General features: G+C 44.2%; 1 long non-coding RNA gene across 1 annotated transcript; it reads right to left on the bottom strand.

Moving 5' to 3' along the window:
- Positions 1-34044: 34044 nt before the first annotated feature.
- Positions 34045-51479, bottom strand: LOC132210063 (uncharacterized). Its single transcript, XR_009446249.1, has 2 exons — positions 51400-51479; positions 34045-34322 (listed from the first exon to the last, which is right to left on the bottom strand). It is a non-coding gene; the product is annotated as an uncharacterized LOC132210063 (long non-coding RNA).
- Between the last annotated feature and the right edge of the window lie 20610 nt (positions 51480-72089).

Raw genomic sequence — 72089 nt, 5'->3', positions numbered from 1 at the left:
CCCTCTGTGTGAAAAGGTTGCCTCTTGGGTTCCTTTTATATCTTTTCCCAAGATGTTAGATTTGATCATTAAAGAGGTCATAGCTGTACACGCAGAGAAACTCTAGGTAATTAGGGAAAGTCAGCGTGACTTCACCAAAGGGAAATCATGTTTGACCAAATTATTGGCATTCTTTGAAGGAGTAACTTGCACTATGATTGAAGGGAAGTCTGTTGATGTCTAGAACTGGGATGTTTGGAAGGATTTTGAGAAGGTGACGTATCAAAGTTAGTGCAGAAATGAGAAACTCTTGGTGTAGAGGGTAATGTGTTGACACGGATAAAGGATTGGCTGGCTACCAGCAAACAGAGTAAGCATAAAACAGCCTTTGTCCAATTGACATGTTATGATGAACGGAGTCCTGCAGCGATCTGTGCTGGGACCTCAATCTTTTACAATTAAATCAATGGCTTAGATGAAAGGAACAAATACAGAGGTGCTAAATTCACAGACAACAATGAGCTTGGTCAGAAAATCTGCTGTAAAGAAAACGTAAGGAAGTTGTGGACAGATGGCGATAACAAAGTGTGGAGCTGGATGAACACAGCAGGCCAAGCAGCATCTTAGGAGCACAAAAGCTGACGTTTCAGGCCTAGACCCTCTGTCAGCTTGTGTGCTCCTAAGATGCTGCTTGGCCTGCTGTGTTCATCCAACTCCACACTTTGTTATCTTGGATTCTCCAGCATCTGCAGTTCCCATTATCTCTGCAGACAGATGGAGATGGGTTGAGTGGCCGGATGAAGATCTGGCATACTGAGTACAATGCAGGAACACGTGAAATTGTTCAGCTTGGGAGGAGAATGAAAAGTCAATTTAAAATTTAAATCTGTGGAATTGTGAGGTGCAAAGGGATTTAGGTATTGTGGCGTATGAACCACAAAATGTTAACATGGAGATATAGCACATATGCAAGATATTGGACTGTTATCACTTAGTATGAGAAAAATCAAAATTAAAAGTAGAGATTGTGTTCAGTTACATAGGTCATTAGGACATAGTCTGGAAAATGATGTGCGCTTTGGTGTCCTTATTTATGATAGGATACAAATGCATTGGAGGTGGTTCAGAGGAGGTTTACTGGAATGATACCTTGAATGAATGGCTTGTCTTACAGTAGGTTGGAGAGGCAAGAAAGGTTCCCTGTAAAAATATTTTCATGCGGCAGGCTTCTGAGGTCTGTGAACAGCAGCAGGTCCTATAACAGTATGGCCACACAGATTGGACAGAGTTTTGTAAGCTGGGCATGTTTCTATTGATGTTTAGATTAACAAGGTAAGAATCTTTTCTCTTGAGGATCAGCACAGAACTATGGACTAGCCTTTTAAATTGAAGAGTTATCTTTTAACAGGGAGATGCAAATGCTTTTTCTCTCAAAGGATGGTGCAACTTTGGAACAGTCTTGTTACAGAAGATATTGAAGGTGGCGGGGTCATTGGATATTGTTAACCAGAGGTAGAAGGATTCTTGTTGGGCAGGGGTGTGATAAGTTATCGGGGTAAATAGTTATGTGTAATTTGAAACAGAATCATGTTCTTATTGAATGGTGGAGCAGCTTTAAAAAGCCAACTGATGTGCTTGTGCTCCTATTTCATATATTCATATAAATCATGAGGCACTGACCTTGCTTGGGAGTGCAGATGGGTACGTCATATCTCTTGAAATTTTGCAGTTCTGGGCAAAATTGAGTTAGGTCAGTTTCTATAAACTTTGTTGTGAAGCAAGGTGTAAAGAGACAGTGTGCTTCATGCAGTTAATTATGGAACTGTGATTTCAGACCAGCACCCAAATAAGCCCTCATGGAAGAGAAGACTGGCACAAGAACTACATGTATATATGTTGCATTGACGATCTGACATGACAGTTTCTAGGGGACATGGTCATCATGTTTCTACCCTGTCCATAACAGTGTTGTGGCTGTGTTTTGATTGGGAAATCATGTTGAGGTTGTATGGAGGACATTGGTGAGGCATCTTCTGGAATACTGTGTGCAGTTCTAGTCGCCCAGTTAGAGGAAGGATATTATTAAGTTAAAGAGAGTTCAGATGAGATGTTGCTGATTATGGAAGGTTTGAGTGACGAAGAAAGCCGGGATAGGCTGGGACTTTTTTTCACTTGAGTGTAGGAAGTTGAGAAGCAACTTTATAGAAATTTATGAAACAGTGAGGATATGGATAGAGTTAATGGTAGTTATTGTTTTCCCAAGAAGGGTGATTTCAAGGATAGGGGGCTCATTTTTAAGGTTAGAGGAGAAGGTTTAAAAAGGACATACTTTAAATAAAGGGTGGCTTGCATGTGGAATGATCTTCCTGAGATTACAACATTGAAAAGATGTTTGAATAAGGACAGAAATAGGAAACGTTTGGAGGGATTATGGGCCAGGAGCAGGCAAGCAGGATTAGTTTAGTTTAGGATTATGTTCAGCATGGTCTGGTTGGATCAAAGAGTCTGTTTCCGTGCTGTATGACTCTATGTGTCAACTCGTACTGGCACTGAATCACACTGAATCATTTTTGAGCTTGAGGGTGAAGGAGCTAAGAGGCAAATGGTGTCAGGCGCCCCTTAATTCTAACTTCCTGAAGACATGCAGTCAATACTGTCTGTTCCATCGTAGCCCCTTCCCTCACTTTCAGTTTGCTCTCTGGTCCCAAAAGCTGCCCTCTACTAACCTATCCCTGACTGCAGTCAGCCTGCTTGAAGGCTGCAGAAATAATGAAGCACCAACAAAAATTTGTGAGCTGGAATCATTTGTAGGAGTCGGGAAATGAGGCCAAATAAACCCAGAGGTTAACCGTCAGCCTAAAGGGGAAAACAAGCAAATAACTTGTACACAGTGGAAGAGTTCTGCCAGCAGCATTGCTAGAGGGTCATTGTTGCCTCTTACCGTACTGACTTACTGTGTGAGTTTAACCATGTGTAGCATCTTGCACTAGAGTAACCAAAATTCACAAAATACTCTTGCAAAAAGGGTAGGCTTGTCATATAATAAGCCTCCTGAAATTGCCCCCATCGATGAACACGGCTGCCACACAGGAGAACCAATCCTAAATAGTACTTTCATTACAGGACTGGAATGTGTATGTAACCCACCATTTGAAGGTTTAGTGCTTGTTTTGTGCTTGTCAAAAGGTTTAAGTGCCATTGAATGTCAAGGTCAGTTTATTTCCAAAGTTATATTCACCACCATAAAAATAAAACAATATGCACAGCCACCAAAAAAATAAATACCATTTACAGTGTATAAAATCACAGAACTGATTGTGTGTGTAATTAAAATCATAAATAACAACAATTATTGGAATCCTTATGCTAAGTAGAACATAAAGCTGCAAATCTATAAATCAGAAAATAATTCACATCTTCTGTAACTGTAATCATTGACATTGTATGTATAATCAAAACGGGAAGATGTGCCTGCTACGTATAATACAAAGTGAAGGCCAGATTGTACAGGATACATAGCTAATGCAGGCCTTGAAGCATAGATACAATGGACTTGGTGTGAGTGACGTTACACAACAGTCCACTATCTGTATATATGGTCTTTGGACCCAAGTGCTGAGATTGCAGGACAAGCTGTGATTCTCTGATTTGCATACTGAGGGGGTGAGTGCATATACACTGGGCATCAACTTTCCCCCTTCACCAAGACAGGAGTTCAATCTGGCAAGCTATTAGCTTGGTGCCCAGCAAAGTTCTCAGCCAATCACGGGTCTTGGTAGTGGAATTTCGACCGGTCAGAGGCTAGCAGCTTCCGGGTTTCTTAAAGTCAATTGGTTGAGGCCAAGCCGTGAAAGGATCCAGTGGTAAGTAGGCAAGCCTTTTTATTTTGCTTCTCATTGATTGGGGATCACAGGAGAGGGGCTGTTACAGAGGTCAGAGGGAGGAGCACTGGAATGGCTTTCATTGGCTACCGTCTTACCCACACACCACATCCACGCCTCCGATAGGCCTCATATTGTTGGTGAAGAAAGATCCCCCCCTAGAATCTGGAATGCAGGTAGTCAATGGTTTCTCATGTGGAAAACCAGCTGCTTTTCCGTCTGCCGGGAATACATGTTGTCAGGTCAATGTTGAATCAAGAGCCCTAAGAGGCTGTTAATTGCTGAGAGTTGACAAAGATCCTAACTGTCCTGCTCATCCAGCACTTAATTATCTCTCCAAGGTCACGTCACCCAATTATTTGACCTACTTATTAGTATCCTGTAGGAAGGGAAAAAATTTGCACTAAGCATTTATAAGAAATGGATACATTCAAACGGTTTGAAATTAATTTGATCAGAAAGTTTGATAGCATAGAGACTACACCCATTCCTCAATAAAGACTCTACTAGCTTCACTGTAGATTTCTACATTTGGAGAGAAAACAACTCAAAAAGAAGTAATTAAAGTTGATTTATAAACTGTCATGAACAAATGCTTTGAGAATTTGAATGTTTTTTATACTACTCACTCATGGGGTATATTATGCACAGTAAATAGTATTTATTATTTTGCTGATTAAATTAATGTCCTAGTTATCCATCCCTAGTCAACTTGGAATGTGATGGTGAGTTGTTGTCTGTACCACAAAGGTGCTCCCAATGTGCTGTTAGGAAGGGAATTCCAGGATTTTGATCCAACAATGTTGAAGGGACAACAATATAGCTCCAAACTGGAATAGTGATGCTCAACTTGATGCGCATCTAATATTTGGCCATGCATATGCCAAAGAGGGACCACTGAATAGAGGTCAGAATTCAGACTGATCACTACTTGTCCCATGCTTAACCCAGGGATTTGGAAGCCAACCATTATCCCTCTCTGATGAAGGGCCTAGGCCCGAAACGTCAGCTTTTGTGCTCCTGAGATGCTGCTGGGCCTGCTGTGTTCATCCAGCTTCACACTTTATTATCCATTCCTGACAGAAATCAGCCAACTCAACAAGACCCATGGACTGACATTGGATGATTTTGACAATGGAGTGAAATCTGGTGGAGATCAGCAATATCTCTGTTCAATGAAAGGCCCCTTCCCTCAAATTCTGCACTGTTTCTCAACCAAAGACTGATAGGGTCCAGATACGTCATGCCTGGGGGCCAGATATGTTACAGATTTTGTTATGGGATGATGGGCTGAATAATGATAACTGTTGTGTTTCATAGGTTTGTTGTATATTTAACTTGTTTAATTTAACAATGTAGAGATTGTAGTGATTGTAACAAAGTTAGCCAGGTGGACATTGCAGAATATGAGTTCCTTGATTGGGACTGTTACTCTAGCCCAAACAGGGAGCCCTGGCTGACAGATATAAACAGGAGTTAGAAGGGTTCTGTTGACTTTAATAGCTGGCTCTGAGGCATTTGGATCTGTGTCAAGGACTCTCCACATGTAAATAAAGGGTGACTTAGTGACTCTGTAGAGTCCTCTGTAGAGTTCATAGAGTCACAGAGATATACAGCGCAGAAACAGACCCTTCAGTCCAACTCATCCATGCCGACTATAAATCTAGTCCCATTTGCCAGCGTTTGGCCTATATCCCTCTAAATGCTTCCTATTCACATACACATCCAGATGCCTTTTAAATGTTGTGATTGTAACAGCCTCCTCCATTTCCTCTGGCAGCTTATTCCATACACACACCACTCTCTGCATGAAAAACATGTCCCTTAGGTCTCTTTTAAAACTTACCCCTGCCACCTCAAACCTGTGCCCTCTAGTTTTGGACTGCCCTATGCCTTGGAAAAACGCCTTGACTATTCACTATATCCATGCCCCTCATGATTTTATAAACCTCTATAAGGTCACCCCTTAGTCTCTGACACTCCAGGGACACTCTATTCAGCCTCTCCCTATAGCTTAAAACCTCCATCCCTGGCAACATCCTCATAAATCTTTGCTGAATCCTTTCACAGTGTCCTTCCTATAAGAGGGAGACCAGAATTGCACGCAATACTCCAAATGTGGCCTAACCAATGTCCTGTACAGCCGCAACATGACCTCCCAACTCCTGTACTCAATGCACTGACCAATAAAAGCAAATGTACCAAATGCGTTCTCCACTACCCTGTCTACGTGCGAGCCAACTTTCAAGGAACTACGAACCTGCTCCCTAAGGTCTCTTCAGTCAGCAACACTCCCCAGAACTTTACTATTAAAGGTATAAGTCCTGCCCAAATTTGCCTTTCCAAAATGCAGCACCTCACATTTACCTAATTTAAACTTCATCTGCCACTCCTTGGTCCCATTGTACTCCAAGATCCCATTGTACTCAGAGGTAACGTTCTTCACTGTCCACTACACCACCAATTTTAGTGTCATCTGTAAACTTACTAACCATACCTCCTTGACTAGACCCGAAATGTCAGCTTTCCTGCTCCTCTGATGCTGCTTGGCCTGCTATGTTCATCCAGCTCTACACCTTGTTGTCCCTTCCTTATTTCTCAGTCCTTCCAAAATAACTTCCCTGGACGTATCCCCAGGAATATCCTCCCCAGGTAAAGCAGTAATAAACAAAAAACTGAATCTCTACAGCACTGAAACAGGGCCTTTGGCCCAACAAGTCCACACGACCCTTACAGCATCCCACCCAGACCCATCCCCCTTTAACCCACCTTATCTGAACATCCCTAAACACTGGGGGTAATTTAGCATGGCCAATCCACCCAGCCTGCACATCTTTGGACTGTGGGAGGAAACCGGAGCACTCGGCGGAAACACACACAGACACGTGGAGAATATGCAAACTCCGCACAGACAGTCACCCGAGAGTGGAATCAAACCCCAGTCCCTGGTACAGTGAGGCAGCATTGCTAACCACTGAGCCACCATGGCTGCCAACTTTAAAGCAAACAAACACTTCACCTCTGGGTGGTCTCGAACCACCAACCTTCTGATCAACAGCCAAACATGCTAACCTATTGCACCACAGAGACATGCAAGGTACATCAGAGCTCATCCGGGATGTTATCCTTAATCAAAAACACCGCAGCCCCCTCCTCTTTTGCTCCCCTTTCCATCTTTCCTATGGCATCTATACCCTGGAACATTAAGCTGCAGGTCATGTCCATCCCTGAGCCATGTCTCTGTAATTGCTTTGATATCCCAGTCCCATGTTCCCAACCATGTCCTGAGTTCATCTGCCTTCCCTGTTAGGCCTGCTACATTGAAATAAATACAATTTAATTCATCAATTCTACCTTGTTCTCAGCCTTGTTCCTGCTTGCCCTATCTGTTTGACTTGCTTCTTTTCCCAACTGTACCAATCTCAGACTGATCTTCCCTCACTTTCACCCTGGGCCCCACCTCTGCCCCTGCTACTAGTTTTAAATCCTCCTAGGCAGCTCTAGCAAATTTCTCTGCCAGTATATTGGTCCCCTTCCAATGCAGGTGTGATCTGTCCTTATATAGGTCACTTCTGCCCCAGAAGAGATTCCAATGATCCAAAAATATGAATCCTCTTTCCCTGGACCAGCTCCTCAGCCATGCAATTTTCTGCTCTAGCCTCCTATTCCTACCCTCACTAGCTCATGGCACTCGGAGTAATCCAGATGTTTCTACCCTCAAGGACCTCCTTTTTAAGTTCCTGTTTAACTTCTTATATTCTCTCCTCAGATTCTTGTCTATCTCTTCCTCTGCCATTGGTTCCAATGTCCTGCTGGTCCCTCCCATCTCTGAGAATATTCAGCATCCTCTCTGAGATATCCTTTACCCTGGCACCAAGGAGGTGGCATTCTGATGCCTCGCTTTTGGCTGCAGAAATATCTGTCTGCGCCTCTGACTAGACAATTCCTGATCACAGTCAACCGCTTGGAATCAGGTGTACCCGTTGTTACATTAGAGCCAGTCTTGGTGCCAGAAACCTGGCTGTCAGCGCTACATTCCCCTAACAGTCCCACATCCCCTACATTTTCCGAAACAGCATACTTTCTAGAGCTGGGGATGGCCACAGGACTCCTGCATGACCTGCTTCCCTCTCCTATCTTTTCTGGAAATCACCCAGCTACCTGATTGTATCTTTGGTTTATCTCCCTTCCTATATCTTCCACCCATCACACCCCTGAGCTTCTGTAACTTCCTCATAGCCTCTAACAGCCGATCCAAGTGATGCATGTGATCCGATAGGATTCACAATCATACACACTTCCTGCAGACATAATCATCAGTAACATGGAAACTCTCCCTAGTCTTCCTCATGCAATAATAAGGGCACAGCACTTTACTAAAGGCCGCCTTGGTACCTTGACTATCTGAAGAACCAGAAAATAGCACAGTCCTGCTGCTCTAAAAAACACTGTTCCAGGCTACCTTAGTACCTATGTTTTATATTTTATAAGTTTAATCAAGAGACAAATCTCAATTTAAAAAATGTAATCAAAAAGGGGCCCACTCTACTCACTACTGTAGATTTGCAAAACAAAACTAGCCACTTAGCTGTTCCCCTGCTGTGATCTCCCCACATAGGTTTCTCAAAAGTCAGCTATGTATTTCACTGTTTGTTTATTTTTCTTAGACGAACTCGGATGTCCAGACGTACACGCCTGGAAATCAAACCACAGAGGCAGTAGCTCTGCAGGTTACAGCTGGGTCAGTCAGTGGTGTATGTTTCTTTCTCCATTTGAATCCCTTCCCATGTGGTCACTACCTTTGTCTCCCTTCCCCTTTTTTCCAGTGTCATTGTTTCGACCTTATTTCCCAAAGTACCAAAACAATGCCACAGCTTATTAGACCGTAACTACTGCTCCTGGAATTTGAGGAAATCAGCTCCAACCCTGAAAATACATAAAGAAGAGTCCAGGCCCGAAACATCAACTTTCCTGCTCTTCTGATGCTGCCCAGCTTGCTGTGTTCCTCCAGCTCCACAGTGTGTTACCTCTGACTCCAACGTCTGCAGTTCTTGCTGTCTCAAAAAAGGAGACAGTCTGGCAGCCACAATATTTTCCCGTCCTCCATCTTGGTTTACCCAGAATCCTATAATGATGCCCAATCATAAGCATGCAGAAGATGTGTTCGCTACAGTTTTAAAGTCTCACTGCAATAACAAGACATCTGCACTCAGGCATATCCCAGCTCCAACCTTTTGATCTTTCTGTTTACTGAAGCTCTGAGGTTCAGTAAGACACCAGGCTTCCACAATCAAACATGGATCAATTGAACACTATAATCATCTCAGCCATGTGTCCAAAAGGTGAGGCACCATCAAACCCCTGTGTTTTTTGTGCTGAACGAGAAATGATTATGTTACAGGATAATGGCACCAGGAGTTGGACAGGAAGGGTTCCATTGTTACAGCAGAATATGGACAAACTGAAGGGGGGCTCTTGGACCACAATGGTAATGCTTCTGCCTTTGTGCCCAAAAAGGCCAGGTTCAGGTCCCACCTGTTCCAGAGGTACGTCATCACATTCTGAACAGGCTTTCTTAAAATATCAACACCTGAACTGGAGCGTAATCCACACCCTAGGGGAATGACAAAGAATATCAATCAGACTTTAAACAAAGAAGCTGGAGTGCAGTCTGCTGAAAACAGCCAAAGACAGTAGGAACAGATGAAATTAAATGTCACTCGAGGTAAGGAACAAGCCTGACAAATGCAGTTAAAAAACAGAAATATAAAAGACTGTTTAAAAGTACATTAAACTTTTCATAAGGCTATGCACAGAGAATCCAATGCCTAAAAAGGTGAGCTGGAAGTAATAATCCAGGCTAAGTAACCAGATGCAGTAGGAGCTGATTCATGGTTACATTACAGGCAGACTGGCAACTAAAGGTAAAAATTCCAACCTTTCTTGACATTTCACTTTGTGACCTGAGGCTTGTTTGTTGCCCATGTGCTTCCATGCAGCAGCACACCTTAAAGAAACTGTTTCTTGTGTGTTGGACTGAGCAGCAAGCTTGAAGGGTCGACTATCCTGCGCTTCTAACCCTTGTGGTCCTTTCTTCCCTGCATGGTGCTTGTACCACTTAGAGGGACATTAGCTCGATCAGAAAGGGTTGTGAAGGAAGAAGGGGAGCTGTACCCATTAGTGATATCACGATGACAGCAGAAGAGAATGGATGTAGTTGACATTGTAATATTCCTATCCCTGTCCGCAACTATGGGGGAACCCAGCACTTCGGTGAAACAGGTAAGTCCTTTTCATCCATCTAGAGCCAGAAGTGCTCAGCGGGTGATCCATCTCGGTCTCCTCCAGATGTCCCCAGCATCACAGATGACAGCCTTCAGCCAATTCAATTCACTCCACGAGATGTCAAGAAACAGCTGGAGTCACTGGATACTGAAAAGGTTATGGATCCGGACAATATTCTGGCAATAGTACTGAAGGCGTGCTCCAGAACTCGCCACTCTCCATAGCCAAGCTGTTCACATGCGGCTACAATACTCGACAAGGTGGAAAGTTGCTCAATTTGTTCTACCCACATAAAGCAGGATAAATCCAACCGGGCTGATTACTGCCCCATTATCAGTATTGGGACGATACTATTGAGTAGGACCTACTCAGCGGTAACCTGCTCACTGACACTCGATCTCGATTTCTCTAGCACCACTCAGCATCTGACTTAATTTACCGGCTCAGTCAATGCCTGGACTCCAGAGCTGAGGTGACTGCCATGAACACAAATGTCTAACACTTGACTGAGTGCACTATCCAGGTGTCCCTTCGCTCTGGAGCCCAGACCGGCTGATAGCTTTGCAGCATACCTCACCGTGAAAGTGAAATACTGCGGATGCTAGGAATTTGGAATAAAAACAGAAAGTGCCGGAGGAAATCAATGGGTTTGGCAGAAACTGTGAAGAGAGAAACAGAGTTAACGTCTTGAGCCTGATGTGAAACCCTGAAGAGTCATACTGGATGCGAAATGGTAACTCTGTTTCTTTCTCCACAGGTGCTGCCAGGACCACTGTATTGGTCCAGCACTTTCTATTTTTATTGCAGGGTGTTTCACCTCAATTTGCAAGGTCATCCCTGAGCTCCTAGTCACCTATCAGTTCAATTCTTTAACCCACTCCTACCCTGACCTCTGTGTCTCTATCTTTCTCTCCTCAGCCTCCTGCAGTCTTTCAATGAAATGCACCGTATGTGCAAGGAACAGCATTTCATCTTTTGTAATATAATAAAGTGTGAAGCTGGATGAACACAGCAGGCGAAGCAGGTGGTGGATGAGGTACCAGTCAAACTGCTTTGTCCTGGATGACATTTGGCAAGGGGAGAGAATTTGGTCACCCTTCTCACTTGTGCCATGTAGATGATGGACTAGCTTTTGCGGGAGGTGGGGGAGGTGTGGATGGATGGGAGGTGAGTTTGTTTTATCCACAGAATTCCTAAACTTTGGCCTGCTCTTCACATCCACAGTATTTATGTGGATGGTTCAGTTCAGTTTCTGCTCAATGGTGAGTGCTGGGATATAGATAGGGGTTTTGGAAATGGCTATGCCATTGAAAATTGAGAGATGGTGGAACAATTGAACAATTTTGAAGTATAGATGCTCTTCTCAATGAAAAACATGACTGCCAGTTTAGCAACAAATATAGTGATGATCTGTTAGTACTATTGGTTGAAATTGATACTAGCCAGGCCATTGGAAAATTTCTTGTCATGGCTTTCAGATGATTCCTGGTGGTCTTTTATTTCCACCCAAAATCTCAATCTAAAACAGGGCGTCATCTGGAAAGATAATACTCTTTGACTGTGCAGCGCTCCCTTCAGTCCTGTACAAGAAGGGATCTCAGGAGCACTAAAGCTGACATTTCGGGCCTAGACCCTTCATCAGAGAGGGGGATGGGGAGAGGGTTCTGAAATAAATAGGGAGAGAGGAGGAGGCGGACCGAAGGTGGATAGAGGAGAAGATAGGTGGAGAGGAGAGTATGGGTGGGGAGGTAGGGAGGGGATAGGTCAGTCTGGGGAGGACGGACAGGTCAAGGGGACGGGATGAGGTTAGTAGGTGGGAAATGGAGGTGCGGCTTGAGGTGGGAGGAAGGGATGGGTGAGAGGAAGAACAGGTTAGTGAGGCGGGGACAAGCTGGGCTGGTTTTGGGATGCGGTGGGGGGAGGGGATGAGCTGGGCTGGTTGTGGGATGCGGTGGGGGAAGGGGAGATTTTGAAGCTGGTGAAGTCCACATTGATACCATTGGGCTGCAGGGTTCCCAAGCGGAATATGAGTTGCTGTTCCTGCAACCTTCAGGTGGCATCATTGTGGCACTGCAGGAAGCCCATAATGGACATGTCGTCTGAGGAATGGGAGGAGGAGTGGAAATGGTTCGCGACTGGGAGATGCAGTTGTTTATTGTGAACCGAGCAGAGGTGCTCTGCGAAGCGGTCCCCAAGTCTCCGCTTGGTTTCCCCAATGTAGAGGAAGCCACACCGGGTACAATGGATACAGTATACCACATTGGCAGATGTGCAGGTGAACCTCTGCTTAATATGGAGAGTTATCTTGGGTCCTGGGATGGGGGTGAGGGAGGAGGTGTGGGGGCAAGTGTAGCACTTCCTGCGGTTGAGGGGAAGGTGCCGGGTGTGGTGGGGTTGGAGGGCAGTGTGGAGCGAACAAAGGAGTCACGGAGAGAGTGGTCTCTCCGCAATGCAGACAAGGGTGGGGATGGAAAAATGTTTTGGGTGGTGGGGTCGGATTGTAGATGGCTGAAACGTCGGAGGATGATGCGTTGTATCCGGAGGTTGGTGGGGTGGTGTGTGAGAACAAGGGGGATCCTCTTTGGGCGGTTGTGGCGGGGGCGGGGTGTGAGGGATGTGTTGCGGGAAATGCAGGAGACACGGTCAAGGGCGTTCTCGGCCACTGCGGGGGGAAAGTTGGGTCCTTGAAGAACTTGGACATCTGGGATGTGGAGGAGTGGAATGCCTCATCCTGGGAGCAGACGCGGCAGAGGCGGAGGAATTGGGAATAGGGGATGGAATTTTTGCAGGAGGGTGGGTGGGAGGAGGTGTATTCTAGGCAGCTGTGGGAGTTGGTGGGCTTGAAATGGACATCAGTTACTAGCTGGTTGCCTGAGATGGAGACTGAGAGGTCCAGGAAGGTGAGGGATATGTTGGAGTTGGCCCAGGTGACCCTGAGGTTGGGGTGGAAGGTGTTGGTGAAGTGGATGAACTGTTTGAGCTCCTCTGGGGGGCAAGAGGCGGCGCCGATACAGTCATCAATGTAACTGAGGAAGAGGTGGGGTTTGGGGCTTGTGTAGGTGCAGAAGATGGACTGTTCCACGTAACCTACAGAGAGGCAGGCATAGCTGGGGCCCATGCGGGTGCCCATGGCCACCCCCTTAGTCTGTAGGAAGTGGGAGGAATCGAAAGAGAAGTTGTTGAGGGTGAGGACGAGTTCAGCTAGGCAGATGAGGGTGTCGGTGGAGGGGGACTGATCGGGCCTGCGGGACAGGAAGAAGCGGAGGGCCTTGAGGCCATCTGCATGAGGAATACAGGTGTATACGGACTGGACGTCCATGGTGAAAATGAGGTGTTGGGGGCCAGGGAATTGGAAGTTCTGGAGGAGGGGGAGGGCGTGGGTGGTGTCACAAACGTAGGTAGGGAGTTCCTGGACCAAAGGGGAGAAAATGGAGTCCAGATAGGTGGAGATGAGTTCGGTGGGGCAGGAACAGACTGAGACAATGGGTTGACCAGGGCAGGCAGGTTTGTGGATTTTGGGAAGGAGATAGAAACGGGCCGTGCGGGTTTGGGGAATAATAAGGTTGGAGGCTGTGGTTGGGAGGTCCCCTGAGGTGATGAGGTCATGAATGGTGTTGGAGATGATGGTTTGGTGCTCGGGGGTGGGGTCATGATCATGGGGGCGGTAGGAGGAGGTGTCGGAGAGTTGGCGTTTGGCCTCGGCGATGTAGGGGTCAGTGCGCCATACTACCACGGCGCCACCCTTGTCTGCGGGTTTGATGGTGAGGTTGGGGTTGGAGCGGAAGGAGCGGAGGCCTGCCCGCTCTGCGGGGGAGAGGTTGGAGTGGGTGAGAGGGGTAGAGAGGTTGAGGCGGTTTAAGTCAGTTTGCAGCATTCCTGACTCAATGCTGAATTACAGATTATAGACCACAATCCACTGCTCTGATTATTTAAAGCTGCTGTAATGGTTCTGCTTAGTGTAATATGTCTGCACTTGCCATTCATTGTTCCAGTAGACCCACCATTTAAAACAAAAATCCATTCCCAACATTTTGTCTTGCACTGTTGCCCCCAAATGTCATTTAATTGCTCCTACATTCCACCTCACCTTCTAATCTTTCCATCCATCCCCACTTATTATGCATTTGCTGGTACATCTGTAACCTTTTGCATTACCTCTGAGCTTGGGTGTTTTTAGCAATTCCCTGTTCCATTTCAGATTTCCAACATCTGTGGTATTTTGCTCTTGTTTTAATGGAATAGTGGATCCCTGCCAAGATCTGGGGCGACACAGTGGTTAGCACTGCTGCCTCACGGCGCCAGGGACCTGGGTTGGGTTTCACGCACAGGCGACTGTCCGTGTGGAGTTTGCACATTGGCCCCTCCCCCGGCGGGGTGCTCCAGTTTCCTCCCAGAGTCCAGAGATCTGCAGGTTATGTGGATTGGCAAATTGCCCGTGGTGTGCAGGCTGGGTGGATTAGCTGTGGGAAATGCAGGGTTACAGGGTCTGGGGGTGGGTCTGAGTGGACTGCTCTTCAAAGGACCAACTTGCACTCGACGGGCCGAGTGGCCTGCTTCCACACTGTAGGGATTCTACAATCTGTCATTGTGGGGGATCTGAGCTTACTTAATGGTGGGCCATAAGGTAAAAGTTGTTTCTAGGCAGTATTTTACAAGCCGGGTGAGAAATTGCTCTTCAGACCGATCAATTGAATTCCTCTTGTCATTCAATGAAGCAGCTCATCACATCTCACCTTCTCTCGTCAGTCTGCGGGGGTGTGAAGGATTGGGGCTTTATAACAGATTTGTAGCCATTATCTTTCATAGAGGCAAATCTACCATCATTGAAGCCCAGTTCTTGGAAGAATTTTATAGACATAAATGCTTGAATGCTTGAAAGAAGACCATAATTTCACGCCAAGCAGAAGGATTAACATTCGAGGAAGCAACATCTTCGGAATCATTCTTTATTCACTTCAGTAGATGCCAACTCGTTCTTGCTACATTCCCAATATTAATGCTCGGTTGTGCTCCTTTCCCCATCACTGACAGTTCCCACCACTATTGTCCTTGAGGAGAAGGGTGGTGGACATCGGGGAGATGATGATTGGCAGGGATAGCTGTTCCATACAGAGGCCTTTTACTTTGCCCGGCTGAATGGTTTGTTCACTTTAATGACCAGAGGTGAGTGCATGTGTTCTCCTATGACTTTGCGTTGTGGTCAAGTTTGCATAATTGCCTCCAAGAGTCAAGTGGGTGAAAGTAAATATCCCTTATCTGCATAATGAATCTGAAATTGTGACATGATTGGCAGAATTTAATGCCCACCCCATGGTAGGGCATTTAATTGGGTGGAAGGGTAACAAGTAGGGACCTTGCTCCCTTCCTGCCTCCGTCCCAACTGAGATATGGGGTGGGATATCCAATCAACTTCTTCCTTGCTACCAATTTAGTCCCTTACCTTAATGCCCAAGTGGTAAACCCAATAAGTGGAAATCCTTCATCCAACAGCATTTAGCGGCTAATTCAAGCAGCTGGCATTGGGAAGGAGAAGCGATTCCTTTAGCGCTAAGGACGATATCTACCTCCTTCTTGAAATCATTCAATGTTTCAGCCTCAACTGCTTTCTATGGCAGAGAAATCCATAGGCTCACCACGCTCTGGGTGAAGACATTTCTCCTCATCTCAATTGTAAATGGCCTCCCCATTATCCTTAGATGGTAACAACTGATTCTAGACTTCCTGGTCATCAGGAACATCCTTCCTACATTTATACTGTATAGTCCTGCTGAAATTTTGAAGGTTTCTATGAGACTTTCACCCTCATTCTTAATGAAGAAGTTTAGAAGGGGTAAGGAGAAGGAGCAGGCAATGGCCGAGTGGTGTTATCGCCGGACTGCTAATCCAGAGACCCAGACAACACTCTGGGGGCCTGCTTCGAATCCTGCCACGGCAGGTCATGGAATTTGAATTCAATAAATATCTGAAATTAAGAATCTAATGATGACTGCGAACCCATTCGATTGTTGGGGCAAAAAAGAAATCTGGTTCACTAATGTCCTTTAGGGAAGGGAATTGGCATCCTTACCTGGTCTGGCCTACATGTGACTCCAGGCCCACAGCAAGTTGGTTGACTCTTAACAGCCCTCTGGGCATTTAGGGATGGGCAATAAATGCTGGCCTAGCAGGCAAGCCCTTATCCAGTGAATAAATAAAGGAAACTCCAGTTTCTAGAAATTCCTAGAAGCTTGGCATTCCAACCGGAACTCCATCAACAAACACATTGATTTGGAGCCAATCTACCATCCCCTGAGAAAAATGACATCACCAACGCAGGAAATGACATCACCAACCCAAGGAAACCTAACCAGATAAATAGAAAGCGGGACATAACACCAGCGCTTTGTCGGAGACTCACTGATGATGTTACCTAGAATGGTGACGAAACGTCTGAAAACTAACCTTCCAGCTCAGCGAGCAAAGTCACATCCAGAAACTCAACCTGAGCTACAAATCTTCTCAAAACTCGCTGGAAACTCCAGTGAATATGTATATATTGCAGGGAGGCAGAAGTGGTATTATCAATGGACTATTAATCCAGAGACCCAGGGTAATGTCCTGGGACCCAGGTCTGAGTCCCACCATGGCAGATTATTGAATTTGAATTCAATAATAAAAGCTGGAATTAACAGTCTAATAATGACCATAAAACCGTTGCCGATTGTTGTGAAAAACCCATCTGTTTCACTAATGTCCTTTAGGGAAAGATATCTGCCATGCTTATCGGATTTGGCCTATATGTGACTCCAGACCCACAGCTATGTGCATGACTCTTAACTGCCCTCTGGGAATTAGGGATGGGCAATAAATGCCGCTCTAGTCAGCAACACGCACATTCCATGAATGAATAATAAAATCCTAACTGATCCAGAGAGAGCTGAAATGAGTTTGTGAAATGTTTTTATTTTAACCCATAGAATCCCTAGAGTGTGGAAGCAGGCCCTTCGGCTCAACAAGAATACATCGACTGTCAGAGCATCCCACCCAGACCCATTCCCCTAATCGACACATCCCTGGACTCTATGGGCAATTTAGCATGGCCAACACACCTACCCTGCACATCTTTGGATTGTGGGAGGAAACCAGAGCACCCGGAGGAAACCCATGCAGTCACAGAGAGAATATGCAAACTCCACACAGGCCATAGCCTGAGGGTGGAATCGAACCCGGGTCCCTGGTGCTGTGAGACAGCAGTACTAACCACTTGGCAGAGAAATATAGAAAGTAGGAGAATGAGTTGGCCATTCGACCCTGTGAGCCTCATTCACCATTCCATGTGATCATGGCTCATAATCCAACTCAGTCCCTAATCTTGCTTTCTCCTGTACTCTCTATCTCTTTAGCCCTATGAACTACATCTAACTCCTTCTTGACTCAATGTCTTAACTTCAACTGCTTTCTGTGACAAAGAATTCCACAGGATCACCACTCTCTGGGTGAAGATATTTCTCTCCATTTCAGTCCTAAGTGGCCTATTCCATATCCTTTCGACTGCGACTGTCTCTGGACTCCGTGGTTATCAAGAACATAATTTTGTCTTTGCTGTATGTTAGGTTTGTATAAGATTTTCCCTCGTTCTTCTTAACTCCTCTGCTCAATCTAGCACATGAACAGTACGTTATCAGCTATCAGCCTGCACACACTTTCACTTACCTTAATTTACAATAGACCTGACAAGGTTAAAACATCAGAAGGATCGATTGATCACCATGGAGAGACCACTAAACTAAGATGAAAAGTTCACTCCAAATACAAATAAGTGTCAAAATTTATAATTTCCCCAGAGACCCCTAGAAAACAAAACCTGAAACTTTAGAAGGTACATCTCTCGAGGCAAGTTAGGTCTGTTCTGCATCTGTCAAAGAATGGAACAGTCTATCCGCATTAGGTTGCAGATTGAGTTGAGACAGTTACATTTTGTAGATCTGCCATCATGGAGAAAGTGCTTCCAAAGTGTTGCACATTATCTAAGATTGAGCTGCATCTGTCATATCCACTGAGGTTGGCCTTGATCTTTTGCAATAGTATAAAGTGACCGAGAAGGAATCAGCAGTCTGGTTTATGACTCTCTTGAGTTTTATTTCCATGAAAGTCAGTGGACATAAAAATTGGGAGAGATGTCAAGCAGGCTGCCAATTTTCTGTCATTCATTTTAAACTGCTGCTCAGAGTCAAGACCTACCCCTCTTCACCACCACTGGGTCTGTCATTATAATTTACTGTGCCTGCTAAACCTACCGTCATGATAAAACTCAGTATGCGTTTCTTTATTCCTTCTCTGAGTTGTTAACTGTTAAGTGAAACACTGAGACCACATTACAGATCCTTGGGGAAATACTGTCCATCACAACCCACCAATCTCCAACATTCGGACCAATTAGCAAACTGTGTCTCAACCAGGGGCAGGGATAGAAATCATGGTCTCTGGTGCTGCTCCTGGCCCAGGTCCCTGGCCCCCGGCCCCAGTATAGAGGCTCCCCTCTAACCGTGGGCCCTGGTTATTGAGCCCAGATGTACTGCCCCTCCTGGGACCTGATCATAAGGTCATATGCACATCTGTGCGCTTTCATCAACGCAAAAAAATTGAGGATAATGGCGATCTGAAATAAAAACAGAAAAGGCTGGAAAGACTCAAGAGGTCTGACGGTATCTGTGGCTCCAAGACCAGTAAAGAGGCTAGGGATACTGTGACAAGTATGTCACCTCCTGACTCCCCAAAGCCTGTTCAACACCTACAAGTCTTGAGTGTGATGGATTACTCCCCACTTGCCTGGTTGAGTGCAGCTCCAACAACGCTCAAGAAGCTTCACACCATCTAGGACGCAGCAGCCTCCTCTTGATTGGTGCCACATCTACAAATCCTCAAGCATACACTCCCTCTACCGCCAATACTCAGTAGCACTGCAGAAATTCACAAAGATCCTTTGATAGCACTCTTCCAAATCCAAGATCATTCCTATCTAGAAGGACAAGGGCAGCACACACATGGGAACACTATCACTTGCAAGTTCCCTTGAAGCCATTCACCATCCTGACTTAGAAGCATATTGCCATTCTTTTGCTGTTGCTGGCTCAAATTCCTAGCACTCCTTCCCTAAGGGCATTGTGGGTCTGCCTACAGCACATGGGCTGCAGCAGTTCAAGAGGGCATCTCACCATCAGTTCCTCGAGGGCAACTAGAACCAGGCAATAAATACCGGCCAGAGGCAACGCCCACATCCAACAAGAGAATTTTTAAAAAGTAGAATTCAAGTTTCGAGTCTGGTATGGCTTTTTGGAGCTTTCAATTCTGAAGAACGCAACTTTTTTCTCTATCCACAGATCCTGCCTGAGTTGCTGAGGTTCAGCAGCACTTGGGTGGAACTTATATCAAATGTCTTCCAGAAGCCCGTATGTCAAACATCCAAATACATTCTCCAATCCATTACTGTAATATCGTCCTGAAAAGGTTCAACTAGATTACTCAGACATGAACTGTTCTTCCCGAACATACTCTGACTCTCTTTGATCAGTCCACACTTACCTGAGTGCTCACTCACTCTGTCTCGGATGACAAACAGGTCATCTTTCTCATGTGATGTTAAACTGACAAGCCTGCATTTTCTTGACTTTTTTACCCCCCCCACCCTGTTCTAAAGCATGTTTTTCATTCCAGAAACGTAGCCTAAAGAGTTTTATAAAACAATGACTGAAAGCTCTGTAAGTTCCAACTATTTTGGTATCGGAGAGTGGATGAGTCTCCATTGAATAAAGTTGGCCCGCGTCAGTGAAACAATTAAAACCCTTGCTGGAAGAAATGATCTATGTGTTGGCTGCATGCGATGATTGTATGATACAACTGTGCACTGGAGTTTCACAGATTTGGCAGACATCACCCACTGTGGCTCAGGATGACTTAGGGCACATTTAAGACCTAAAGCTGTTGCTGACGGAGCTGTCCCTGATGTCAAAGCGGTGGCAGTGTTGTGAAGCTGCTGTAGATCCTGCAGCTTTTTCTACAGCAAGTGACAGTCTGGTTAATGCTGCAAGTGGACAGCGTGAGGTCCTCCCCACTCTGAGTCACAAAGATGTTGGCTCAAGTTGCATTCTGGAGCTTTCAGCATATAATCCTCCTGACAAGCTTGGTGCATCTAATTGGGCGGTAAAGTGTCATGTGGGCACTTTGCCACTTTCTGACACCACCCCAGTTAAGGAGGATGGACATTGCTAGGAGCTGCCTGATTGGCCCGCTTTCTGGCAGCCCTTCTACAAAAGAAGAGACTTTGGGATCTTCAGGACTGACGGACAACTCCACTAAATAAAAGCAACACCATCAAAGATGCTATCTTTTAGACGAGGTGTCAAACCAAGGCCCTTTCTGCTTTCTTGGGTGGATCTGAAAGATCCTACGGTAATTGTTTGCAGAGAGGGAAGGAATTAAAAATGCATTCTGGGGATATGATTTTAATGGTTGCCCTTGAGAAAGTTGCAGTGAAGAAGAACCTTGTCTGAACCATTGAGGCCCATACAGTGAGGATTGTCTCAGTTTTTGGGCAGGGATTTGGCCCAGAGGCAAGAGAGGAAAAGCAACGTTTGTCAATGTTGGACTTCTGTATGTCTTGAAGGGGAACATAGAAGTGATAGTGTTCTTCACTTACTTTTTATTCATTCACAGCATGTGGCCATCTCTGACTAAGTTAGCATTTACTGCCCAGAGGGCAGTCAAAAGTCAACCACTTTGCTGCTGGGTCTGGGGTCACATGTAGGCCATAGCAGGTAAGGACAACAATTTCCTTCCTTAAAGGACAGTAAAGAACCAGATGAGTTTTTCCTTACGATGGATTAATCATTAGACTCCTAATTCCAGATCTTTATTGTATTCAAATTCCACCATCTGCCTTTGCAGGGTTTGAACCTGGGTTCCCGGAACAAGACCTGGGTCTCTGGAGTGACAGCCCAGGAATAACACTGTGTCATTCTTGTCAATGGTTGTGTCATTCTCACTGGAGAACAATCGGACTTTGAGATGTGGTATTAACAGGACATTGTCAAATATGGCAGTGCATTCTGCCAATAGCACACACTGCAGCCATGATGTACTATTGTTGGAGTCAATGGACAATGAAGGTTTTGGGGTGAGCATTCTCGATCGTAGGCTCCAACTGAATCATTGAAGCGCAGAAATAGGAGTTGGCTATTTTGTCTTTTGTGCCTGCTGTGCCACTCATTGAGGCCATAAGTGATCTATGACTTAACTCCGTATACCTACCTTTGCCGCACATTCCTTTTAATGTCTTTGGCTATCAGAACAGGCCAATCGTAGAATTAAAATTAGCAATGGACCTAGCATCGGCTGCTGCTTACAGAAAAGAGCTCTGAACCTTTGTCCGTTTGATGCAATCGAAATTTTATCCTAATTTTACTCCTGAAAGTTCTGGTTATAATTTTTTGACTCATTCACCAAATGACCGATTGCAAGGAAGGCATACCCTCGACCTCTAAAAGGCAAAATGGAGATGGGCAACAGACAATGTCTGCACCCTCAGAATGAATTCAACGAAAGAAGGTTCGGACGGCGTCTTTTGTGACTGCCCTGGCTGTGATACATCCAGCATCACTTGCCAACTCTCCCAGGATCACCAGCGCAGTTCATATCGAGTGCTATTGCAATTTTCTGGCATGGGTTTGCAAGAGTGAAGAGTTGCTGAGGATTGTATGAGCTTAGGAGAGATTTAGCAAATGTAGGCTATCGCAATTCAAGATAATGAACGTAATATTAATCTCCTGTAGTTAAATGAGCCTTTTGTTTCCAGTAAATCAAGTTCTATAAATCAAACTTTGTTGACTGTGTGAATTGTGTTGGTGGGTCACTGCCAAGTCACAGCTGGCGTTTATTTGTCATAATAAACATGCCACTCCATCTGGAATTCAGACTATTTGTGGCATGTAGTTAAATCAATACAACAATAATTATCAAGTAGTCTGTCAAAGCAGGTAAGGAGCAAAATATTTTTGCCTGATTTATGACACTTAGGACTTATAATAATGCTGGTTGACAACAATATGGTTCCCCACACTGCGCAAAGCCTTTTCTTTGCCTTCAGCTCTCAGTGTTTGGACGCTGACATGCTTGTGTTTGTATCTCTTTCTTCCTTCCGAGAAGTTAGAATGTTAGCTTTATTGCCACATGTAGTCACAGGAGCACAGTGAAGAGTTTACAAGTCTCCACTTACGGTGCCACCTTAGGTACGAAGGTACCCAAGGTACACATTCTTAGAGCCAAAAAAATTGGAAAAATAAAGAAATTAAAGGTCAGGCATTGTAGATCATAGGAATAAATGAGAAAAATAAAGGAATAAAAAAGTTCAGAACAACAGTCCTTTCATTAGTCCATGCCAGCACCCTGCCACTAGTCCATGTCAGGTCTTGTCTCCAGGCCATGCCAGGCTTCAGCTCCAGGACCTTGAGGCTAGTAGTCAATGCTGAGGCTACGCTGGGGCACCAAGAGACTTCTGCTCTGGGCCACTTAGAGACCACCTCGCTGGGCCAAGAGATCAAACTGGTTGGGCCACTTGCTGGTTTGGGAAGACTTTGTGGATTTTTCAAAATCTGGGGCAGAGCCTGGATCTGGAAGTCCCTCTTCCATTTCCAACAAATCAAACTTTTTCCAGTACGGGGAAGCAGGGCTATCACAAACATTTTTGGTGAGCAGGGACTTTCATTCCATTTTTAAACAACCTATTTAATGCAGGTCAAGTGGTGTTGAGGTGCTTCGTCCTCGCCCCTAAAAAAAGCTCACGCTGTCTTCTTGAAAGCCTGAAAGGTTGCCGCGGTAAGTGGGTCACAAACAACAAAGAACAAAGATAATTACAGCACAGGAACAGGCCCTTCGGCCCTCCAAGCTTGTGCTGACATGCTGCCTGTCACAACTAAAATCCCCTACCCTTCCAGGGACCGTATCCCTCTATTCCCATCCTATTCATATATTTGTCAAGATGCCCTTTAAAAGTCACTATCGTATCTGGTTCCACTGCCTCTCCTGGCAGTGAGTTCCAGGCACCCACTACACTCTGTGTAAAAAATACTTGCCTCATGTATCACCTCTAAACCTTGCCACTCGCACCTTAAACCCATGGCCTCTGGTAACTGACTCTTCCACCCTGGGAAAAAGCTTCTGACTATCCACTCTGTCCATGCCCTTCATAATCCTGTAGACCTCTATCAGGTCGCCTCTCTATCTCCGTCATTCCAGTGAGAACAACCTAAGTGTATCCAACCTCTCCTCATAGCTAATACCCTCCATACTAGGCAACATCCTGTTAAATCTTTTCTGTACCCTCCCCAAAGCCACCACATCCTTCTGGTATTGTGGTGACCAGAATTGAACACGGTATTCCAAATGCTGCCTAACTAAGGTTCTATAAAGCTGCAACATTACCTGCCAATTTTTGAACTCAATGCCCCGGCCAATGAAGGCAAGCATGCCAAATGCCTTGTTGACTACCTTTTCCACCTGCGTTGCCACTTTCAGTGACCTATATACCTGTACACCCAGATCCTTCTGCTTATCAGTACTCTTAAGAGTTCCGCTGTTTACTGTACATTTCCATCTAGATTAGACCTTCCAAAATGCATTATCTCACACTTTTCCAGATTAACCCCCATCAGCCATCTCACTGCTCAAGTCACCAGCCGATCTATATCCTGCTGTATCCTTTGATGGTCCTCATTGTTATCCGCAGTTTCACCAACCTTTGTGTCATCAGCAAACTTACTAGTCAGGCCAGTTACATTCTCTTCAAAATCATTTATGTATATTACAAACAGCAAAGGACCCAACACTGATCCCTGAGGAACACCGCTAGTCATAGCCCTCCATTCAGAAACGCATCCTTCCACTGCTACCCTCTGTCTTCTATGACTGAGCCAGTTTTTCATCCATCATGCAAGCTCACCTCTGACCCCGTGTGATTTTACCTTCTATATCAACCTGCTATGAAGGACCTTGTCAAAAGCCTTACTGAAGTCCATGTAGACAACATCCACTGCCCTACCCTCATCGATCATCTTCTTCACTTCCTCTGAAAACTCATCCAAGTTAGTGAGACACAAAATCCTCTTCACAAAACCATTTTGCCTCTCGCTAATTTCCAGATGGGAGTAAATCCTGTCTCAAAGAATCCTCTCCAATAATTTCCCCACCACTGACATACAGGTCACTGACCTATGATTAGCTGGATTATCCCTGCCACCTTTCTTAAATGAAGGAACAACATTGGCTATTCTTCAATCCTCTGGGACCTCCCCTGTAGCCAGTGAGAAAACAACGATGTCTCTCAAAGCTCTAGCAATTTCCTCCCTTGCCTTTCTCAGTATTCTGGTTTATATCCCATCAGACCCTGGGGGCTTGTCTATCTTAATGCTTTTTAAGACTGCCAATACATTTTGATCTCAACATGACCCAAACTATCTACACCCCCTTCCCAGAGTCATCGTCCACCAATTTCTTCTCTATGTTGAACACTGATGCAAAGTACTCATTTAATACGTTGCCCATTTCCTCTGGCTCCACACATAACTTCCCTTCCCTGTCCTTGAGTGGGCCAGCCCTCTGCCTGGCTACCCTCTTACTCTTTTTTTATACATAAAAAGCCTTGGGATTTTCCTTAATCCTGTTGGCCAATGACTTTTCATGACTCCTTTTAGCCGTCCTGACTCCTGGCTTAAGTCTCTTTCCACTTTACTTGTATTCCACCTTCGCTTCGTTTGTTCCCAGTCCCCCGGCTTTAATCAATGCTTCCTTTTCCTTGTTGGTTAGGCTCACAATACCTCTCGTTAGTCAAGGTTCCCTAAACTTGCCATACTTATCCTCCATCCTTAAAGGAACGTGCCGGTCCTGAGTTCTGAGCAACTTAAGCTTGAAAGCCTCCCACGTACCACATGTTGATTTGCCCTCAAACATCTGTCTCCAACCCACATTCTTCAGCTCCTACGTACAGCTGAAATGGATATCGGTCGTACCACACAGTGAGAAGGGGAAGGGGGTGAGGTTTAAAATGTTAGTCAGGCCTGTGCTCAACATTATCTCTGATGAGGAATGTTTATTTTTACCTGTTTGATAATTTCTGAAAAAATGTTGATTGTTTTTAATTACACCCAGTCTGGGAATTTGTTTTTTAAAAATAATAAAGTTGTTTGTGGGATTGGGGCATCAATGTTGAGGCCAGCATTATTTGTCAATTCCTCAATCCCTTTGAAGGTCGCACCATTGAGTTACTTCTTAGTCTGCTGTAGGCACACTCACAGAGCTGTGGGTGAAGCCCACACAGACACAGGGAGAGCATGCAAACTCACACAGACAGTCACTGAATCCAACCCAGGTCTGCTGGTGCTGTGAGGCACCAATGCTAACCATTGAGCCACCATGCCATGCCGATTGCAATAGGACTGTATATTCAAGATGGTGGATGATGTGCCAGTCAAGCAGGCTTCGTGATATCAAGCCTCTCGAGTGACTTTATGGTTGCACTCATCCAGGGAACTGGACAGTATTCTGTCACAGAGATAGTAGGAACTACAGATGCTGCAGAATTGGAGATAACAAGGTGTAGGACTGGGTGAAGGCCCGAAGTGTCAGCCTTCCTGCTCCTCTGATGCTGCTTGGCCTGCTGTGTTCATCCAGCTCCGCACCTTGTTATCTCAGTATTCTGTCACAGTCTAGATGATCTGCTCCAGTTTATCAGGGATGTTCACAGGGCATGAACATTGCTCACTGCTCTGCTGAACTGCCCATGAGTTTCTGCATTGCTACATTATCTGAGGGGAGTTGTGGATGGTACTGCTCAATCAACAGCGACCAATGGAAGAAAGATCATTGACAATGTGGGTGAAGATTGTGGAGCCGAGACACTGCCCTGAAGATCTCCTGCACAGGTCCTACAGATGATGCAGTCTGATCATGTGGGGAGAGGTTTACTTTTTATTGGTGTAAAAGGTAATGCTTCTAGAGGACTTACGTTGCGTTAAATCCTGCCCAGTCTGACAATGTCACACGCCCTGGGTGAAGAAATAATTGATCTCAATGGAAACAGATGTGACATTTCTGCCACTTGATAATAGGGACTAGGCATATAGGTAATGGTCTGCAATAAAGTATTCCTTAAGGGCCCTCGTGGTGTAGTCCACACCTCTGAGCTAAAAGGGCTGGGTCTTCCCACCTGCTCAAGAGGTGTAACGTAACATGTCTGAGCAGGTTGGGTTTTCTTAAAAAAGACTGTGCCATGTTATGTAAGATAAATGTCTCTTCTTGCCAAGATACCCTGGTGATCAAGACTGTACCACTGATAACTAGACATTTAGACTCAGAATAGAAAGATGGCTTCTCTGCAGGGGGCTGAGTCATACCATTGTGCTGTGGAGGTGACATCTAAGTGAATTTTTTATGTTTCTGTTGCAGTTGCATATGTTATTAGCCCAACTGGCTTTTGTTTTTGTGACAGAGCCCTCCCAGACCCACTTCCCAGGACTTATAGCTTATTTAATGATCAGTAGTTGCCATGCCGAATGCATTAAGGCATGTACCTACTGTCTGCTATACCTGTTTGATGGGATGTTGAGGGATCTTTATTCTGTATCTAACCCATACTGCATCTGCCTTGGGGGTGTTTGATGGAACAGTACAGCGCGAGTTTTATGTTGTGTCTCAGCTGGGAGTGCTTGATGTTGACACTGGCTACCTACTTTTTTATTTGGAAAAAGATGGCAGTTTTTAAAATGATAAATGGATCTATGAACTGCGTAGTGCATTTTAAGCAGGACTAAGGAGCAAGATTGGGGAGCATTATTAATTGTTATGACCTGTAAGTTCTATTTGGTTATTCTGATTTCTCTTGGGGGGAATGAAGATGGAGAGCAGTAAACAGATAGTCATACTGCTTTTTTTTTATTTCTACTGACGTTATGACAGGCGACTGTGGGCTTTATGTGGATATTATTCATGCAAGTTAATCAAAATTGAGTCAGAAAATGCATTGCACTTCATTTTATTCTAGCATTAAACTCGATGCAAGTTTGCTACTTTTTGAGTCACTTCACCTTTTCAACATTTCTACAGATTTAAGAGGAGCTCCCAAAATTCACTAGAGTTGCAATGCGGCGTAATGGTATGAGAACTGCAAATAACAACGGCTTTGCATCTTACTCAGGGGTAGTCAATCTTTGTCATTTTCTATCTCAGAATGCGACAGTACAGGTGCTCATTCACTGTGTATTTTCAAGGCTGAGATTCATTTCCCCGAGGGCCAAAAATTACAGTCCTGGTGTCAGATGGGAAGCTGGATTTGAGGTCAAAGATCAGCCACGATCCTATTGAATGGCAGAGCAGACTTGAGCTGTATGGCTCACTCCTGCTCCAATTTCTTGTTTTTATAGCATCTTTAATGTCATAAAACACTCCAAAGTACTTCACAGGGGGAATAATAGCATAAAAAATGGACTGGCAATCATATGCTTCATCAAAACCAAGCACCCCAAAGAAGACAGGAATGAAAAGATGCAGAGAGATTTAATGAGGCAAGTTCAGAGCTCTGTGACTAGACATGGAAATAATGGCTGAAAATGTTGGAACACAGAGGGATGAACCAGAGCAGAGATTAGTCAAAGGGCCATAGAGCTGGCAGAAATAAAAAGGCATGGCAGTAGGGAGGGATTTGAATACCAGGTGAAAATGTGAAAACGGAGGCTTTGGCAGACTTGAGGATGGTGTATGTTGGTGGTTGCAAGTGCAGTGGGCGACCTCACTCAGTCAACAACACCTAATCTTGATGAGGTTTGTGTCGGCTTGGCTCCATCTGTACGTTGCCATGTCAGAAGGTCACACCTTCAAGTCCCACTTCAACATAATCTTATTGCTGCCACAGTGCACCGAGGGCTAATGTTTAGTGCAATGAAGGGCAGCGATGATTTATCTCCTTCATGGTACCAAGTGGGCTCAGAGTGAGCTTCAGCATTGACGAAGATGCCCTAGCACCCCCTTGTGCCTGCTGCGGCAGAGATGAATTTGCGTGCCCGGCAGTGTCTGCATCCAATGCAGATTGGTGCAGGAGGGGCGGGGGGGGGCGTGGTTTGGATCTGGTACGAGGCCTGGCAACTGTTACTTCGGCGAGGTGGGCTTGTGGCAGCGGTAGATTTGAGTTTGGGCTGGCACGGTAACCGGCAGGTGCATTGGCGATATCCAACGAGGACTCTGAGTGGCCAAATGGCATCAGTGGTGGCAAGATGGTGCCGAAGAGTGGTCACTGTTGTTCCAGTGGCATTGGCATGGCGAAGGGGACTCGTGTCTGGCCACCAGGCCCATGGCGGACCACTTAATAAGTAGGACTGTAAAATCGAACACTTTTTTTCTTTATCTCTTCTATTTTCCTGCCTTTGTGTTCTATGTTTTGGCTTATTTCGGGAGTTGGTTTAGCTCAGTTGGCTGACTCTTGAAGCATTGTGGTCGCCAACAACATGGGTTCATTCCCCATCACTGGGCAAGGTTACCACGAAGGTAACCGCTCCCCTTGCCTGAGGTATGGTGGCTGTCAGGTTCAATCACTACCAGGCTCTTTTCTCAAATGAGAGAGCAATTTGTAAGTCAATAACGATTCGATGTGACTTTGGCTTATTGCTCCATGTTTTAAGATGGCGTTTGAGAATGGCGACACTGTATCAACACTTTTCTCTGAATTTTGTAACAAAATACATGTGCCAAGAAATAAGTAAATGGTAGAGTGAGCATAATTGTTCAAACTCAGCTAGAAGCACTGATAATTTAATCACTAGAGATGATTTTAATAAAAGGGAACAGTGAAACAAAAGAAAAGCCCAACTTACAACTTTCAAAGAAGATGGTGCCCATTGTCATTATTTAAGTCATCCCAGGTCAGTTTTAATGTTGATGAGATGTTCACTTGATTTTTAATGAGAGCTTTTGTAGACATGCGTTAGGCTAGGACTTTGGGGGCTTGGATTATACTTGATGAGTGACTCAGTTTCACTCATTATCGTAATAAGAAGCGTGAATCAGATTCATGGGTATTTTTACATGTCTGCACAAAGTGAAAATGCAATGAACTGAAAGAGCTATATAATAAAAAAGAAAAGGAGCCGGACAAAGCAATAAGTGCGAAAAGGCATACAAGAAAGTTTGCAAGGGATGTCAAAGCCAATAATAAAATTCTCAGTAAATGCATTAGGAGGAAGAGGGATAGCATGGGAATGAGACCACATTAGAGATGGCCATCAGCTGATAGTTTAATTAGCAACAAGGAAATGGCAGTCTCGTTAACTGAATGTTCTCTGTCCCTGTTCATGCTGTTTATCAGAGGATAAAATGCTGAGGGCGCAGAAAAACTAAAAATAAATCAATGGGAGAAATCTGAGTACGGAGAATGTTAATGGGAAAACTGATAGGTCAAATAAAACATCCAAACCCTAATGAATTCTACCTCGGTTATTGGAAGAATGTGTGGTCCTGTGGGGCAGTGAGTGCTTCCCTACCTATGGGTTCATGCCCCATCATGTCCTGATGACCTTAGAACATGTTCAATAGTATGGTCCAACATTATTAATCCCTAAGTCATTCTGAAATTCCTATGGCCGGTGGTAAGAGCAGGAGAGATTCCTGGTCGGCCACGTCCACATTTTGGTAGCCGAAGCACACCAGTCGATTCCACAGGTGACTGTCGGTGTGGAGTTTGCACGTTTTCCCCCTTGTCTGCGTGGGTTTCCTCCGGGTGCTCTGGTTTCCTCCCAAAGTACAAAGATGTGCAGGCTAGGTGGATTGGCCAAGGGAATCTGCCCATAGTGCTCCAGGGGTGAGTAAATTAGGTAGAATAGACATGGGAAATGCAGGGTTACAGGGAAAGTGTAGGGGGCTGGAGATGGATCTGGGTGGAATGCTGTTTGGAGGGGCAGTGTGGACTTGTTGGGCTGAAGGACTTGTTTCTACACTGCAGGGATTCTATGAATTCTATGATTGTGACTGATAATCTGCAAGAATCAGATCCCAAATGGAAAGGTCCAGTGAGCAAAATTACACTTGTTGAAAAAACCTTCAATGTAACAAACTAAACTTGGCATAAATTGAACATAAATTAATGGGCAATTTAGAGTTGTCAAAATAGTACAGTGCAGAAAAGGCCCTTTGGCTCATTGAGCCCGCACTGACAATAACTACGACGAAAAGTGGACTAATTCCAATTTCCTGTACCTTATCCTTGAATGTTACGATTTATTTTAAAGGTTGTAAGGTTTGTGGCCTCCGCTACCTTCCCAGGCAATGCGTTCTAGATTCCCACCACCCTCTTAGTGAAAAGGTCTTTTTTTCTTAAAACCCCTCTGAATTTCCTACCACTTGCCCTAAAATTATGCCTCCCCAACAAGGGGAACATCTGCTCCCTACTCACCATGCCCAAACACCACATAATCCGATACACTTCCAATCATATCTCCTCTCAGCCTTCTCCGTTCTAGAGAAAACCTATCTAGTGTCCCCTTTATAGCTTAATTGCTCCGACCCAGACAACACCCTCCCCCAGAGTTGTAAAAAACTACACAGTGTCTTTTATGTTGGAGAAACTGTCAGCAGTTGGTGAATCTCCTCCGAGTATCTGTAGAATGAGATGACCAGAACTACACACTACTCAGCTGTAACCCAACCAACACTCTGTACAACTCCAACATTACCTCCTTGTTCTTGCACTGTATAACACAACAAATGAAAGTGTCTTGTATGTTGCCTTAATGATCTTATTCACGTGCTCTCTCTGGTGCAGGGTTCTATGAATAATTACCCAAAGATTCCCTGTGCTCCTCTGAGCTACACAGTGTCCTGCAATTCATTAAATGCTCCCTCATCTTGTTTCTTTTTCCAAAGTGCATTACCTTGCACTTATCAGGGTTAAATACCATCCATCACTGCTCTGCCGGTCTGAACAACCCAACCATATCTTCCAATAACCTGCAACCATCTTCTTCACTACTAACCACCCTACCAACCTTTGGCGTCATCTACAAAGTTGCTGAACGTTCTCCCCACGTTTTCATCAGTTTATATTCAATAAACTTGTGAATTGCATGTCAAACAGCTAACACAACAAAGGCAGTTCTTATGCATTTGCTGATAGTTTCCCCAGCATAAATGACGCTGGATAGTTCTTTGTACAACTCTGCATTCCTCAAGCAGATCCCAACCCCTTTCTCTTCCTGTAGAATTTTGATCGTCAAATAACATCTGGAAACTCCATCCAGGACCATGAAAATGATTATCACTTAAAAAGGGGAGCTTCCACAGAACCCCCTGCACCATGGCCACCTTTACCCCCCTCTCTATTACGCCCCAGTATAATCAATTCTACTGGCTTAAAAATAAGCACTCACTTCCTCAGAATGCCTGGGTGCACTCTCAGTTCTATGTTACTCAAGCCCTAACTGCAAATGAATCCCAGAGAACCTTTCTTCTTTTCCAAATCAGTTGGTAGGAACCTAAGGTCACGGCTAAATCCTGTTGCTGTAGAATCCAAAGGTCTCAGCTATTCATAGAAACTAAAGCTTTGCTTTCTCTTTCAGTTTGAGGCTGTCTTCAAACAAAATCATTTCGGTTTCCATCAACAAAGTGCAGGGATTTGGAGGTAATGTGGTTTGCTATATAGTTGGGTGGTCGGAGAAGGAGGGACAACTCAATGTAACCTGATTTGAATGCTGTTCCTCAAGGATCTGGACATGACCTTTCTTTTTCATCACAGAACTCATTGACTTGGCAAAAGCAATACAGATGAACGGAAAGATTCACTAAGTTGGGAAACACAGTCAATTGTGAGAATTAGGTGAGAACAGGGAGTCGCTGGGTTGCAGATCTAGTAAGTGATCTGTAATGTGGCAAATTGAGCTTAGTGTAGCGGAAAATGAAGGCACCCAGTTTGGATCTGAGAATGAAAAACTGAGGATGTTTTCTTCATGGTTTAGGAACAAAACTTGAAACTCATAGCAAAAAAAAACAGTTGGGAGGACAGAAGGAATCTACAAGGGAATACAGGTAAATCGAGTCAGTGGGTAAATTTAGCGGATGTGCTTTAGTATATGAAAATGTGAGATTATGCACATTAGGTGAAGGAATCAAAAGATAGAGTGTTATTTAAATGGACAGAGACTCCACAACAGAGTTTGGGTGTTCTTGTGCATGAAGCAGAAATAATTAATTACTGGGGCAGCAACTAATTAAAAAGGTAAATGGAATTTTGGTCTTCATTAACATTCAAGCATGGGGAAGTCTTGTTTCAATTCTACAGGGTATTGATGAGCACTGTGCATAATTTTGAACCATAAAATTTTAATAGGATCAATTGGCATTGGGGGCAATTCAAAAGAGATTCACCGGCTTTATTCTTGGCTGACTTATGGAGAACCTGGCTAAACAGGTTAGGCCTTTATTTGTTACAGTTTAGAAGAATGAGAGGTGAACATATCGAAACATACAAGATTCTGAGGAGTCTTGACAAGGGAGATGCTGAGAAGATTAGATCTTGATCAACTGGGTCAATGGGTTAAGGAGTGGCAGATGGAGTTTAATTTTGATACATGCGAGGTATTGCATTTTGGTAAAGCAAACAAAAGCAGGACGTATACAGTTAATGGCCAGGTCCTGGGTTCACACCTAGGGGTTCAGGCACATAATTCTTTGAAATTTGGGTGACAGGTAGACAGGATGGTTAAGGTGTTTAGCACGCTCGCCTTCATTGCTCAGACCATTGAGTATAGGAGTTGCAACATAATGGTGAGGTTGTACAGGCCGTCGGTGAGGCCTCATCTGGAGTACTGTTATAGGAAGGATATTATTAAACTGGAGATGGTTCAGAAACGATTTACCAAGATGTTGCTGGGAATGGAGGGTTTGAGATGTGAAAAATAGACTGGACAGGTGGGGATGTTTCTTCACCAGATTCTAGAAGGTTGAGGGGGTGACCTTGTAGAGGTTCATAAAATCATGAGGGACATGGATAATGTGAAGGACAAGGGTCTTTTCCTATAGTGGGGGAGTTCAACTCTAGGGGGCATACTTTTGAGGTGAGACGAACATGATTCAAAAAGAACATGAAAGGTAACTATGTGTTTACAGAGTGGTTCGTATATGGAATGAACTGCCAGATAGAATGCAGTTGCAACGTTTTAAAAGACATTTGGATAAATTCATGAATAGGAAATGTTTGGAGGGATGTGGGTAAAGTGAAGACAGGACTAGTTTAGTTTGGGAACGTGGTCGACGTGGATTGGTTGGACCGAAGGGTCCATTTCTGGGCTATTTGACTGTGATTCTGTAAGGTGTTGCCCACGAGTGGGTGATCTCAAACAAGGGGACCCAGTTACAGAATAAGGGGATATTAATTTAAAACTGCAAATCAAAGAAATTTCTTCTCTGAGGGTAGTGAGTATTTGGTGTTTTCTACCCTACAGAGTTTTGGAGGTGAGATCACTGAAATTATTTAAAAAAGAGATGGATCAATTTCTGAAATATTGAACGGGAGCAAATGAGGAATTGAAGCCTGGGCAGATAGTCATAAGTTTTTACATTTTTTATAATATAAATCAACCAGTGCAGTTGTGTTATGACACAGCTCTGGAGCTGGTGGGATTTGAATCCAGTCCTTCTAGCCCAAAGATAGGGATGCTATCCCTGCACAACAAGAGCTGTTTATGATCTTATAGAATGGCCTACACCTGCTCCTGTTTCTGATGTTTTTATGTGACAAATTCCTTGCAAATTAACATGAAGTTGCTAGATTAAAACTGCATGTTCGGGGGAGAATTCTGAGGGAAATAATTAGTGGATGCCATTGCAACAGAGACATTGTCAATGGTATAATTTAATTTTAAACACTTTTGTTTCATGAAGATTTATATTTGTGGTATTACATCTCAGGTTGTTACACACTCTGAATCACTGGAAGTGCAATGGTGCTGTAGCAACAAACATGTCACATTTCCATCCTCAGGCGACCATCGGTGTGGAGTTTTCACATTCTCCCCTTGTGTCTGCGTGGGTTTCCTCCGGGTGCTCCGGTTTCCTCCCACAACCCCAAGATCTGCAGGTTAGGTGGACTGGCCATGCTAAATTATCGATTAACTATAGGAAATGCAGGGTACAAGAAAGGGGAAAGTGATCACCTAGTGGTATCATTGCTGCGCTAGTAATCCAGAAACTAAGACGCGGATTGGAATCTCGCCACAGCAGATGGCGGGATTTGAATTCCATAAAAAGCATCTGATGACCGTGAAACCATTGTTAATTGCCAGAAAAAACCCATCTGCTTCACTAATGTCCTTCAGAGAAGAAAATCTGTCCGCCCTCACCTGGTGTGGTCTCCCTGTGACTCCAGCCCACATCACTGCAGTTGACTGTTAAGTGGGTCCCTGATGCAATGTGAAGGGTTGTGTCTATGCAACCCTGTGAGGACCCAACACACTTTTCTAACTGAGATGGCCTTCCTGCATGTGCTCGTTTGGCGAGAACTTAGTGTACATGCAACTGAAAACACACTCTCAGTTTGAATAGCTTAAAAGTGTTGATAATGTCCCAAAGGTGCCTTTCAACAGCAGTTAGCAGAGATACTTGGTCCACACTCCCCATTTACCATCTAAGATGTAGAATGTGCAAAAAGTGAGATCTTGTCAACTGAACTTAGATCTTTCTATCCCAGGAGCCCAGCAACATGTATCCAACCCAGACTGGATGCTGGGCCTGGGAAAATGGTTAATTGCTGGCACAGTTCAATGCCATTGAACAGACCCTGACAGCTGCCAAGAATTCCTGAGGCAATGGGAGGTTAGTGCCAAAAAAGAAATGAAAACCTGTATTTCCCGCAAGTCATCAGACAGCTCTGGAAATTCTCAATGTCTCCTCACTACTCTGACACAGGGCACCAAAGATCAGTGCAGGTTCCAATGTGGCTTGCTTCCTGGCTAATTGAAAGGTGACAATTACTGAACGCAAACACAATCTGAAGAAATGAAGTGAGATATCTCCCCTAGTAGCTGGCCTACATGGCCCCCTCTAACAGCCTCCACTCCTGACGAGGTGGTTTGATCTTACAGGGCTGGTGGGTCTGATGGCTACTATCTGGAAAGCTCTTGGGAGTCAGGACCCAAATACATACACAAACCTGCCCTGATTTTGGGATGGTCCTGGAAATTCATTGCAGAGCCATTGTCTGTCCTATTATGCTTTAGTCCGGTTTTCATACAGCGGTTGAGTGTTTATCCCAAATTGGACAACCAATTTTAAAGCTTTCTCTCCCTCGATGCTGCCAGGCCTGCTACATTTTTCCAGCAATTTCTGGTTTTGTCTCGGATAAAACTGATTTTCGAGAACAGAAGTGAGGAGGTCGACACTGGAGAATGAAGATACTGCTTTGATCAGGTCCTTACACACTCCACATTTTGAAGCAGAGTTCCAGAAGCACCTGAAGGTTAGGACTGCCTTCATAGGCTTGTTGTCGGCATGTAACTCTCTGCAGGCTCTTCTGCCACATTTGTGATGCCCTAATCTTTTGAGCTCAGAGACATGGGTTCGAATCCCATCTACTCCAGAGGTGTGTAATGACACATTTGAGTAGGTTTGATGCAAAATGAAGCAGACAGTGTTGTAGATAAAAGGCCTGAAGCCCTTGGAACATTTTAGAAGTATTTATGTGCACTTGTGATGCCAAGACAAACAACTCTGAACCAAGTGTTGCAATGGCATGGTGCCTCAGTGGTTAGCACTACTGCCTCAAAGCACCAGGGACCCATGTTCAATTCCAGCCTCAGGTGACTGTCTGCCTGTGTGAGGTTTGCACGTTCTCCTTGTGTCTTTGTGGGTTTCCTCTGGGTGCCCCGGTTTGCTCCCACAGTCCAAAGACGTGTACGTTATGGGATGTACTTTGGAGGGTTGAGATTGGATTCTGGCAGAATGGCCTGCTTCCATAGTTGGGATTTTCTAATTCCAAGTGTTGGAAAATGGGATCGGAATGGTTGGGTGGTTGTTATCGGCATGATGAACCAGAAGCTCTCTTACGGTGCTGTAAACCTCTGCTCCAACAGTAAGCCAGAATGTTATACAAGCCTGCCTTGAAGGATTGTCTGAAAAAAGGAAGGAGAGGTGGAGAAGAGGAGGGAGGGTATGTCCATTAACATCTAAGATTCGCTACTTTTGGTGCCCGCCTTTTGTCTTTACTGGAACACGTTGGCCTTTTTACTCCCACTCCATTCTCCTTCAATGATTGAATGTGGGCCAGTTTGTACACCATCATAGTAAAAGTGGCTTTTCCCCAGTTCAGGATTTTCATTTCTGGCCTATCCTTCTTCTTTTCCTAAACTTAACTGAGTTATGATCACTATGTCTAAAATGTTTCCCTACTAACATGCCTTCCCTTTCTTATGCTGGACTCTTTACATGCTAGCTTTTAAAAAAAAGGTGCAATTTTCGAATGTTGCTCCCTCCCTAACCTGCAGGCAAAAACTATCCCAGCTAAACTTCGGGCAGTTAAAATTTCCTACCGTTAATGTTGTATTATTATTCTTGAGCTTCTCTGAAATTTGATTATATTCAAACAACTATCTCCCCTGTCTTCGTTTTGGGGCCCTACAGCCCACACCTCACAGTGCATTTGCCTCTTATCACCTTTACTTCTACCTATATGGTCTCATTTGATGCTATTTCCAAGATATATCCCTCCAGGAGGCTATAATTAATTCTTTATTAAATATTGCAAAGTCCCCTCCTCTTCGTCTGTTACATTGCATCTTTTCCTAAAAAAAATCATTTGTGGGACTTAGCTTCTTTGGCTGGGCCCAGCATTTCTTGCCCATCCCTAGTTGCCTTTGAGAAGGTGGTGGTGAGCTGCCTTCTGGAGCTGCCACAGTCCACTTGCACTGGGTTGACCCACAATGCCGTTAGGGAGAGAATTCCAGGACTTTGACCCAGTGACAGTGAAGCAACGGCGATATATTTCCAAGTCAGGATGGTGAGTGACTTGGAGGGGAATTTGCATGTGGTGGTGTTCCCATATATCTGCTGCCCTTGTCTTTCTAGATGGAAGAGGCTGTGGGATTGGATTTGGTGAGGATCTTTGGTGAATTTCTGCAGTGCATCTTCGGGACAGTGCACACTGCTGCTACTGAGTGTCGTCGGTGGAGGGAGTGGACGCTTGTGGATACAGTGCCAATCAGCCTGAATACTTGATAACCAGTGAGACTGAGCTGCTAATCCTGCCCAACTCTGACTGCCACGTCACTGTCAGAGCTATGCTATACTCCCACATGCCTATCTGTGCCAAGTGATCTGTCTTGATCTTTGCATTTAAATAAAACGAAAGGGCTGCAGTTGCTGAAGATCTGAAACAAAAGCAGAAACTGCTGAAGAAGATCAGCAGGCATGGTAGCATCTGAGGGGAGAAAGCAGAGTCAACGTTTTGGTCTGGTGACTCTTCAGAACTGATCGCAGCGAGGAAAAGGTGGAAGGTGTGCTGCTGACAGGGTTGGGGAGGTGTGTGGGGTAGGGTGGGGTGGAGTGGTGGGGGAGAGTAAGCACGTAGGTGGAAACAGAGCTTGTCGAGGGAACGACAGTTATGTCGACAAAGCGATGGGTGGTAGTAAACTAGGGAGGAAGGAAATCTGTGTATGGAGACCATAAATAAGTGAAAGTGGGTTGGCTGTGCTCTAAGGGCCAACTTTGTCATGAGAGGGCCTGGGTGCAGAGTGGGTAAAGGACATGGAAGGAGATGTTCAGGCTCTAAAATTATTGAACTTAATATTGAGTCCTGAAGGCTGCAGCGTCTCCAAGCAGGAAATGAGATGCTGTTCTTCTAGCTTTCACCGAGTCTCGCTTGAAAACAGCAGCAGATCTCTGACAGAAATTTCGGCCAGGCAACATGGTGGTGTGTTGACGCGATGGGCAACTGCAGGCTTGGGGCTACTTATTTCCATAAAAAATGTTTCCGCTGCCTTCCAGACTTGCTGCTGCTTGCCTTATCATCTAATTCCATCTCTGCTTCTCCAATCTCCCTGTATCTGGCTTAAAATACTTACGCGCACAGATAGATAGTCACAGACACAGTTCCTGAAGGATGCTAGTCCTGTTCCTGTTAGATGTCAACCATTGTACAGACTCATCTCACCCAGAAATTGTATTAATGCTTCAAGAATCTAAAGCACTCCCTCCTGTGCCATCTCTCTTGCCAAACATTCATCTCCTGTATCCTTTTATTCGAATATTCTCCACTATGTGATAAACATCTAAGTCTTATTTTTCAATTTCCCACCTAACTCCCCAAAATCTGCTTGCTTGCTTCTCTCTCTTCCTAAAGTCATTGGTCCCAACATGGGCAGCACTGTGGCTCAGTGGTTAGCACTGCTTCCTCACAGCTCCAGGACCTGGGTTTGATTTCAATCTTGGCTGACTGTCTGAGTGGAGTTTACATGTTCTTCTTATGTCTGCGTGGGTTTCCTCTGGGTGTTCTGGGTTTCCTCCCAGAGTCCAAAACGTGCATGCTGAATTGCCCATAGTATTCAGGGATGTGTTGTCTCGGTGGATCAGCCATGGGAAATGCAGGGTTACAGGAATAGGTTTGGGGGGGGGGGGGTCACGTGGGTCTGCGTCCGATGCTTTTTGGATGTGGTATGAACTTTTTGGGCCAAATGACCTGTTTCCAAACTGTAGGGCTTCTATTCTAGTCTAATGGCCCATGATCTCTGTCTGTTCACCCTTCCCTTACAGTTGTTCTGTGATACCTATCTTTGACCCTGGCACCTTTTGGAGGTAATGTACTATCCTGAAGTCATGTCTATGGCCACATAAGTACATGTCTACTCATTTCACTCCATCATCTCATACCATTTATTTCCCTTTTACATATCTCCCTCCAAATCACCACTATCAACTCCACCAACCCCCCACTCACACCAGAGTAGCTGAACCACCCTCCGTACTCTTGACCCATATTGGCCGTCATTCTCATTATTTTCCAATGCTTGAAAACAAGATGGACTCAACAGTTTCCTCACTACCTGTCTGGTCCCCTTTTCTTCTGTTTGATAGTTACCCATTCTCTCTGTGTCTGCATTTTAACCAGCACGACGACCATATCTTGAAATGGGCCATCCCCAAACCTCTCAGACTTGAATGCACCATAGTCTTCCCAAGCTGTCCCTCAAACACATAAGCCTAAAGCTCGATTGCCTCCAGCTAGAGGCACCTCCTATATAGGACTGCCAGGAATGCATAGCATTTCCCATGAAGTACAAACCACGGGCCTGATCTCTGCAGACATACCTTAACCTAACCGACAGTGGGCCTAAACTCCAATTTTATCCTTATTCCCATTTAAGTATAGACTTGAAATTCTTGTTTACATCGGACAAACTACCAGACCCCTTTAACTTTATGAAGTGAAGAAATATTTAGTTTTAAAGTTCTAAAATATTAATTATCTATGTAACGTTTTTAGGTTTTAAGTTCTTAACTAAAATAACATCCAGTCTGAAGAGACAATCGAGCAACACCCATCAGTTATCTATCTGCTGTCGTATGACTTTGCATTCAGTTGTGTAGAAGCAGCTCTGCTCCTGGTCTGTATGCTTTTGAAAATCGTTTTCTTCTCTTGGTGCTTGTCTTCTAACCTCCACTGCCGCTAATCCCAAGCCCGTCTCAGCTCGGCTCCTGCCCCTACACCTCCCCTCTCACCTCCATCTAAGGCACGAGACAAACTTTCCATATCTGACAGGACTTCGCCTGTATATCCTCCAACCTGGTCTACTACATTTGTTGCTTCTGATACTGTCTCCTCTACATCATTGAGACCAAGCGCAGACTCAGTGACAGATTTGTGGAGCATCTGCACTCTGTGCTCAATTAATCAATAACAACTTCTGGGCGCTAACCATTTTAACTCACTCTCCCACTCCCTGGGTGTCATGTCCATCCTGGGCCTCCTTCAGTGTCACAATGACACCACCCACAAACTGGAGGATCGGTACCTCATATTCTACCTCAGAAACTTACAGCCTCAACATAGAATTCACCAATTTCAAAATCTCCCCTCCACCAGCCTCATCCCCTCTGTCCAATCCTCCATCTAGTCCTGCCTCCTTGACTTGACACTACCTGTTCATCTTCCACCCCACCAATCTCCGGATACAACGCATCATCCTTCGACACTTCCATCATCTACAATCTGACCCCACCACCCAAAACATTTTTCCATCCCCATCCTTGTCTGCCTTGCGGAGAGACCACTCTCTCCATGACTCCCTTGTCCGCTCCACACTCCCCTCCAACCCCACCACACCTGGCACCTTCCCCTGCAACCGCAGGAAGTGCTACACTTGCCCCCACACCTCCTCCCTCACCCCCATCCCAGGCCCCACGATGACTTTCCTTATTAAGCAGATGTTCACCTGCACATCTGCCAATGTGGTATACTGTATCCATTGTACCTGGTGTGGCTTCCTCTACACTGGGGAAACCAAGCGGAGGCTTGGGGACCACTTTGTAGAACACCTCCGCTCGGTTTGCAATAAACAACTGCACCTCCTAGTCGCGAACCATTTTAACTCTCCCTACCATTCCTCAGACGACATGTCCATCATGGGCCTCCTGCAGTGCCACAATGGTGCCACCTGAAGGTTGCAGGAACAGCAACTCAAATTCCACTTGGGAACCCTGCAGCCCAATAGTATCAATGTGGACTTCACAAGCTTCAAAATCTCCCCTTTCTCGACTGCATCCCAAAACCAGCCCAGCTGTTCCCCTCCCACCACTGCATCACAAAACCAGCCCAGCTCGTCCCCGCCTCCCTATCATGTTCTTCATCTCAGCTATCCCCTCCTCCCACCTCAAGCTGCACCTCTATTTCCCACCTACCAACCTCATCCCACCTCCTTGACCTGTCCATCCTCCCTGGACTGACTTATCCCCTCCCCACCTTCCCACCTATACTCTCCTCTCCACCTATCTTCTCCTCAATCCATCTTCGGTCCGCCTTCCCCTCTCTCCCTATCTATTTCAGAACCCTCTCCCCATCCCCCTCTCTGATGAAGGGTCTGGGCCAGAAATGTCAGCTTTAGTGGTCCTGAGATGCTGCTTGGCCTGCTGTGTTCATCCAGCTTCACACTTTGTTGTCTGTTTCTGGGCTCTCTTTTCTTTCTTGTTATCACTGGTCCATTTTAACCTTACCTTCGCTTCTCCCAAGTCGCACATGGGTCCACTGTTGGTCTGTATAACATACTTTCCTCTCTTTTGTATTCTTCCTCTTATTGGAAATAAAGGCTAATGTTCCATTCGCCACCTTAATTGCTTTTTGCACCTGAAATCTAGTCAAAGGCCCTTAAGTCAACATGTCACTATTATCATTAGCTTTTTCACCATTTGAAGAAAAAACTTCACATCTATTTGTGGTGTCAGATGAGCCATTAAGGTACAGCAGCTGTGTGTTTGCTGTTACCATTGGAGCTTCAGGTCAGTTACCTGTGCAACAAGCGTTGCTGTTCATGAGAATGCAAACCACATAACCTTTATATTGCCCAGCGATCCTTTTTCGCAGGGTCACAGGATGATGTAGTGGAGGAGACCATTCAGCCATTCATACCTGTGATGGAACATTGTGGATTAATTAAGGTAGTTCCACATTCCTGCTTATTCCACATAGCCCTGGAATGGTTTTACATCAAGCATTCAGTTGAATCATTGGCAAGAACATAAGAAATTTTTTCCAATGTTTCCTCGTATCTGAGATCTGTCATTCCTGGTATTATTCTCGCAAATACCTTTTGAATTTTCTCTAGGGCTTTAACAGCATTCCTTAAATAAGATGCCAAGAACTGAATGTAATATTCCCAACATAATGAATTGTAGAGATGTAGCAGCACTTTCTTGCTTTTGTACTCTGTGCTTCAAATCTATAAACCCAAAGATGCCATAAACATTTTTAGGCACTCTTCCAACTTGTCTGCCACTTTCAGAGAAATCCCGAGATCTGTCTGCTCCTGTACTGCCCTCAAAGTTGCGTCATTTGAGCCTCTAACTCCATGTTTCCTTGACTGAAATGTATTACCTCACATTTCCTTGCGGTGAAATTCATTTGCCAGGTGCCTGCCCTCTCAGCCAACCTGTCAATGTTCCTCTGAAGTTGCATGGGGTCATCCTCACAATTCGCCCTTCTCCCTAACTTAGTATCATCTACAAATCGCTTGCGCAAATCAGTAAAAGCAAGCAGGTTCCAGCTCCGATCGCTGGGGAACCTGCCCTCTGTTTCCTATCTTATAGAAAACACCTAATCCATGCTGCCAAGGACCGCTAATCCCAAACATTTCTAATTTGCTAACCAACCCGGCATGTAGCGCCGCAACAAATGCTTTCTGAAAGTCCAAATATATAACATCCACAGCCCTACCCTCATCTGCTGGCTACATCACCTAGTCAAAGAACTCCATTAAATTTTGTCAGATGTGACCTGCCCTTGACAAATGCCATGCTGATTGTCTAACATTAACTTATTTTTCTCCAAGTTTACATTATCCCGTACCATGAATTTTCCCACTATTGATGTCAAGCTTATCAGCTGCCTTAGGATAATTAAGGTCTCCCACAATCACGTTATTGATCCAATTTCCACTTATTTCTTGCTTAATTCTCTGACAAATGGCCAGAACTATTTCTAGGATCTCAAAATAAAACTCCCCCCGCTTTCGGTTTTTGACCTTTCTTTTGTCAACTAGACACATTGATTCAACTCTCCCTAATCCTTTGAACCAAGATCCTTTTAGACTGCCACCCTTGTCTCTCAGGGCTATTCTTCCGCCTTGGCTGTCTGCCTGTCTTTTTGTACCTGGAACGTTCTGTTTCCTGACTTTTGCTCACATTTTGGCCAGATTTTTAATCTGGGGGTCTGGGGGTGTGGGTGGGTCAGAACCCGAAACCAGGACCAGGTCCGAACCTCAGTATCCTTTCATCGCTACATATTTGTCGCCCTTCCTCGCCCACCACTTGGTCCCCAGAACCCCCTACCCTGATGTTTTAAAGAATCGTGTAAGTGAACGAAGGGACCATGCTCCTGAGGAGGAGAGGCTCCACAGCACTGACATATCAGCATTCCCATGGGTCAAGTTGGGAAGAGTGTGTTCGGAGTGGAGACAAACAGGACATCTCAATGTGTCGGTGCTCGGGGGAGTGAGGGTCATCATTTGTTATATTTTGAAATGCTGCAACTGTTCAGCTTTGTATGTAGAGAGAAAACGCATCTCCAGTACAACCCAGTGGACACGACCATCGTGGTTGGCATGGCAAGCCCTTTCCCCCCACACCACTCCTTTTGACCCTCTGACAATCCTCAGGCAGTAGTAATCTTTCATCTTAATTTGAAAAACAAGTTCCTCAAAAGCCTTCCCCAGAAACTCATTCTTGGTTCTGTCAATGTTCTTGGTTCCTAAATGTCTGAAAACTTGGCACTGGGCAGGCAGCAGAGAATACAATCATTGATGCCACTGGTTCTCTGCAACCACAACAGTGCCTAAACCCTGAACCACACTGCCCCCTATCACTCCACTAAGTCCTTTTATTCCTACATCCCATGACCCAAAGCCACCCCACTCCATTTGAATGGCACTCTGCACTATGGCGCTGTTGTCTGTGTGCTCATCCTCCCTGCAGTCCTTGCTCCCATACTGACTGGAGCATGTAGCTCACAGCTGCTTGACCAAGACCAAGGCTTCTTCATCTAAGTGTCCTGAATTTCCATCGCTGACAGATTAGTCACACGCTCACAGCCCTTGTCATTGGCCAACTCTGAAGTACTAATGAACTTAAGTAGTGTCTCTTTACAACACTGATGCCTGTAGCCCGGACTCCAGCTCAGCAACTCTGAGCAGAAATTCCTCATTAAGCAAGCCCTTAATGCAGATGTAGTTGGTCAAAATTACTTAACAGCCCAGAAACACATGCGTATGCCATCTATTGTGCCTTACCTGTCTAAAATGTTTACCTATTTAATTTGTTAAAACAACTGTTCTATCACCTATCTTACTTCTAAAGGTGAACAGGTTTATAGATTCAATACAGTAATTGTGACAGAATTTTGGGTCTTATGGTTACCCCTTTCCAGCTTAAAGACTAAAAATTAAGCTGCAGTACTCACCAATCCATCATTACCTGCTGTCATATGACAATGTTCCTTGATCCTTTTGTTGTTTTAAAGCTCCAATTGCTTATTCTGCTCTCCTCCAACTTCTGCAGTTCTATTTTCAGCCCTTGTTTTATTCTATTAAATTTGAACTGGCTTCCACTACCTGTCTCAGCAATGTGCTCTTGATCAGAACAACCTGCTTTCAAAAATAACATTTCTTCATTCTGCCTGTGGGTTCTTTTGTTAATCATCTTAAATCTGTCTTCTGAATCCTGATCAATCTTCCACTGGAAGCACTTTCTCATTATTCACTAAGCTCAACCTAGTCATTATTTCAAACAGCTCTGTTCAAATCAGCCGTTAACCTTCTTTCTTCCAAGAAGAATGTGCCTGGTTAATCCAGTTTTTTTTTCACACTGAGTCTCAGAGCATGGAAACAGACCCTTCAGTCCAACTAGTCAACCTCGACCATGTTTCCAAACCAAACTAATCCCACCTGCCTGTGCTTGGCCCATATTCCTCTCAACCTTTCCTATTCATGTACTTATCCAAATCTCTCTCATCCAAATGTTGTAACTGTACCTGCTTCCACCACTTCCTCTGGCAGTTCATTCCACACATGAACCACTTGTGGTGTTTAAAAATAAAAGTTTTCCCTCATGTCCTAATTAAATCTTTCTTGTCTCTCCTTAAAAATGCGTCCCCTAGTTTTGAACTCCCTCATTGTAGGGAAAAGTCCTTCTCTACTCGCCTTATGAATACCTCACATGATTTTATAAACCTCTGTAAGGCCACCCCTCAATCCCCTACGCTGCAGTGAAAGAAAGTCCCAGCCGATCCAATCTATTTTTATAACTTGAGCCTTCCATTCCCTGCAACCTTCTGGTAAATCTTTTCCGAACCCTGTTCAGTTTAATAACATCCTTCGTCTAGCAGGGCAACCAGAACTGTGCACATTGCTTAAAGTCTTTCATGCTTTGCTAGTTTTTTTTATCTTGATCTCTTCAGCTTTGTCTCCAAATTTTGACAGGCTACTGTTGTAACTATTGCTGTGTTCACCTTGGTGCACACTACTTGATTCTGCATCTGATGGATCTACAACACTTGAGATACACACAGCCAATACAGTTATTGAAGGGAGTGAAAGGTTGGTTTTCTTTTCTAGCTGTGGACTGTGCACGTATAGGAGTTGGCAGTGAGAGTCGAAAACCATACAGTTCCTGAAGAAGGAGAATAGCTTCTTTTTACCTGGTTTGTATTACATTACAATTATAGAGCAGTTGACACTGATTTACACATACCCAAGCTTACTATTAATGACAGGATCTGATACATTTATAATAGATTTAGTATTTGACGGAGTACATTGCTCTTTTGTTTACTTGACTCATACGCAGAGTCTTTTATTTAGAGTGTGCAGAAAAATTATATCTCTTCAACTATTCTAGGAATAGGCTATTTAGCCCCTCAACCCTGCTGTACCATTCTAGGTGATAGCTGATCATCACCTTCCATTGCCATATTCTTACACTGTTCCCTCATCTCGATGCCAGGTTAGTTTGTACATAGAAATTACAGCACAGTATAGGCCCTTCGGCCCACGATGTTGTGCTGACCTATTATCCTACTAAGATCAATCTACCCTGCGTACCCTACATTTTACTCTCCTCCATGTGCCTATCCAAGAGTCGCTCAAAAGTCTCTAAAGTATCTGATTCCACTACCACTGCCGACAGCGCATTCCACATGTGGTCACCACTGTAATTAATATGTTAAGAAGGCGGAAGAGATGGTTTTAGTTTCTGTTTCCTTTAGAATTGTTTTTGTAGACTTGAAGCTGCCGAGTCTGTAGAATTCTTTGCCTGTGCACATTTTTTAAATGTTTGAGAATACTTCCCAAAAAGAAGTGGGCTATCAGTTTGTGCATTATGTAGAAGGCTGCATGGTTGCCTGGGGGTGACAAGAGTCCAGGTACACGGTCATGCCGGAAGTCCACAAGACAGGCAATCAGTGGATACATGGCAGACCAGGGCTGCTGAAACATGACCTCGGGGAACTCCTGTTTGTTTCTGAGCTGAAATCACAAAGGGTCCGTGTCCTCCGAGGTCTATTTCAACAGCAGCAGCAATTCGTTCCATCTTTTTGTGCTTTTCCTAAGCAGCGAGGTCAGTTCATTACCAGGCAGCAACCAGCTGCAAACTCAGCAGGATTACTCGGTGCGTTAAAAATCAGAGTGAACATTTCAAACTTAGAACTGAGGAAGGGTCATCGGACCCGAAGCGTTAACCCTGACTTATTTTATTTCACTGACGCTGCCAGGCCTGCTGAGCTTTTTCCAGCAACTTTCTGTTCTTGTTCCTGATTTACAGCATCCGCAGTCCTCTCGGTTTTTATTGAGCAGGAATATTGTTTGTTGAGCACCCTGTTCATGGATGAACTCAGCTCATTAATATTCACTTTCCTTCCTGACTGAATGGTCTGAGAAAACCCAATGTGGGAATGAGAGCGGTGGCTAGTGACTTCAGCTTACCGTTTGCTCTAAAGGATTTTTATGTCGCCCAGGACCAGACAGTCATCTCTGAGTGCAATCCACGGATGCCAGCTGAGCACACCCCTCATCCACGGATATTAGCTTCAGGCACCTCTCTGGTGGACCATTATGGCACCTCTCCAATATGCTGACAAACCATTGTTGGAAGTACAGTGCGCACAAGTAGCTAACATTGAAAGGTTACAGTAGCAACGTCTTGTACACATGTGCAGGGGCCCAGCTGACTGACGGACCCTACCTTAGGGCTGCTCGCTCGCTCTCTTAATGCTCACTCACTTAGTTCCTATCTGGATGTTTGCAGCATCGATGCCTTGCCTTGCCATGTCACTCAGCATAAGAAACAGGATGAGGCAGCTTACCTTGCTTCCCCTTAGCCCTCAAGCTGGGGGGGGGAGGGGGTGGCAGACATTCTGCGGTGCAGCAGTGTGCTATATCAAATCTCGCACCCGCACTGTGCCCCGGCGGCTTTTGTGGCAATCACACTGCGTCGCAGCAAGCCGGCAGCCGTGCCTCAATCTTAGGGGATAGTCTTCACCAAAGTCTATTCAGGCAGCCGTCAGTCAGGGGGTCCTGTCACCCTCTAGGGCACCACCCTCATGCCAGTCCAGGGAATGGGCTCCAATCAGACACCCAGTCAGGGTGTTCACACTGAGGGAGTCTGTGTCCCTGCAGTCTGGGGAGTGGCTTGCAGGCAGTGCTGTGGCACCCTAGGGTCAATGTGGTTGGGAATGGGTCCACAAACCATAGAATCGCAGAGATGTATGGGACACAAACAGACCCTTCAGTCCAATGCGTCCGTACTGATGAGATATCCTAAATTAATCTAGTCCCATTTGCCACTATTTGGCCCACATCCCTCTAAACCATTTAAATGTTGTAACAGTACTAGCCTCCACCATTTCCCGTGGCATCTCAGTCCATACATGCATCACCCACTGCATGGAAAAAGTTGCAACTTTTAAGTTGTTCTAATCATGCTTTAAACCTATGCCCTGTTGTTGAGGACTCCCCTACCGTGGGGAGAAAGATGTTGACTGTTCACTCTATCATGCCCTTCATGATGTTATAAATCTCTATAAGGTCACCCCTCAGCCTCTGAAGCTGCAGGGAAAATAGTTCCAGCCTATTTGCCCTCTCCCAATAGCTCAAACACTCCAACCCTGGCAACATCATTGTAAATTCTTTTCTGAACCCTTTCAAGATTCATAACATCTTTCTAGTAGCACGGATAACAGCATTGAACACAGTATTCCGAAAGTGGCCTAACCTATGTCCTGTACAGCTGCAACATTACCTCCCAACTCCTGTACTCAATGCACTGAACAATAAAGGCAAGCTTACCAAATGCCTTCTTCATTATCCTATCTACTTGCAACTCCACTTTCAAGGAGCTGTGAACCTGTACTCCAACGTCTCTTTGATCAGTAACATTCCTGAGGACCTTACTGTTAAGTGTTTAACTCCTGCCCTGATTTGCCTTGCCTAAATGTGGACTCGATAGGCTGCTTTGCAGGGGATTTTGAGTTCTAAGTTAAGTATCTATATCAGCTGGGATTGTACCAGCAGATCTGGGTTCAGGTCATAACATCTCTGAACAAGTTAAATTTCTGCTATTTTATATCGATATTCTTTTAAAAACTCATTTTGCATTTTACCCCATGTGACAGTCAAGGACATTGGATTCTCCATGAATATTTCCTGAAGATACATAATAGTGTTAAAACAGTGACAAGGTCAGGGTCACCAAAGGCCCCAAGCATAGGTCATTTGATCAGTAAAAGCCTAGAATGACAATGAGCAGTTTCCCCCAGAATCTCTGTTCCGTGTTGGTAGCTTTCTCTAAAATTACTTTGAAAGCAGAGTTACAATAATTTGAGGAAAATAAAAGAGGAATGGGAATCATAATGGCCCTGAAAGACCTTATGACTCTACAGCTGCCATATGTGGATAAAAGCATAATGATGCACTATGGAAGGAGATCTGATTGAAGACATTTTAGTGGAGTACATCAGAAGTGTCGTAATTATTTCAATATTACAATTGTATAAATGGAAAAAAAAATCCATTCGTGTGGGAGCCTGTTAACTCCTAAGTGGCTCAAATCGTGTTCTGATGAAGAGTCACCAGACTCAACATGTTGACTCTGGTTTCTCCCTACAGATGCAGCCAGACCTGCTGAGATTCTCCAGCAATTTCTGTTTTTGATTCTGATAGCCAGCATCTGCATTTCTTTGTTTAATTTCATATGCATTGAGCTACTTTCTGAAGTGCGGCCATTGTTGGAGCAGCTTACAGCGCAATACGAAAGGGTGGGCATTTGGTCCACTCTGACCGCACTGACTCTTTTGAGAAAACTGTTCAATTAGACCCCTGGAATTTTAAAGGGAAAGTGGAATTGCTTATAGATCAATAGAAAGACTAGTAATGACTGAGTAGTATGCTTCAATCATTAGAGTGCCAGTGAACTTCAGTATTGGGTTGATCATCAAGCATGTATATAAGCTGAAGACGGAAGATCAGAATAATAGAAGAGAACGTAGATTTTTGAATTAGCCATATTTGCCATGTTGTTTCTCTATCTCTGTCCCATTACTCATTGCTTTGTTTGGTCAGCTCCTACTGTTTGGCTTAATTGTTCATTTCAAAGATTTATTTCGCTTTGTCTTCATCTGACATGTATTGTTTTCTCTGTTTGACTCTCTTTCTTCTCAATTTAACCCTGTTCAAATTTCACTTCCTTACTTTGGCTTTCTATTATATTTCTGGGCTAGATTTGACTCTGCCTCTGACACCTTTGGTTCTGTTGTCTGTCTCGGTCTCTTGCCCTAGCCACACTTAGTGCCATCGAGATGTACACAGAAACTGACCCTTCCGTCCAAGTCATTCATGCCAACCAGATACCCTAAATTAATCTGGTCCTGTTTTGCCAGAATTTGCCCCCTGTCGCTCTAAAACCTTTCTATTAATAACCCCCAACAGCGGACAAAAACTCAGGAGGCAGACTGGATTCACACAAGTAGAAGATGTTTACTTAAGCAGAAACTAGTTAATGCAGGGAAATAGCCAAAGAACCTTCCCCGAATTGGAATGGAGATCAATAACACACCCTAATTTTTATAGTGAAAATATATTTATGCACTTTCTTTTGCAATAATCAAATACAGCATAGATGCTGTCCCTCCCTCTTAATCCATACGCCAATCCAGTGGGACACCTTATCAATGTTGGGCATTCCTATGGACGGCCTCAGGTTCCATGGTCTTATGGCATTTACCAGACATGGTAATCTCTAGGCCTTGGGATCTTTCAATGCATGCTATTCATTCGATTTCAAAGCTACTGGCTAAACTGCTTTGGATCTGTCTCAGGCTGCTCATTTCTAAGAACAGTGTGAATTCTATCATTCATAGTACCACATGTGCTTTCTTTTATCAAACTCAGCCATTCCTCCAACATTTCCCACTGTCCTAATTATATATGTAAAAACACAAAAGACAGTTATTTTTTAACTAATTGCTATAAGGTTAATTTCTATTATAAAATTACTTATAAAATGTAAAGTTGTGCAACTACTTCTACTGTTAGCACTTTGTAATTAATGAGTTGTGAATGATCTATCTTGTTCGTATAAGATTTTTATTAAAGTTAATTAATTTTCACATCTAGGTTTAAATGCTTTTCCCCTAATGTTTGTATTGTACTTTGGTTATACCTTAAAACTACCCCTATGATTAAGGAGTTTTTAACTAGACTCTATTTAATATTGCAGGTAGTTTCAAAGAAGCAACTATTTTACTACAAAGTAACTTTGACTGTTGTCTTTGCAGCTGCTTAGGGAGTCAATCTTGGCTGGTTCATGGGGTGAGACCTGCACCTGGCATTATGCATTTACCGGCACAATCATCTTTCTTTAATAAGGCTGGAATGTCTGTTCTTAGGCTTTCACGGATCAAAACTGTCTCAGATGCTTGTTGATTTGCTGACCTTGGAGTTATCTTGTTTAAAGGTGCCATTGTGTTTCACTTCAGTGTTGGAGCGGACTGTCCCATTTTGTTCTAACTCTTATTGGCCATTTTGTGTCTTTCAAACACGGGCCACATCGTTGTGAGCAGGCATGGGGTCACGTTGTATGGACAGGTTCAGGTCACACTTACATAAACCCATCCAGATGCCTTTTAAATGTTATAATTATACCAGATTCCACCACTTCCCCGGCAGCTCATTCCATACACGCACTACCCTCTGTGTGAAAACGTTACCCCTTAGATCCCTTCTTAAATCTTTCTTCTCCCACCTTAAACCTGTGCCCTCTAGTTTTGGGCTCCCCTACCCCTGGGGAAAGACCTTGATTATTCACCCTATCCATTTATAAACCTCTGTAATATCACCCCTCAGCCTTCGAAGCTCCGAGCAAAATAGCAAATCAAAGATGCCCTTTGGAATATGTGATTGATTTTTTCTGAACTTCTGACCATTGTAATTTTGTGTGTACTTACCAAAGATCTGATGTAGCAGGAAGACCACCAGCCTCTGGGGGAGAGTAGGGGGCTGGGGGTGGTAGTGGAGCGAGTGTGTGTGTGCGCGCGCGCGCGCGCGTGCGCCTGTGTGCGTGTGTGTGTGCGCGCGTGCGCCTGTGTGCGTGTGTGTGTGCGCTGCCTCGCTGTCACTACCTGATCCTGTTTGGGGAATTGATATGGCGTTTACGTTCCCACAATAAGACAAAGAGCACGGAAAGAAAACCTTCAATTTCCACAGCAGCATTTCCAGAAATGACACTTCGAGCCTAAAACTGCCAGCTGAGGATCAAAGGCTTTTGATAGCTACAGCTGGACCAGGCGGTCAATTATAACCCACAAAGGCCTTCTTATCGTTATTCTTTCACTGAAGTTTAATTTGGCCAAAGTTGGCCTCTTAACTTTGTAATGTGCCTTTTTGTGTTTGGTTCGAGTCTGAGGTTGTGAGTTGTCAAATGTGGAGCGTGTTTTTACATTTTTCACATTTTGCTTTGATGCTTTTTACCTGTGAGTCCTGTACAATTGAAGCTAACTTCCTTTACTTGTTGAGCCTGTCTAGCCTTTCCTTACTAGCTTGCCTGGCGAGTTCTGTATCATTATCAGTAGGCAGATATGTGTACACATATCGGTGGCATTGTTGTAATGTTGCTAGATTGATAGTATGGAGGCACAGGCTCAAATTCTATGGAATTGGCTGTTGGAATTTGAACTCCTTTTAATAGATCTGGAATTTTTAAGGAAGCCTCTGTAATGGTGACCACAACAAATCCATTATCGTTTTCTTTTTTGTAAAAATTGCTTCACTGATGTCCTTCAGGGAAGGGAATCTGCCACTTTTGCCTGGACTGACCTACATGTGGCCCCAAACCCACAGTTTGACTCTGATCTGTCCTCTGGAGTGGCCGGGGGAACCATTCCGTTTAAGGTTCATTGGGGAATAAATGCTCGACATGACACTAAGAATGCTGAATTGGCAAATGTATCACTTTTAAATTCAAAACCCTAGTTACCATCGAACAGAGAGTGGGAAGTGAGACGGGCCATTCTGCCTCTCCCCGTCTGGCTGTAACGCAAGAGGGAGGTGGTGACCTTCCAGTGGAATTATCAGAAACAGGAGGATCACTCTGTTATCCTGAAGGTCATCCATAGGTGTGTGTCTATCCAGCAGTGAAATAGGCAGGCTCCCTGGATGCTTAAAGTTTAATTGACACACCTTATTGACGAAACCCTGATTTGTTTTGCTTTTTGGTTGTTTGCACCAACATTGAGGAAATGCTAACAAAGCCAATTTCTGCAAACTGGAAAGAGGCAACAATGGTCATATACTGGATAACTGAATGATTCCTAAGGGGTGGAGGAAATGGTCTGGGGTCTGTGAAAAGTGAAACCTATTTTTTACAGCCTGGTGATAGCAGTAAAGGTGCCTGGTACTGTCACATGTTTGCCATCAACACAGTCACTCCACTGATGTGTGCATTCCTGTTTCCCTGCAATTGTTGTCTATGCCTTCAGCTGTCTGAACCCTGACCACTGCCCTTACGATATCAGCCCAAGTACTCCCCTCTCATATCTTTGTCTATATCAATTTTGTGACAACGTTTACAATGAGTTTGCATTTTGACGGTGTAATGTGAGGCGTTACTTTGCAGTGAGTAAGTTGGACCATGTAAACGTTGACTCTCCCCAAGTTTCTCAGCAGCAGCAGTAGTTGGTGTGGACCCTGATAAATAGGGCAGCTCAGCATTCAAAATACAGGGATGGATCGATGAATAAAGTGCTGTCAGCTTGCATCGGAGGAGCTGTCAAATAGGCAGAAGACCCTTTCTCTGGTTAATCTTCCAAAGTTCTATTATTTACTCTAGGATATTCCTTCTGACAAGAAGCTCACGAGTGGTGATAATTTTAGCAAAAAGGCTAGGAAAGTGATTTGCATTGTACCACTAGCAGCATTACCTCTTCACCAGAGTATGCAGAGACATTACTCCATACTGCCCACTCATCATGTTGCCAAGGGATGGTTTCCATGGTTTCAGAACTTTGCAGTAAGTATGTGAGGCAGTAAAGCTGGATTGATGGGCACTTTAAAACAGTGATGGTATTGAATGGTTTTAATGTCTTATTCTAGGAAAGCTAGGGAGAGTGGGTTGGTTTGGGCTTAGTGCGCTCCGGGTTACAGTAAAGCAGCGTACCTTAACTCCTTGAATGCTGAGTTTCTTTTACAGATACCATGAAGAAGACCGTAAATTTCCAATTGAGATTAGTCTATAGAAGAAGCCACCTACAATTCTGCAGTGTCTTTCATGATGTGATTATGTCATGGCCAATGAAGCTCTTTCAAAAGTGTAATTGCTGTTGCAATGTAGGAAATTTGCATATAGCTACTCTCTCAAAGTGCCATGAGAATGATGTTGGTTAGAGGAATGGATATCAGCCAGAAATTTCCAGTGGTCACAATGAATCTTCCAGTAGTAACAATTGATATGGGATTTTGGCTAAATAATGTCCTCCAAAATACAATTCAATCAGCTGTTTGACACCCCCAGAGTACTGCAGTGAGCATTGTGTAGATTTTGTGGTAAGTAAAGTTTGAAACATGTCACATGGAGGGTGTGGGAGTAGTGGAGATAACTGGTGCTGAGGTTCTGAGCAATGGCGATGTTAGAATCAAGTTTGCTGTCACGTGTACTCAAGTACAGGGACATGAAAGTACAGTGAAAAGTGTACAGAGTGGCCATTTCTGGTGCCATCTTGGGTAAAAGGGTACCTAGGTACAAAGTAGAAAAATAAAAATTAAAGTTATGAGTTCAACATTACAGTCCTCCCTAATTGCTTAGACATGCTGGCCACACAACCCGCACAAGGGCTTGACCTCCTCTGTGCTGAGCTCTTCTATGTGATGGGCCTCTGCCTCTCTCTCTCTCTCTGCGCTGGCTCAATCCCTCTCCTCCCATGCCCCCAACCCCAGCACTCGATGTCACCGCAGATGCTGGGAGACCTCGGGTTACCTGTTCTCACTGCCGCTGCAAATGCCAGGGAACCTCTCTGGCTGCCACATTGTCTCGATCTCCTCTGTGCTGCCCAAACTTGCTCTCCATGGAAAGTCAGTAGATTGAAGTAAGGGGAAAAAAAGGGCAGTGAACGAAGGAGAAAAAGGCACAAGTAGACGAGCTCTGGCCAGGAGCCAAGATGGATTGATATAAAATATCACGCAGGAGGGTTTACATTGGCAGGGAGATTTTTTGAGGAAATGCGTATTAAGCTCAAACAGGGCAAGGAGCATTCAAGGTAAGCACTGAAAACCACTTTAGAGTGTTGCAATGCAAAGACTGGTGGAGGTGAGGAGGGAAGAAATCTCAATGAGAAACCAGGTGTAGAGTGTGGGACAAGGTAGATTGAGAGTTTGAATGTGGGGTATGAAGGCTAGGGTGAGGCAATGTGTTTGAAGAAGTAATGTGAGGGGAATTGGGAGAACCAGTGTGTGATTGGTGCTTAGAACATCACTGGCAGCATGGGTGGAACAGAGAGCCTTCAGTAAGAAAGGAGATGTTTTTAGCTCTGCTTTGATTTAAACTTTGTTCAATGTGATTGCCCACAGTAAGTTGTGAATGAATGGGGCTATTATGCAAAGTGGAAGTACTTTCCAGGGAGAGTGAAGAGAGAGAGGGAGACATTGTTACTCTTCTGGCTGATTTTAAGGTCAATGTTGGATGGAAAGGAGGGTGATGAGATTAGTTTCAGATTAGTGTGTAGTTCAGTAATGGGATGACAGGGTATTTGGGATTTGCTGCTTATAAAAGGTCAATGCTCATGTTTTCTCAGTTTTGGAAAATGACAGGAAGCATGGAGCACAGGATGGGCCAAGGTAAGCTGGAAAAAACATAAGAGGAATGAAGAGTGAAAGTAAATGGATTTGGAGATATTGAAGTTGGATTTAGAGTGACATCTAAAGTACACCCATGAAAATGTTTGGGAATAATTTGATTAGAATTATTGTTGCCACATGTGCCTAAGCCAGTGAATAGTTTTGTTTTGTGTGCAGTAGGCAGATCATAATATACAAGGACATACAGATCATAGGGTGTTTAAAGAGAGCGCGGTATCAAAGTTACAGCTGCACAAGAGGTGTACAAGGCAAAATCAATATTAGGCTTGAAATTTGATTGACCTACTCAGTAGTCTAATAACAGCGTGAACGAAGCTATTCTTGAACCTTTTGGTGGTGTTACTGCCAGATGGAAGAGGTTGGAAGAGAGTATTACCAGGGTGGGAGGGGTCTTTGATGCTGGTTGCTTTTCCGAGGCAATGAGAAGCGTAGATGGAGTCTGTGGATGGGAAGTTGGCTTCGCTGATGGACTGGGCTGTGTTCACAAGCTTTCTGTAGTTTCTTACGGTCCTGGGCATAGCAGTTGCCATACCAAGGTGTGATGCACCCAGACTGAATGTTTTCTATGGTGCGTCTGTAAAAGTTGGTGAGGGTCCTTATGTAAATGCCGAATTTCATAAGCCACCTGAGGAAGAAGGGATGTTGTTGTGTGTTCTTGATCATTGCAACTATGCGGGTGATCCAAGATAGATTATTGGTGATCATCACTGCTAGGAGCTAGCCGTTCTTGACCATCTTCGCCTCAGCTCCATTGATGTAGATAGGGGCGTGTCCTCCACCTTTCTTCCTGAAGCCAATGATCTTTCTTTAGTTTTGCTGACATTGAGGGAGAGACTGCTATCTTTGTGCCATGACACCAAACATTCTATCTCCTTCCTGCATTCTGACTTGTCATTGTTTGATTTCTGGCCTACTACGGTCGTGTCATCAGCGATCTTGTAGATGGCATTTGGACAAAATTTGGCCACACAGCCATGAGTGTACAGGGAGTACAGTAGGGGGCTGAATGCGCATCCTTGTGGGGTGCCAGTATTGAGGTTTGTGGTGGAGTAGGTGCGGTTGCCTATCTTCCCTGATTGTGGTCCATGGGTTGGGAAGCTGAGGACCTAGTTGCAGAGCCGAGACCTAGGTCTTGGAGTTTGGAGATTAGTTTGGTCAGGATTACAGTGTTGAAGGTGGAGCTACAGTCGATAATCAGGATCCTGACATAGGTATCCTTATTATGCAGATGTTCCCTTGGTGGTAGTCAGTGAGGCATGCTGCGTGTGTTTTCTTTGGTGCTGGGATAGTGATGGTCTCCTTGAAGCAGATGGGAACTTCAGATTGTAGCAAGGAGAGGTTAAAGATGCCAAAGAATACTCCCGCTAGCTGGTCCACACAGGATCTGAGAGCATGGTCGTGGGCTCTAACTGGGCCAGTTGTTTTCTGTGGGTTCCCCCTCTCAAGAAGGTCGACCTGAGGTCTGCAGGTGTGACTGAGGGAACAGGTATGTAGGGGACTGTCGCGGCAGTGACACCGGTCCAGTGGCTCTCTGTTCAAACCGTGTGTTTAAAGCATTGAGCGCATCAGGGAGGGACGTGTTTTTGTCCACTGTTCTGCTCTGCGTCATTTTGCACCCCGTTATGTTGTGTAGACCTTCCATAGTCAGCGGAGTGCAATGTCACGATCTGATTTTCCAAAGTGGGAAGGGGGTGTGGAGTGGTGGGCATCTTTGCTGGCTGTGTAGCAATGGTCAAGGATGTTCGAACCATAAGATGGTTGATGATATTTTGATGGCGCCCTCTTGAGGTTGACCTGGGGAAAGTCCTTGAGGGAATTTCATCTCCAATGCATTTGTAATGGTGTAAATTTCATTCAGAGCATTCTTTGCTTCTGCCTGGGGTGCTATATAAGCTGCAGTTAGGATGGCAGAGGTGAACTTGTGCAGCAAGTAGTAGAGACGGCATTTCACTGTACTATATCCCAGGCCCAGGGAGCAGTTAGTGTCACCATGCCTGAACAACCAGGATGTATTGACCCCATCTCCCCTTGCTGTACCTGGGGGCACTGTGCGGTCCGTGCGATACATAGAGAAATTTTCAGGTTGTGAGGCACAATCAGGTATAGCAGGAATGAGCCATGTCTTGGTAAAACAGAGCACACAGCAGTCTCTGTTCCCTCTGGAAGGTGAGTCTAGTCCTAAGTTCATCCATTTAGTTTCCAATAGCTTGGATGTATGCTTGGAGGGAGGGAGAGGAATAGGAGAAACATGAGCAACTCAACCCAAGAGCCTTCCCCTTCACTACAGCTACCTGTTTCAAAGGGCTCGACACTTAGTCACTGAGAGATGGGCTTGTAAACTCATGCCTTTGGCTAGCGTGCCAATTTGCTGGTTCTGTCCTGCCCTGGGGTTTGGGGGAGGGGCTGTTGTTGGGAGCAGCAGGGCTACTTGCCTCCTGCTGGTACTGGTGAATTGGGAATGTAGACTCCCTATCGCTGGAGGTTGATTGGATGTTTTAAGGGATCAACGCGACTGCCTAGCTGCCGCCTTCCAAATTTACACTGCAACAGGGCACCAAGCTGGGAGGTATCCCACAGTACATGGCTGCTTACTCACTCTCTTTCTCACTCACAGACCTACCTAAAAGGCAGCCTGCTCTGAGAAGTGCCCTGCCCTATTGAGCATGTGTCATGCTTCATTGAACAATAACCCCACCCCTTGAGCATTAACTTGTCAATTCAGGGAAATATCACAGGCAGGTGACTGGTTCCCCCACACAATTCCCCTTTGTTTCAGCCAAATGGTGGGATCCAGAAGCTTCGGGGGGGGTGGAGGGGAGGTGGAATCAAGCCCTAAATTATTGTGATGGAGGACCCATGCCCCATTAGCCCACGGGTTGTTAAGTTACCAGTTACAACTTATTGTATTCCAGTCTGAATATTCATTATTTCTGTGTCTTTCTCACTAAACAGACTGTTACTTATGGAACAAATACCCACATGTCCTCTCCTCCTCCACCTGATCTTCTTTTTCCCTTTATTCATTCACAGAATAAGGGGTGTCACTGGCCAGGCAGCATTTATTGCTCATTCCTAATTGCCCAGAGGGCAGTTAAGAGTCAACAACATTGACTGTGTTTCTGGAGTCACGTGTAGACCAGAACAGGTAAGGATGGCAGTTTCCTTCCCTAAAGGACATTAGTGAACCAGATGGGCTTCTCCCCCCAACAATCCACAATGAATTCATGGCCATCATTCGATTTTTAATTCCAGATATTTATTGAATTCAAACCCAAGTCCCTAGATCATTATCTGGATCTCTGGATTACAGCCCAGCGATAATGCCACCAGGCCATCCTCCCCTCTTGGACCCTTCCACTTCTTCTGTAAAGATTCGGTTGCTATTTTTCCCCAGTTTTGTTTTCTTTGCTCTCCTTAAGCTTAATCTCCTTTCTCTCCCTATTCTCTTCATCTCCCCAGCTCTCATTTCCACATTCTCTCACTCCCATTGTTGTCCAAATGCTAACTCCCTCTTTTCTCACACTCCCTCCTTTGTTACACTGCATTCCTCTTCCCTTGGCTGTCCTTTGCCTCTCGCAGCCAGTCTTGGCTTTTCCAGGTTGCTGGGTTTGTGTAGAGACAACTGATATCAGGACAATTATGACTGTTTTGTAAAGCCCCAGTCTGACAGACCTATTATTATGCAGCTTTTAAAAACAGATCATTATTGACTCTTCTGACTTAAAATGCAAGCAAAAAATCTCTAAGGAAAGAAATTAGTCTATTGTCAGTATCAAAACAAGGTGGCATTTCATGTCTGAGTTCTCATTTAAGTTCTATCTGGTATGCTCTGGCATTTAAAGCTGCAAAACACTCAGTCAGGATGTAGCAGACACTACGAAGTTCTTGATAATGGATAAGAATGCTGAGGAGGCTCCCTTGTAAAAATATGAGAACATCAATTTGTTCAGTCAGATGTAAATAGTTTAGTAATGAGTCAGAGTTAAAGAATATAAACGTTTCACCCCAGTGATGTAAGTGACAGCATTATTAACAGCTAGATTACTTACATAGATCAAACACTTTTTGCTGTTAGGTAACATTTTCATTTGGTGGTATGTTATTATTGAATTCCCACGTCACTATGGAAACAGAGTACTTAATCACTTAGCTCCGTGGGTTGACTGAAGGAAAGTTCTGAATTGCACTCAGATGAGCTCCCTTAGTACACAATTGTTGGCAAATGTCAAATAGAGGTCAGCCATAAGAGTACAACTGACGATCAAACACAGTTGGTCACCAAACAACATTGTGCTTACAATTGAAAAATATAAGCTGCATAAAGTAATCATAACATTTTTCAAAATCTATTCCAGGTATATTGTGTATGGAATGTAACCAGAAAAGCAATAGCCTGGGCATGAGGTAAATCACCCATCATGATCTGGGGGTGTGCCTTAGGATTCAGTGGTGGTATCCCCACCTCTGGGCTGGAGGTCCCATCTGTCCCAGAAGTGTCTCTGAACAAAAAAAAATTACAGTATGATCTGACAAAGGGGGAAGAGCTCTCTTCATGTTAGTCCAGCTTCTCTCACTGTCACTCAGTAATTTGCCCCTGATTGCCTGGTGGTATCGACCATATACGTGAATAGGAAGGGAAAACAGGGATACAGATCCTGTAAGTGAAGACAGTTTTAGTATGGAAAAGACAAAATGTGTCAGCACAGGCTTGGGATGGGCTGAAGGGCCTGTTTCTGTGCTGTGTTGTTCTTTGTTCTATACCAGTTCTTAGTCAGGAGAGAATAAGAGAATGGTCCCTCTTTTTTTTGCACAGCCCAGTTGATTTTGTTTTAATAAGAACGAAAGAACCGTAGATGCAGGAAATCAGAAACTAAAACAGAAATTCTTGGACAAGCTCGCCAGGTCTGGCAGCATCTGTGGAGAGAAATCAGAATTAATGTTTCGGGGCCAGTGACCCTTTCTCAAAACCTTCATCCTTTAATAATTTGGTTGTCAATTCAGTAAACTAGTTAGCTCATTTGTCCATTGGACCAAAATTATGGTGTTGATTTTTACATTGAATGAGAGCAATAAACACCATTGGTCGATAATAAAATGTGAGGCTGGATGAACACAGCAGGCCAAGCAGCATCTCAGGAGCACAAAAGCTGACGTTTCGGGCCTAGACCCTTCATCAGAGCTTTTGTGCTCCTGAGATGCTGCTTGGCCTGCTGTGTTCATCCAGCCTCACATTTTATTATCTTGGAATTCTCCAGCATCTGCAGTTCCCATTATCTCTGACACCATTGGTCAGATGGGTGTTAAGGGTCACTTATTGGGGTTATTCTTCAATCAGATTGAACCTCATGAGCTCTTTTTACCAAGTTTCCATGTCTCTAAATCAGTTGGCAAAGATTAGTCACTCAGCTAGTTCACAGTGAAGTACAGGCCAGTTTTAAAAAAAGACCACGGGTGTAACAGGAAGGTCAGGATATAGAAGCAGCAGTCTTGTACAGTTCCAGGTTGTGATCGTCTTCAGCTTTCTCCATGGCCATCTGGGAAACAAAAACTTCAACTATGCTTCAGTTTCTTCAAATGCGGACTGAAAAGAACTCTCAAACGGGAGTCGCAAATGATACACTCCTTTCCCAGCTTTCTGCACTTCAATAATTCTGAAATTATGAGCAGAAGTAGGCCATTCAATTCCTTAAGCTAGTGCTGCCATTCAGCTGCTTGTTGTAAATCTTGTGATAGGGGCTGCGCTGTCGTATTGTTAATTTCTTCAAGACGCAGCAGACCACAGTGAATCAAGAGTCACTTCCTCCTTCCCTCCCGCAAAGGTTCCTACAATGTGATTCTGGCAGTCTACATTACTTAACTGTTCCAATGTTTTGTCTGGGAGTCATTGCGTATGTGCATGCTGTCCTCAGACTGCTTAAGTTGTGTGCCAAAGCTGGATGGTCAGAGAATAGCCATTCTTTTCCAGTAGGCATCTCCTATTTCTAATGGTGGCTCAAATGACAATGGTATGCTGGATTAGCACAGAATAGAAGTATCATGGCTACTGCCAGGATGGAGGCAATATCTGGATAATAGGCTGCGTATAGTTGCATAACAGCTGAACAATGGTAAACTGCTATGCTTTCTGGTTGTTGTACTTCTCTGAATCTCTTTATTTTTATTCATTCATGGAGTAGCAATTGAAAAGAGTTCAGCCAGGTGGACCTTATTAGAATATGAGTTGCCTGATTGGGCTGTTAATCTGGCCCAATCAGGGAGCCCTGGATGACAGATAAGAACAGAAGTGCTCGAGGTTCTGCTCACTCTGAGAGCTGGCTTTGAGGGAGCTGGATCAGTGTTAAGGACTAGTTCCATGTATATTTAGTAAAGCCTTTGGCAAGGTTCTGCATGGGTGACTAATTAAAGTTAGATCACTTGGAATTCATGGTGAGCTTTCCAATTGGATACAAAATAGGCTTGGCGGTGGGAGACAGAAGTTGGTAGTGGAGGGTTATTTCTCAGACTGGAGGCCTGTGACTAGTGGTGTTCCACTGGGTCCACTTTTGATTGTCATTTATATAAACAATTGGGATAAAAATATAGGAGGTACGGTCTGTAAGTTTGCGGAAGACACCAGGTTTGGTATAATGGGCAGTGAAGAAGGATATTTCAGATTACCAAAAGATCTTGATCAATTGGCTGAGTGGGCTGATGGATGGCAGATAGAGTTTAATTGGCGTAAATGAAAGGTATTGTATTTTGGTACAACAAACAAGGCAGAACTTGTAATTTTACAATTAATGGCAGGGCCCTGGGTAGTGTCGTAGAACAGAGACATAGGGGTTTGGGTACATAATTCTCTGAAATTTTTGTCAAAAGTAGGCAGGGTGTTTAAGAATTAACTTAGCATGCTTGTGTTCATTGCTTAGATCTTTGAGTATAGGAGCTGGGACATCACGTTGAGGTTGTACAGAACGTTGGCGTGGCCTCTTCTGGAGTACTGTGTTCAGTTCTGGTCGTCCTCCTACAGGAAAGATATTATTAAACTGGAGAGGGTTTAGAAAAGACTTCCCAGGATATTGTCGGGAATGGAGGGTTTGCATTATGAAAGATAGGCTTAGATAGGCTGGGACTTTTTTTCCACTGTAGTATAGAAGGTTGAAGGTTTATAAAATCATGAGGGGCATTGTTAAGGTGAAAGCAAGGGTCTTTTCTCTGGGGTGAGGGAGTTTAAAAGTAGGGGTGTATTTTTAAGATGAGAGAAGAAAAATTTATAAAAGACTCGAGGAGCAACTTTTTCTTACAGTGTAGTTAGTGTACAGAATGATCTGCCAGAGGAAATGGTGGATGCAGGTGCAGTCATAACATTTAAAAGATATTTGGATCAGTTCATGAATAGAACAGGTTTGGAGGGATATGGGCCAAATGCAGGCAAGTGGGACTAGTTTAGTTTAGGGAGCATGGGCTAGTTGGACCAAAGGGGCTATTTCCATGCTGTATTACTCCTTATGATTTTTGTTACCCGAAACCATTTGTGCATTTAGCACTTTTCCAAGTGCAGTGCGGTAGTGGTTAAAGCAGTGCGAAAAGATTTATACAGAGAAAATCCTTTTTAATATGGTAGCTAAATTTTCATTGGTCTAATCAAAGCGGGAACTCCCAATGATCAGTTTGGTGTATCGCACTCCTGTTTGGAAAGCCCCAGTAAAGCCCTGTATACCTGTACCAAAACAGGTTTTGCTCTCCTTTTATTTGGAGGCGTTTGGTAGCTGAATTTTAATTAGCCTAATAGGCTCAGGAGGTCATGACACTCACCTGGTGTATCATTCTCTACATCGGAGAGTTCCAGCAGGACTCCATAAAAAAACATCTTGCAACATGCACATGCACATGTATACAGTCACATGTGCACACATTTACCATAGATGTCTGATTGTTTACATACTGTGACTGGAACAGGTTTTCTTGTTAAGTATTTAAAAAAATGGAAGGAAGATTTATTTATTTACTTACTTACTTGCTCAACTTATAAAAATAATTTTTAAAATTCTCCAACCCTTCCAACATAAATTCAAAAGTTCACAGGCATACAGAGATACACCTGCCACCCACACACTAAATTGTTTGAGTCCAATGAGGCACAAATTCAATAGTTTGATGTCTTGAATGTGTCCAAAGGTCATTTCAGGTTCTGCGTCAATAAGATTAAAAGGAAAATGTCTATCATTGTTTCGAGAACCAGCAATTGCTGGGTTGGTTTTTTTCTCTGTCTCCTTTAAGGCACTGCCTGTGGCATGGATCTTATCAAAATATCAAGCAGGGCATAATCTTGTATGATGCCTGCAGAGAGAAGCCCATTCAATATCTGAGGGTCACAGGACCCGAAACGTTAACTCTATTTTCTCCTCCACAGATGCTGCTAGATCTGCTGAGCTTTTCCAGCGACCAAGTTTTTGTCCCATTCAATATCTGCCTTCTTATGACTGACCTGAAGACAAGACTGTTTTCTTGAAACAAAAGGAGGGCTCATTTGCAAATTGCATGGTCCCTCAGAAACTGGCCATAGGAACAAGAGTAGGCCATTCAGTCCAGATAAGTGTGAGGTGATGCACTTGGACAAGGCAAACAAGATGAAGAAATACATGATGAATGGTTGGACCCTGGGAAGCACCAAGGATCAGAAGGACCTGGATTTGAATGTCCATTGGCCCCTCAGGGTTTCAGGACAGGTGGATAAAGTGGTTAAGAAGGCATATGTGATACTTGCCTTTATCAGCTGAGGCACAGAGGTGAAGAGCAGCGAGGTTATGCTGGAACTGTATAAAATGTTGGTTGGGCCACAGCTGGAGTATTGTGTGCAGTTCTGGAGCATCAAGGAAGGGATGTGACAGCACTGGAGAGGGTGTAGATGCGATTTGCCATGTTATTGCCTGGACTGGAAAGTTTAGATATGAAGAGGGATTCGTCAGATTGGAGTTATTTAGCTTTGAACAGAGGAGTTTGAGGGGACATGATATTGAAATGTATCAATTATCACACGGTGTTCACGCTGGCTAGGTGGGCTAACTATGGTAAATGTAGGGATTACAGGATAGGCTCTTCAGAGGGTCAGTGTAGCCTTGATGAGCCAAATGGCCTCTGTCTGCACTCTGTAGATCATCAGGTCCTGGAGATTTATCAGTCTTAATTCCCATTAATTTTCTCCAGTGCAATCTTCTTACTAATGCTAATTTCCTTCCCCTCCTCATTCTGCCTAGTTTCTTGGATCTCTAGTTCTGGGCAATTTCTGGTATCTTTGATAATGGACTAGCTTCACTCCCTGCGAGACAACAATTTGAGTTCAGCAGACACATTGCATAATGTCTTCCAACATTGCTTCCGAAAGTTGCTTCACATACACGAGACTGTTGCTATCTCCAATCTGAATTGCAAAACCGCCATCTGGTTCTCTCCAGCATGTTAACAAGAGCTTCCAAGGAACTTAACAAGTATGTGGAAGTGAACGGATTGTCAGTTCTCTCCCCAGCGCTCACTTTCAAAACAGCAGTGTGCTCTGGAGGCATTGGAATGTTTAACAGGCCATCCCAGAGGGCTGTTTTCAATGCATTCTTGCATTCAACATGGATAATTGCAAATCAACCCCAACCTTTCAACTCAAAGTTTCGCTGTTTTGCTTTTAAACAATCAATATTGGACATCGAGTCACCGAGTCAAGAGGTATACAGCAAGGGAACAGGCCCTATGGCCCAACTTTCCCATGCCGACCATCTTAAACTGAACTAGTCCCATTTGCTTGCAATGAGGCCATATCCATGAATCTGTCCAAACATCTTTTAAAGGTAGTGAATATACCCATGACTTCCTCTGACAGCTTCTTCCATGTACTTGCTACCCTTTGTGTGGAAAAGATGCCCCTCAAGCCCCTTTTACATCTTTACCCCTCTTCACCTTAAACCAATGCCCTCTAGTGTTGAACACCCTTACCCGAGGAAAAAGACCTTGGCTATTCATCTTATCTGTGCCCCTTGTGATTTTATAAACTGGTATAAGATCACCCCTCAGCCTCCTATGCTCCAAGGAAAATAGTCCCAACCTGTCCTTATCACTCAAACCCTCCAGTCTCAGTAACATCTTTGTAGATCTATTTTGCACCCCTTCTAGTTTAATGATATTCTTCCTGTAGCAGGGTGATGAAAATTGTATGCAGTACTCCAAATGTGCCTTACCAATGTCTTGAACAACTATAATGTGACTCCCACTCTTGTACTCGGTGCTCTGACCAATGAAGGAAAGCGTGCCAAACATTTGGTTCACCATCTTGTCTACCTGTGATGCCACCTTCAAGGAACTATGTAACTGCACCCCTAAGTCTTACTGTTTGACCACACATCCCAGAGCCCTACCATTAACTGTATAAGCCCTGACCTGGTTTCTCTGACAAAACTGCAATAGCCTGCGTTTATCTGCATTAAACTCCATTTGCCATTCCTTTGCCCACTGACCCTGTTGATCAAGATTCTATTGTATACTTACATAACCTTCTCTTCACTGTCCAGTTTACCACCAATTTTGGTGTCATCTGCATACTTGCTGACCATGCTCCCTATATTATCATCCAAATTGTTTATATAAATGGTTAACAACAGTGGACCAACACCAATCCTTGCATCACATCCCTGGCCACAGATCTCCAGCCTGAAAAACAACCCTGTACTGCCATGCTCTGTCTACTATCATCAAGCCAATTTTGGTATGCAACTGGCCTGCTCTCCCTGGATCCTGGATCTAGCTTTGTGTGTTCATCTCCCGTGTGGAACCTTGTCTTTGGCCTTGCTAAAGTCCATGTAGACAACATCTACCACATTGCCTTCATCTATCTTCTTTGTCATCTCTTCAAAAAACTCATTCAGATTTGTGAGATATGACATCCCACGCTGAAAGCCATGCTGACTATCCCTAATCAGTCCTTCCCTTTCCAAATGCTTGTAGACATATTTAATTTTCCAATACCCATGGCAGTTTATTTGGATAAAGTGGCCAAAACATACAGCAAGATTGAAAACAGTGTAGAGAAAAAGGAAATCTTTAACTAATACAACTCTGTAATGTACTCAAATTCTAGGTGTCTCAAGGTGTTTTCATAGCCAATTAAATAATTTTGAAGTGCAATTTTCCCTGTATTCTAGGAAACATAACAACCAATTTGCATATAGCAAAGTCCCAGAAACAGCAATGAAATAATAAACAGATAGCACATTTATATTTACCTAAGGGTACAAACCACATCTTGGTTTCATTCAAAGATTGACACACCCCCAACAATGGAGTACTTCCTCTTTACTGCTCCTATGGTGACATCCAAATTATACTCTAATGCTTGGAGTTAGATTTGAAGCCAGAATCTTCTCCCCTCCTCTGGTGGGGATTGATTCTCATCCTATGGCTGATGTAGCATGGAGTGAATAAAGTTAGGAGGCCAGAGGAATCATGGGAAACTGAGGCTGGGCCTTCAAATAGGCTGAAATATCTACCGTCATGGATGGTTGGCATACCACAGAAATTCTGGGAGTGATTACATAAGCGAAGGCAAACAGATTAGTTTTGTGGGACACCAATGAGGCTTAAAGGACTGAACTGTGAGGAAGTAAACAGACAAAAATATTTGATAGCATCTTTAAAGTTCAAGGACAACAGAAGCTGGCAACAGAATTCAACCTAGTGGTGAAACTTATTAGGGGAGCAATTCTGATTGTAAATGACAGGTAGCAATGACTCAGCAGTGCACTGTCAATCTCTCCTGATTTTTATTTCTATTAAAGTCAGTGCTGCCAATTTACAACATAGAATCAACTCAAAAATTACCCCCTTCCTGTGTTGCTTTCAGTTTTGCTTCTGAATGACTGGCTGGTTTTAATTGGGATGAAGCTATCAATGGAGAAGCAAAACAGTCAGTTCAATTTGTGGGCAGGTTTTTTCTTATTGATTCTTATGTCTTTGAGTTTACTATTGCAGCCAGTTAGTAGTCTGAGCACAGATAATGGGCTCTTTCATACTGTCTTTGTAAAGCAGTGCTCTTCCATAACCCTGCATGCCTGTTAATGCCAGGAACCACTGGTAGGGTTGACAGAATGCGTGAAGGTAGAAAAAAAAATTAACTTCTTAGGTCACTGACCATTCATCAGATTCCCTCAGAACCAAGTGCAGCATGTCCACCCTTCTCATTGCCCTGCAGTTTCCATGCCAATCTTGTAAACCCATGAAATAAACAGTGGGGCCACAGAATCCTGTGCCCGTGTATTTCCCTCCACTTCACTTGACAAAGGAGCAGTGCAACGAAAGCCTGTGATTTCAAATAAACTTGTTGGGCTATAACCTGGTGTCACGTGACCTTTGTCACAACTATGGGTTACCAGAATTGCAAACTCGTGCTTAATTATCTCTCAAGAATGCGATTGAGTTTGTGATGAGGGTGCACTTCAGAGGTAACAAATGGGTAAGGTAAGAGGTGTCACTGGACTCTGTGAATATTTGTGTAACTATGAGTACAATAACATGAGAGGAGTTCCACTAAGCTAGATACAAGCGTCCAATCTGACTGGACTAATTCCAGATCAAATCACTGTTAAACCTTGGCTCAAGCATTGCCATGTACTAGCTTAGAGGATGTGTGTGAGTTGGAAGTGGATTATAACTCAGCTCATGTCATTCTGATTCAGTTGGTATCTCTTGTGTTTGTAAACTAGGTAGATCATGCCCTTCCTTACTCCTTTCAGGGACTGCATGTAGTCTGTACTGGCAAAGTGCAGAATTTAAGTAGTGCTGCATTGCCTCAGGTGCTGTACTTCAGTTTAAAATAAAATGTGTGCGGTGCTTCAAATAGGTGTAAATGTTCTCATACGCACTAGTTTAAAAAAATCCCCACAAATTGTTCTTCATGCTGACTTGGTGAACAGTCTTCCATTGTCGAAGCAGATCCTTTGGGGCCATAGTGTCTCATCTCTGTCAGGGACCCAGGTTCGATCCCACCCTTGGGTGACTGTCTGTGTGGAGATTACACACTCTCTTTTTTGCCCTTAATTGTTCACAGGTTGAAGACCAGGCCAGGCCAACATTTATTGCCCATCCCTAATTGCCCAGAGGGCAGTTCAGTGTCAATCAGATTGCTGTGGGTCTGGAGTCACATGTAGGCCAGATCAGGAAAGGATAGCAGTTTCCCTCCCTAAAAACCGTTAGCGAACCAGATGGGTTTTTCCTGACAATCAACAATGGGTTCATGGTCATCATTAGATTCTTAATTCCAGATATTTATTGAATTCAAATTATACCATCTGCCGTGGCGGGATTGGAACTCAGGTCCCCAGAATGTTATCTGGGTCTCTGGATTAACAGTCCAGTGATAATACCATTAGGCTGTTGCATCCCTATTACGTGTCTGCCTGGGTTTCTTCTGGATGCCATAGGGAACGCAGGGATAGGGCCAGGGGAAAGTCTGGGTGGAATGCTCTTTGGAGGATCAGCATGGACTTCAGTGGGCCGAATGGTCTACTTCTACACTGTAGGGATTGTTTAATTCTATAAATTTTATTCTCACCGGTGTTTGTAGAAGTATTTTGTTTCAGTGTTCGACCACAAATAGACTTTACCATGCATAATCTTATATAAATAAAGGTTTTGTTTTTACATAGTATCTTCAACAAAAAATATCCCAAGTCACTTCAGAGGAACATCATAAAGTAAAGTATGACACCAAGCAACCAATAGAGTTTAGATGAGGTGACCAAAAGTTTGGTCAGAATGGTAGATGTATTGAAGTGTGTTAAACCAAGAAAAACAAGATTGAGAGGTAAAGAGATGTAGAAGGAGAACTCCAGGGACTTGGTGTGTATTAATTAATAGTGTTTATAACAGTTTCAAGTTTAAGCAGGATAAAATGTGAGACAATAGCCAGAATGCATTGAATTAGAGGTGTCTCCAGGTAATAAGGGCATAAATGAAAGCATTAGCGGCAGATGAGCTGATATGGGCCAGAGCCAAGTGGTTTATTCAAGGCAGAAATAGATGTTTATGGTGATGGCATAAATATGACGTTGGAAACTCATTTTAGGGTCAAATGTGATACTAAGCTTGTGAACAGACTGTGTTAATCTTGGGCTTTTGTGAGGCGTGAGATGCTGCCAATATCTAAGGAGCAGATGACTTCAGTCTTCCCAATATTTAATCAGAGGATATTTCTGTTCATCCAATGCAGGATTGCACAAGCGGTTTGATAACTTGGCAACAGTGGAGGAGATAAGAGAGGTGATGGCGAGTTAGAGATTGAAATCAGGAGTCTACGTGTGAAAGCCAGTGCCCTGCCTTCAGATTTTCCCAAGAGCCAGCCTGTTGATGAGAAATGGGAAGAGATCTGAGCGGCACAGATATTTGAATTAAGTGATACCGGTGAAACATAAATTGCATAAAAGAGTTAGTGACTCACTCGTTGTGCAGTTTTTGAAGGTGATGATGCCCCATGACATTGCTACTCTTGCCATTCTTTGGGATATGGCAACATAGTGATGTTGAACAAACGATCCAATGACACAAGTTCAAATTCCATCAAGCTATCTTGCAAATTTAAATTCAATTAAACAAAGGTAAAAACCATGTCAGTTAAAATGACAATGAACTTAGGTGGACCGTCACAAAAATCCATCTGATTACTGAAGACTTCTGGTTAAGGAAATCCAGTATACTTATCCTTTCTGACTTTAGGTTGGCTATGGAATCCCTACAGTGTGGCAGAGACAGTTCAGCCCATTGAATCCACACTAACCCTCTGAAGACCCACCCAGGTTGTGTCCCTGCATTTCCTATGGCCAGTGCACCAAACTATACATCTTTGGGGTGTTTTAGGAAACCCATGCAGACCAAATGTGCAAACTCCAAACAGTCAGTCACCTGAAGGTGGCATTGAACCTAGGTCCCTGGCACGGCAAGGTAGTAGTGCTAACCACTGAGTCAGCCAATAGCACTTCACAGCTTAAGAATAAGCCTTGCAAAGTTCGCTCCATTGTATTCAAGGAGGCAGCTTGGCACCAGTTCCTCCAGGGCAATAAGAGCTCCATTGTTGGTGTCATTCTCATCCCAAGAATGAATGAAAGAAAGGCATGGAGATACAGCCAAAAGAACTATGCTGAGTTAGTGCAGCGCATTCTGTTAATTAGGATATAGAGTTTTGGTGAGACTACACCTACAGTACGGTGTGCAGTTTTGCTCACCACATTTGAAAAAGGACACACATGCATTGGAAGAGGCATGGTGAAGGTAGGTCTATGGGATGAGGGGCTTTCCAATGAGCAAATTGGGCCTGCATTCTCTGGAGTTTAAAGATGAGATTACTTCATTGAATTGCCCAAGATTCTGAAGGGATTTGGTACTGGGAGATAGATTTCCTGAACAGTGGAAACAAAACGCAGAGGCACAGTCTTGGGATTAGGGATGAATGATTTAGAAATGAGGTGAGGAGACATGTCTTCATGCGAAGCATTGTGGATCGTTGGAATTCCCGACCTAGGAGGAGGACAGAGATTTTTTTTGGTTTCTCAGGGAATCAAGGGAATGGAGTATAGGCAGTAATGTGGAGTTGAAGCAACAAGTGTATTAAATAATAGAGGAAGCTTCATGGACCACCTACTCCTGTCACTGTTATAACATTACAGGCTGCTGCCAGAGCGCATTGGTTTTCAAGGGAGTGGGCAGTGAGTTCAGCAGCTGATCAATCGATCAAATGAGCTTGCATCATCCCGGATGGTGTTGAACTTAGTGAGAATGTTATTGTGGCTGCACCTATCTAGATGAAAGGTGAATTTTTTGGTGGCTCAGTGGTTCGCACTGCTGCCTCACAGCACCAGGGACCTGGGTTCAATTCCACCCCCAAGCAACTGTCTGTGTGGAGTTTGCGCATTGTCCCTGTGTCTACATGGGATTCCTGTGGGTGCTCTGGTTTCCTCCCATAGTCCAAAGATATGCAGGTTAGGTGGATTGGCCATGCTAGATTGCTAAAGTGTTGAGGGATGTGTAGATTAGGTTGGTTATGAAGGATGGGTCTGGGTGGGATGCTCTGAAGGGCAGTGTGAACTTTTTGGGCTGAAGGGCCTGCTTCCACACTGAGGATTCTATGATTTGATCCAGACTTGAACCTTGGAGTTGGTGGAGTTGTTCTGATAAGCTAGGAGATGCATCTCAGTCACAGGGTGTTTACTCTGCTTCTGCGGCCAAGGCTTAGCTAGGTTAAAGACATACCTGTGCAAGAATAAATGATTTTTCTGGTCATCTTTTCCTCACCTATTTTGGGTCACACACATTGTGGCTTCAGGTGACTACTTGAGGTGAATTTTAATTATTTTGTGTATAACCTTTAAAAAATAACATTTACAAGCAATCACATTTTGGATGCCTTTCAAGAGAAATAATAGGCAACATTTTTGCAACAACACTCGATTAAATTTCTCAGTTGACTGTCCAGTGACCTGCATCTTCACCTCTCAAGGCAAGCTATTTCTACAACATCGTGGCAACATTAATTGCAGCCTGCAGAAGATTTCCCAAATATCCTGGGCTGTCATCAAATGCATTTGCGTAACTGTACACAAATATGTCATTAGTCCACGAAAAATATCATTAGTGGCCCATTTGTTGCATTTTCATCTCCGATTCAAAAGATCGGGAGTTAATTTTCCACTTCAGCGATTTGAGCGTGTAATTCAAGTTGCCAGTTCCAATACAGTCTTCAAGAAATCTTGCATTACCTGAGGTTCTGCTTTCCAGTTAA

Source organism: Stegostoma tigrinum, chromosome 10 (genome assembly GCF_030684315.1).
Source record: "Stegostoma tigrinum isolate sSteTig4 chromosome 10, sSteTig4.hap1, whole genome shotgun sequence".
NCBI lineage: Eukaryota > Metazoa > Chordata > Chondrichthyes > Orectolobiformes > Stegostomatidae > Stegostoma > Stegostoma tigrinum.
The sequence above is the reverse complement of the archived record's forward strand: the minus strand, read 5'-3'. Positions and strand labels throughout refer to the sequence as shown.